Source organism: Heterocephalus glaber, unplaced genomic scaffold (genome assembly GCF_053883595.1).
Source record: "Heterocephalus glaber isolate CG9 unplaced genomic scaffold, H.glaber_assembly_v1.0 deba00001444, whole genome shotgun sequence".
In the NCBI taxonomy this organism is placed as follows: Eukaryota; Metazoa; Chordata; class Mammalia; order Rodentia; family Bathyergidae; genus Heterocephalus; species Heterocephalus glaber.
The window spans coordinates 28,365,673-28,437,761 of record NW_028258297.1 but is presented as its reverse complement, the minus strand read 5'-3'; the positions used below and the strand labels follow the sequence as shown (position 1 = coordinate 28,437,761).

General features: G+C 37.2%; 3 protein-coding genes across 10 annotated transcripts; all 3 read right to left on the bottom strand.

Moving 5' to 3' along the window:
* Positions 1-7,297: 7,297 nt before the first annotated feature.
* LOC101702313 (C-type lectin domain family 4 member A) lies at positions 7,298-22,056 on the bottom strand. Of its 4 annotated transcripts, none has more exons than XR_015452351.1 (7): positions 21,728-22,056; positions 20,617-20,733; positions 17,981-18,088; positions 14,131-14,282; positions 13,670-13,785; positions 12,623-12,853; positions 7,298-12,044 (listed from the first exon to the last, which is right to left on the bottom strand). XR_015452351.1 is itself a non-coding variant. In XM_087214159.1 (7 exons), the coding sequence occupies exons 1-6, from the start codon at positions 21,807-21,809 to the stop codon at positions 13,161-13,163; spliced, it is 597 nt and encodes a 198-aa protein (XP_087070285.1). In that variant the 5' UTR covers positions 21,810-22,056; the 3' UTR covers positions 12,735-12,853; positions 13,119-13,160. The 4 variants fall into 4 exon arrangements, 3 of the variants coding, with proteins under 3 accessions (XP_012922762.1, XP_087070285.1, XP_087070284.1); XM_087214159.1 differs by lacking the exon at positions 7,298-12,044 and adding an exon at positions 13,119-13,182 and having other exon boundaries at positions 12,735-12,853; XM_013067308.3 differs by having other exon boundaries at positions 7,298-12,853.
* Positions 22,057-30,929: 8,873 nt separating this feature from the next.
* On the bottom strand, positions 30,930-46,687 carry LOC101720660 (C-type lectin domain family 4 member A). 4 transcript variants are annotated; one of them, XR_015452352.1, is made up of 7 exons: positions 45,882-46,643; positions 44,826-44,939; positions 42,552-42,659; positions 39,507-39,658; positions 38,704-38,741; positions 37,936-38,051; positions 37,412-37,488 (listed from the first exon to the last, which is right to left on the bottom strand). XR_015452352.1 is itself a non-coding variant. In XM_004869533.3 (6 exons), exons 1-6 carry the CDS (start codon positions 45,961-45,963, stop codon positions 37,338-37,340), a joined length of 723 nt encoding a protein of 240 aa, XP_004869590.1. In that variant the 5' UTR covers positions 45,964-46,646; the 3' UTR covers positions 30,930-37,337. The 4 variants fall into 4 exon arrangements, 3 of the variants coding, with proteins under 3 accessions (XP_004869590.1, XP_087070286.1, XP_087070287.1); XM_004869533.3 differs by lacking the exon at positions 38,704-38,741 and having other exon boundaries at positions 30,930-37,488; positions 45,882-46,646; XM_087214161.1 differs by having other exon boundaries at positions 37,337-38,051.
* Positions 46,688-60,939: 14,252 nt separating this feature from the next.
* On the bottom strand, positions 60,940-69,686 carry LOC101702890 (C-type lectin domain family 12 member A-like). Of its 2 annotated transcripts, none has more exons than XM_004869501.3 (6): positions 69,390-69,686; positions 66,937-67,035; positions 66,451-66,639; positions 65,467-65,618; positions 63,488-63,594; positions 60,940-61,829 (listed from the first exon to the last, which is right to left on the bottom strand). In XM_004869501.3, the coding sequence occupies exons 1-6, from the start codon at positions 69,478-69,480 to the stop codon at positions 61,658-61,660; spliced, it is 810 nt and encodes a 269-aa protein (XP_004869558.2). In that variant the 5' UTR covers positions 69,481-69,686; the 3' UTR covers positions 60,940-61,657. The 2 variants fall into 2 exon arrangements, with proteins under 2 accessions (XP_004869558.2, XP_021103808.2); XM_021248149.2 differs by having other exon boundaries at positions 66,451-66,618; positions 69,390-69,659.
* Between the last annotated feature and the right edge of the window lie 2,403 nt (positions 69,687-72,089).

The window sequence follows — 72,089 nt, the reverse complement described above, 5'->3', positions numbered from 1 at the left end:
GGAAAAAATCTTCACCTGCTCTTCCTCAGACAAAGGTCTACTATCTCGAATCTATAAAGAACTTAAAAAGATCAGACCTCCCAAATTTAAAGACCCAATCCAAAAATGGGCATCTGAAATGAACAGACATTTCTCACACAAAGAAGTAGAAATAGCAAATAAATACATGAAAAAATGTTCAACATCACTGGTCATTCGAGAGATGCAAATGAAAACAATGCTGAGATTCCACTTCACTCCAGAAAGAATGGCTGCTATCATGAAATCCACCAATAACAAATGCTGGCGGGGCTGTGGGGAAAGAGGAACCCTGCTCCACTGCTGGTGGGAGTGTAGACTGGTGCAAGCACTGTGGAAATCAGTACGGAGATACCTCAAAGAACTAGGACTGGAAGTCCCATTTGACCCCACTATTCCACTGCTGGGGATCTTCCCCAAAGAATTAAAAGAATCATACCACAGTGATATATGTGCGCCCATGTTCATAGCAGCATAGTTTGTGATACCTAAAACTTGGAAACAGCCCAAATGCCCATCAACTGGAGACTGGATAAAGAAAATGTGTTTTTTTAATAAAATGGAGTACTACTCAGTCATAAAAAATGAGGAATTAGAGACATTTATAGCTAAGTGGATGCACATTGAGGCGATACTCTTAAGTGAAATAAATAGGACACATATGTATAAATACCAAATAGTTTCTCTGGTGTGAGAAACTGAAAGTGTAAATAAGGACTAAATGTATAATAGGTAATGTGAAATAGGAAGAAAAGGGGCAAAGGGGAAGGAAGTGGGAGGGCTAGGGGAAAGGATAGAAGGGAATGGGATTAATATGAGAAAATGGAAAAATAGGAACAAAATCTTTGTAAATAGGGAGGACTGGAGGGGTTGAAGGGAGGGCTGGGCAAGGGTGAAAAATAAGAACCAAGAGAAACTATGTAAAGGTGCAAATGTCCAATGATGAATGTCATTATATTGTATAACTAAGATGTACCAATGCTTAGAATGAATAATCAATGCAAAATAGGAAGAAAAGGTCCAAAGGGGTAGGGGTAGTGGGAGAGGCAGGGGAAAGGAAAGAAGGGAAAGGAAAAAAGATGAGAAATGGAAAAAATGGAAATAAAGTCTTTGTAAATAGGTAAGGGTGGAGGGGGTGAAGGGAGGGCTAGGAATGGGGAAAAAATAAGAACCAAGATGCATTATGTAAAGGTACAATTCCCAATGAGAAATGTATTTGTGTTGTGTACCTAAAATGTACCAATAACAGAATTTAACAACAAAAAAAAACTTTGACAAGAATATTCAGATCATTTTGTTCAGTTCCTACCAGGAAATTGCTCTGATTTGTATCTATTCTGCCATACCAAAAAAAGGAGAATATTTTGTATGCCCTAAAAGAAAGTTAGTTGGAGCCCGGTTAAAGTATTAGTTAGCAGAACTTTATTAATTGCTTTTCTATGTAAGGCATAATTACCGTGTTTAACAGTGTCCTAGGAAGTAAGTAGTAGTCACGTTGAAAGAATATGGATTAAGAGTTAATGTAGTAAATAACATCAAAAGTTATGGATATTGTTCAGGATTATGATTGCAAAATGGAACACTCTGGAATATATCTGCAAAGATGTTGTGGTGTTTGTTTGATGGCAATATAGTTCTTGTGACCCTAATTAAATTGTATTTTAATTATGACTAATGTGACTATGTTTTAATAGCATTAACACCCATCTTTGAGCTTTGTCTTCTGACACAAGGTGTAACTCACCCAAGTATCCAGCTAATAAACAAAAGCTAAATGACGTTAGCAACATTGACAATTGTAGGCCAATATGCAAATGAGAGACAGTGGGTATCAGGTACTTTTTCTTCCAAAACCGACATCTGGAAGCTAATATACTTTCTGAGACTCTAATATCAAGAGCTTTTTGAATTCTTTGTATATTGTAGATACTGGTCTTCTGTCTAAGGAATAGCTGGCAACGTTTTTCATTTTTTTGTCTCTTCACACTGTGGGTTGATTTTTTTTCTGTGCAGAAGCTTTTTAACTTGATATGATCCCAATTTTTGATTCTCAGTACTATTTCCTGTGCAGCCATAACTCTGTTCATGCCCCCCACCCCGCACTGTGGTCACCATCCACATCTAAATATAATCAGCCTTATTGTCTTTGTTGTATGTAGGCCATGGGGCAGGGTTCCAACAGGCTGTTGGACTTGATCTCCACAGGTGTGAGTTCTGGTTGTTCCCTTCTCTCCCCAGGCATTGTCCTCATCCAAGATCAGATCAGTTGGTTGGATCTTCCCCATGCCAATGAGAAGCAAAATACACAGAGGCCTTGCAGTTGGTGGGTGCCCATGCCCTTTCATCAGGGGACACCACAGGAGTGGCAGAAGCCTGAACGGTCACACTAAGGGGCAACATGTGTCTGGCGCAAGCCTGCTTGCTCCCACGGTGGGCCATGCAGCTTCTAAAAATCTTGAAACATCGTTCGTTAAAATATTGGGGTGTTTTTCCCAATTCCCAGAGGAATAAAAATAGAAGGAACAACTTTTCTTATTCCCAAGAAGGTCCTTTCAAACATTACTTAGTTTATGCTACTGAGATGACTCTTGATGGCCCCTGAGGCAGCTTCAAGCACTGGACTGCTGGCCAGTGAAGTCAATCTTGTGATTGGAGAGGTGGATCTTTCAATCTCACCCAATCAGTAAAGGAAAAGTGTTTGAGACCAAGTTTAATCCTGGTGATTTAATTAATGATTTAATTAACAGACTGATTCAGTGGAACTTCCATAAGAAAGCTAAACATGGGTTGAAATAAACAGGGATATTCAGTGATGAAATATTTACAGCTGTAGCTAATGATGAAACAGACTTTGAGAAACAGAATAAAGATCCTAAAAGTTTGTCACATTGTTGGGTTGAGATGCAATAAATCATAAGGAAAGAAAAGAGAAGTGGTTCCAGGAAATTGCCATCCCTTTTCAGTTCCCCTCAGTGATGAAGAAACACAAACTAAAGTTTGAGTCACTTGATTGTCCAAGAAGAAAAAACAATTTTCCTCAGCTAAAAATAAGCAAAACAATTTTTTTCTTTTATTCTCCTATATTTGCTTTCTGGTCTTGAGTATTAACAATCTTATACCCTCTTATTTTCTTTGATTTCTTCCACTCCTTTGACTTGTTTAAGTTTGTAGATTATAGTGTATACTATGACTTTGAATAAGGAGTGTTGAGATAGTAGAAAGAAAAAAAGAAGACTGAAGCCAAAATTAAGTATAAACAAAATAAAAAGTAATAGGGGGTCAGGGATTTAGCTCAGTGCCATTGGGCTTGTCTGGCAAGCACAAGGTCCTAAATTTGATTCCTTGTACCAAAAAAAAAAAAAAAAAAAAGGAAAAAAAGTAATAGGAATAAAAAATCATAACAAGAGTAGAATTATGGGTGGGCTCAAGTCAGATTTGCAGACACATGTAAATTATTTGAGACTGTTCAAGGAATCAACCAACAACTAGCAATTGAGAAGATAATGACCACTATGAATTGAAATAAAAGCATTCACTGCATGATTAGACAGAAAAAACAAACATCATTTTGTTTGGGCCAGACCTCTTCTTTTTTTTGTATTAAATTCTTTTATTGGTACATTGTAGGTATACAACACAATTACATTTCTCACTGGGAATTGTACCTTTACATAATGCATCTTGGTTCTTATTTTTTCCCCATTCCTAGCCCTCCCTTCACCCCCTCCACCCTTCCCTATTTACAAAGACTTTATTTCCATTTTTTCCATTTCTCATCTTTTTTTCCTTTCCCTTCTTTTCTTTCCCCTGGCCCTCCCACTACCCCTACCCCTTTGGACCTTTTCTTCCTATTTTGCATTATCGATTATTCATTCTAATCATTGGTACATCTTAGGTATACAATATAATGACATTCATCATTGGACATTTGCACCTTTACATAGTTTCTCTTGGTTCTTATTTTTCACCCTTGCCCAGCCCTCCCTTCAACCCCTCCAGTCCTCCCTATTTACAAAGATTTTGTTCCTATTTTTCCATTTTCTCATATTAATCCCATTCCCTTCTATCCTTTCCCCTAGCCCTCCCACTTCCTTCCCCTTTGCCCCTTTTCTTCCTATTTCACATTACCTATTATACATTTAGTCCTTATTTACACTTTCAGTATCTCACACCAGAGAAACTATTCGGTATTTACACATATGTGTCCTATTTATTTCACTTAAGAGTATTCGGGCCAGACCTCTTTTAATGGAGACATATTATTTTCTATTATCTATTATTTTTATATACTTATTGTCCATTTGTACTTTTTTTCAGTTCATTTGCCCTTTTATTGATTGGGTTTTCTGATTTTTAGGTATTAATTTTCTTTTTAGTTCTTAAAATATACTAGATATTAAACATCTATCAGAGGAATAACAGGAAAATATTTTTTTCCAATCTGTAGATGGTTCCTTCATTTTGTTTGTTGTTTCCCTGCTAGCGAAAAAGTTTAATTTAATGTTGTTCCATTTGTTGATTATTACAATTATTTCTTGTGCCAATGGCATCTAATTCAGGAAGTCTTTGGCTGTAACTATGGCTTCATGTTTTTCCACTATATTTTCTTCTAGAAGTTTCCAAGTTTCATTTATTATACTTAGGTATTTGACCAATTTTGAGTTGATATGTGTATAGGGCAAGTGATGGGGTTCTAATCATCTATATATGGATATACACTTTTCCCAGCAACATTTCTTTAAAAGACTGTCTTTCCTCAAACACATTTTGGCTTATATGTCAAGAATCAGATGCCTTTAATCGTGTGTATTTGTTTCTATGTAGTCTTTTCTATTCCACTGGTCTATGTGTATAGTTTTAAGCCAGTACCATGCTGTTTTTGTTAGTATGCTGTTGGTGTTATGGTTTAAATCTAAAATCCTCTCTAAAAGCTTCATGAGTTCAGAGGTGGGGTTTTCGGAAGGTGACTGATTCATGGGCACCCCATGTTGATCAGTGATGATGAATCCATAGCTGAATCTGTTTTAGGATTTGGGTCTAGTTTTAAGAATAGAGTCACTGAGGCTGTGACCTGGAAGGCTCCACCTTCCTCCCTGGCTCCTCTATTCTTTCTGTGCTTCCTAGATATCATAGCATGAACAGCTTTCCTCCTCTAGTCCTTTCCACCATGCCCTTCCTGCCTTGGAAACAACTAACTATAGACTGAATCCTATGAAAATTTTGAGACAAAATAAATCTCTCCTCCTTAATTTGTGGATGTATATTTTTGTCCCAGTTAAAAGAAAATTACTAAGAGATATTTTAGTACCAGACAAATGAAGTTTCTGTTATATCTCTATCTGACAGTGTGGCTCAGAAGACTTTGCTCCTGGCTTGTGGGTAGTTTGGAAATATTTGGAGATGCCAGTTAGGGAAGCCTTCAGATGCTGTAAGACAAGCTTGATGGGAAATTCTGGTTAGAGCTTAGAAGAATAAAATCCTGATATAAGTGTAGACAAAAAAGTTTGGCTCAGGAGGTTTCAATTGGGAACAGGGACTCCATTGTCAATTGGACTCAAGGCCAAGAGTATGATACTACGTCAAAAAAAAAAAAAAAAGGTCTATATTTAGCCCATACAACAGGACTTTGTAGGAAACAGAGTAAATAAAACAGAAAAATAACTCTCAGAGAAAATTTCAAGGAAGCCCATTGTTTAGGCTGTGACATGCAGATTTCTGCTATTTTCAGACAATTTCACTGTAAGAAGCAGAAAAAAATATTAGAGTCAAAATCAGATGTAAAATGTTTTCAATATTAATAGAAAGGATATGGCAGCAAAGTTGGAACAAAGAAAAGCATGGCTGATATAAATATTAGCATTTTAAAAAATCAAGGATTTTTGCATTAGGGCAATATAAAATAAGCCTTGGGGAGATCAAAGGAATCAGTGACATGCCATGTTTTGTGGGCTCACGTGCACAAAAAGGTAAAGTTTTCATTTAATGATTTCTGTCTGTTGGTGTTGCATTCTGCACCTTCCCTACATTTACTAGTTTTAGTAATTTTTGTAGTTTTAGTAGTTTTTGGTGCAGTGTTAATGTAGAGGATTTCTGTATACAAGGTCATGATCCCTGCAAATGAAATAATTTTCTTTTCAATTCAGATGACTTTTTCTTTTTTCCCTGATTGTTGAATAGAAGTGGTAAGTGTAGACATTCTTGTCTTGTTCTTGATATGAGAGAAAAACTTCCAATTTTTCACAATTTCAGATGATGTTAGCCCTGGACTTAGATATATGTCCCTCATCACTTTGAAGGAAGTTCCCTGTACATCTTACTTGTTGAGTATTTGTCACAAAATACTGTTCAATTTTTTCAAATGATCTTTTAGTGTATATCAGATGATATGGTTTTTCTCTTCTTTCTTGTTATTGTGGTATGTCATATTTATTGATTAGCAGATGTAAAACTATCTGTGCATCCCAAGAGTAAATTCCATTTAATCATAGTGTATGATTCTTTTTATGTGCTGTTAAATTCAGTTTGATTGCATTTCAATGTGAATTTGTGCATCTATGTTCATCAGAAATAGTCATGCAGAGAATCTCTTTTTCTTGTAATGATCTTATCTGACTTTGGGATTAAAATAATATTAGCCATAAAAGCTTGGGATTCCATTTAATTATTTGAGACAATTGGAGAAGAAATGATCACAATTCTTTAAATGTTTGGAGAATTCTTCTGTATTTTATTTCACCAGAAATCAGCACTGAGGTATATTTTCCCTATGGTGTGACCTGCTTACACATTACAAGCACCAAGTCCTACAGGAGTTTAAATCACTAAACCAGGAGAAATCAGGAAAACCATCCTTGCTCAATCATTTGCAGAGGCCACAAAACATCAGTTTTTTAATGTGGAAAGTATAACTTCTCAAATTATGCCTCATTGTAATTCTGGCTCTACCATTTATCATGTATGTTTTTGAGCATATTTATTACATAACCTCCTTTTCAAACATTATTCTTTCTTCTGGGAATTGAACCTTGGGATTCACACACACCAGGTGGGGGAAGCCCCATCCATGCTGAAAATAAAGTCCTGGAGACTCCATTACTGTTTTATTAACAATAAAAATAATAACAGTGCTAATTTTCTAGGGAATTTAATCACATGAGGTAAGGTACTATAATAGGTGCTTAACTTAGAATAATTTCTCAATAAATATTAGCTATTATAATTTTTACATAATATAAAGGGCTTAAGAATCTTAATGATCACTTTTCTCTCTTTTCTTCTTTCTCTGCCTTTTTCCTAAGGTGGAAGAAATCTAAGGTAGCCATGTAGTGATCCACTTTAATTTTATTATACATGTACTTGACAGATTTAATTACATATAAGTAAAATTTTAGCACATGATATGTGTACTTGAATAATATGTTTAGATTTATTGAGTTGCTAGTTTTTAAAGGTAATATATGTGTCTTTTAAGCATTATTTTTCTTTACATGTTACTAAGATTTATTCACATTAATGGTCACATCATTTTTATTCACTTTTATACTATTACACCTTTATACATTAAGTTCTTAAGACAATCTATAGAATAGTCTTCCTTTTATAATCCTATAAAATGTATCAAATACATAATATCAACATCTTTTTAATATTGACTGATTTAGAAATATAATTCAATTATGCATTCAGTTCATTAATTCCTCTTTATAAAATCAAAATGGGTACTAACGTATTATTTAAATTTGTTTCTCAAGGTATGGTAAAGAGTAAATTTTCTGGATCATCCCATTGTGGCAGATTAGGTTTAACATAATAAATCCACTCCAGCATTTGTATTTCCCTGAGCCTTTGAATATTCTCATCAACAATAAACCAAAGAATATCAGGCATCTCTAACTCATTCACAGTGTAGGGGTAGATTAGAAGGTCATAGAAAAACCCAAGGTGAAACACGGATAACTAACACTGTAAAATCATCATATGCTTATCTGCAGCTGACAACTGTAACGCTTTTCTATGGCTGATGATTGTAAGATCATCATATGCTTACACGGTACCACATGCTTAAAAAAAGGTACCCTACTGTATCCTTTATGCAAGTGTTACTCTTTTATAAAGTGTGTGCTGATCTCTTAGGAAAGTGTTACTCTTTCTAATGTGTGTGCTGATCTTGTCCTCTTCCAAGAAACAAAGGCTGAGACCCTAATTGGCTGGCACACACTAATCAACAAAATAGTTTGCCCCTCTAGGATGGACCTATCTCATACTCAGCAGGCTTCCCAACTAGGATGCCCTCATCTTCCAGCGCCCTTTTGCTCTCCTTGGGCTTTTTCTGCATGTGCCTCACTTTAAACAAACTTTCACTTCCACTTTACCAGTCTTAATCCCCATTTTCTGCTAAGAGCTCCGTCCACTTCTCCTTTCCTCACTAGAGTGAGGGCAAGGGCTCAAAGAGAGGTGGAAGGTCATGACAGGGAATTCCTGGTCCCCACTCCCAGACACAACAACAGAGGGTCATCTTTTGATTCATACTTCTGCCAACCAATCAAATAAACTATTAAAATCTTTTTAACTCCCTGAGCTGCAAATTAAATTCAAATTAAATTCAGAATCTCTACTTAATGGGTCCATATCAACAAACTCGGCCTGAATGTTTTTGCCACCATTATCCCATTCCTCTACTTGCTCAACAAGCCTCTGCTTTTAAGAGTTAGAACACTCAAGAAGTTCTTTAGGAGAAGAGCAGACCTCCTCCTGGGTCACGCGGTATACCTCACTTTAGGAGCCCTCTGGGATTTAAGTCTGGCTCTAGGACTAGAGACGGAAGTGGGTGCATTGTCTTGCTTCTTAACAGTATCACACAACACAGGATCGGTTTCCTCAGGTATAGGAGGGATGGACAACACTGGGGGAGGGTAGCGATGCTTCTGTCACTGTGGGTGAGAAATCTCTTCCTTTGGCAAAATAATTTCATTAGATTCTAGGAGCTTGATGTCCCTAACTTTGTCAGTATCCTCCCCAACATCTCCATTCTGATGTACAGGATCCCATCCTTTTCTGATTAGTCCTCACCTTTCCTTCAGATATCCTTCAGGCTGAGCATTAAATGTATGCTGTATTACAGCCAATCAAATCATGTTTGGGTTTCTGCAATCTCACCCCTGCTGTTAAAAGATAGAAAATTCTCCTTCAGGATGCACTTAGAAATTTTTAAATTATTTATGAATGTCTGGAATTGAGAATTTGAATCTTTGAGCTCCTTATTTTCATGTATTTATTTACCTTCACACTCAGAAGACTGTAGATTTTTTTATGCCTGATTTGAGCTCATTATTTTCACTTACTGGTTTTTTCAGAGATGCTACAAGGAACCAGCCAACACCATTATATTTCCCACTCTGCCAAAAATATTCAAAAGTATCATATAAGGAGTCACTAAATTCCTTGCATCTCACCAGTGGTGAATTGGGATAATCAAATGGATCTACATTGCACATTATTTTAAACAAATCACATCATAGACTATTGCTACTCTGCGCAGTATTAGAAGAAGAGACCATGGCAACTTTAGGCCTCATCAAAGTAGAGCATCAGCTCCAAGAACCACTGAAGCCCTTCAGAATCTCATCTTTATAATTCTTTCTCTAGAGCCACTCCCAGTACCAAACTCTGTATCAGTCAGTGTTTTTTAGAGAAACAGATTTAATACAATATACAAGTATATGTATACATTTACATGGCAGCCCACAATGTCTGCCTGAAGAGTCACGTGTGGAAGAAGCACCATCTGTACGCTGGAGATCCAAAAGCTGAAGGTCTGGAGCTCACAGCAGAGCCCTATGCAAGTCCAGATCAGGAAGCAGAAGGGTCTGGGCTGGAATGCTATAGAGTCTGTGACGAAGACCAGGAGACATAGGTCCAAAGCAGGTGCAAAGACTGCAGGTCCTCTCTAGAAACAGAAGTGAGGCTTCCTTCTGTTTTCCCAATTTATTCCTCTCAGGCTACGTGCCCTTTAGTTGGTGCCACTCATACCCCGAGTGGATCTTCCATCTTCAGGAAATCCATTCAATACCACCCACAGCTATGCTAAGCCATTCAGTTGGGTGTTTCTTACTAAAGTTGACAAAACAACTAATTGTCAAAACAATTATCACTGTGAATAATTATATATGAATAAATAAATAACCATGAAGATATGAATAAATCCTTAGAAGAACCCTACCTAATAACACTGAAACATGGAGAAATAAAATCTAAACAAACCAACAATGAGTTAGGAGTTTGAAACTGTAAACATAAAACTGGAAGAAAAGCAATCCCTAAAAAGAGGTGGATTCACTGGTGAAATAAAACAAATATTTCAGAAAAATTGAGATCATTCCATCCCAAACTCTTCAAAAAAATTAAAAGATGAAACCGTTGTCATTAAAAGTTGAAACTCCTTTTTAAATGCCAACATTACACAAATAACAAAGTCAAATATGAGTGCTAGAAAACAAGAAAACTACAAGGCAATATCCCTGAAATGTAAATGCAAAAGTCTTCAACAAAATACTAGCAAACTTATTTCAACAGCATGTTGAAAAGATCACACAACAGGGTGAGATGTGCAGTGGGACACAAGAATGATTCAGATAAGCAAATCAATCAATAGCATACACTATACTAACACAATGAAAGATAAAGATCATATGGTAAAAGTTCAGTAGATTAAAAGGCATTTAACAAAATTTAACATAGTGATGAATACTCTCAGAAAAATAAGTGCTGAAGGAATAGGTCTCAGCAGAGAAAGGGCTACAATATAACAAGCTCATATCATTTTTAACTGTGAAAAATTGCAATATCACCAAGAGGATCAGGAACAACAGTAACAAGTTTATTCCACATACATTTTGATGGTCTAAACAGTTAAGAAAAACACAGTAAAAGGCCTCCAAGTAAGAAGAAAGGAGGAAGTAGAATTGTCTGTCTGAAAATGACATCATCTTGTACAAAGAAAGCTGGAAAGACACATATATGCACGCAAAGTTAGATCAATTAATAAGTTTAGAAGAGTTGGAAGATACAAAATAAATATTAACAATTCAATTGTGTCTCCATACACTAAGAGCAAACTCTCTGGAAAAAACCCACCCCAGTCTGATTTACAAGAGAATCAAATACAAGAAAATGCTTGTTAGTAAATTCAATCAAAGACAACAGATTTGCACACTGAAAGCTATTCAACACTGATAGAGAAATTAATTAAAGAAGACTCCACTCAGGATCCCAGAAAGACCACCTTAATACCTCCAAGGGTAGCACTGTCAATGCTGTGCATGACTTAACAAGCTCCCACAAGGTCCCACTACACCAAGAACCAAGCTTCCATTATATGAACGCTTGGAGGCCATGCTAGATCTAAACCATAACAAACAGAAAACTATCACTTCACATCTGCTGGGATGATTGGTATCGCAATCACATGAGTGGTCAAGGATTCACAAGACAGGAATAAAAAGAAAGCTTTGTGCACTGTTGGTTGCAGAATAAACCAGTAAAGCCATTGTGTAAGACTTTAGGGGATTCTCAAAAAAAGAAAATAGAAGTACTATATTCTCCAAAAATCCCATTTCTGTGAATGTGTCCAAAAATAATAAAAGCACTATTTATAGCCATCTGTGCTCCCATGTTCACTACAGTATTTTTTATAGTGGTGAAGACATAGAGACAGTCTGTTTGTTCATAGGTGAATTGATAAAATATGAAAATGTGCTTTATACTCAAACACACATATACCACATATACATACTTAAATATTGTTCCACCATAAAATGGCTACTGTCATTTGCAACAGCACGAACAGGGCAGACATTAGACTGAGTGAAATAAGTCAACAGAGAGCTATAAATACTGCATTATCCCACTGGTGTGAAGATCCTTGAAAAGTCAACAAAATAAAATCAGAAGGTACAGGGCCGGGGATTTAGCTCAGTGGTTCCGGCTCCTGCCTCACAAGTGCAAGGTCCCAAGTTCAATCCCCAGTACTGAAAAAAAAAAAAAAAAGTACAATGATTGATAAGCACTGAGGGGTATATGGAAAAAGAAGATATTTAATCAATATAAATGTTCAGTTAAAGATCATTAAGTTCTAAGAAATTAATGTGCAGCATAATGACTATAGCCGCAATATTACATAATTTTAATTTGCCTGTGGAGGTCTTACATCTTAGCACACAAAAATGCTAACTATGTTAGGTAATGGATGTTTTAATGGTAACCACGTCACAGAATATACATGTATCAAAGCATTACATTGTAATGTGACTTAAATATGTATTATTTTATTTGTCAATTACACATCAATAACAACCAAATGAGAAAAAGAGAAAAAAACCCCAGCCAAGTGGAGGGAGCACTTCATAAAATTTTATCAGTAAATAAACCCTTATCAATCAGGTAGACATTAAAAATAAAGCCTTCTATGTGTGCACAAAAGAGGTCTCCAGTGTAGTCTATGGAACATGGAAAATACTCACTACTCATTTTGTGATGAGAAAATGAATGAATAAACAGATAACTGTGTGGACCAATTTTCTCCTAAGTGGAGTAGTTGACTACCTACCCCAAAATTCTATGACACTCTCACTATAACGATGGATGTCAATCCAACCCGGTTCCCAGAGAGTGCTTGATTCATAAGTAGATCTTCATCATCTCACAAACTGAAAGTTGTGATATATCACAAAATATATCATTCCAGCCCCATTGATGACGATTATGTTTATAATTATGATGAGAGGCCAGCACAACACAACGCTCAGTATTATCACTGGGCTCACCTTGAAGCCAGAATCTGAAAGTGAGAAAAAAATATGAATGTATTTTTTTCTGACAATGCTTTGAACAGGGTTAGAGATAATAAGGGGCCTTGGGTTGCATTCTAGAGGTCAAGGTCAAATATTCCCAACTCAGCTCTTCCTCACTCCTCATGCAATTTCTCCTCCACCTGCATCTCTGGCATTTCCCTCACAAACTGCCAAACTCACACCGTGTTCTCACATTATTGCATTAACTGCCCTCCCAGAAGATATCCCAGAGGATCTCCTCTATGTGTTCACCTTAGGTCTGGTTCCAGGGGACCATCAATGCATAGGTTTTCCTTACATGCCAAACAGATTCCACCTGAAACCATATAAAAATATGGTTTCTTTTTTTAATGGAATGATTTGGAGATAAGAAGAATGAGTTAAAGAATGTATTACTGTAATTTCAGTCAAAAATTTTAATTTTATTCACTTCTAATTTTCACATAAAAAGTTGGGGATGAAGTATTGTCACTGTGTATTCACATAGTAAATATGAGGGTCAAAGTTGGTGATAACTGAAGCATTTAAGTGTTTTAAAAAATTATATGAATATAAAATATTAGAAGACTAGCAGAATTAACTATGTCTCCTAACTCAATTTTCTCTCATCTATAGTGGGAAAAAATAACAATGTGTCATTGGGTTCACATGATGATTTAAAAAAATGATAAAAAATTTTAATCCAGTACCCTACAGTTCATACAAGAGTGAGCTCTTTCAGTACCATAGTGTTGGTAGCTAGACTATCCTAAATATCCTCATGACCCAGGAGCCAGGTTTCCTTTATCTAACTCTGTACTCACGTGGCACTTTCATTGTATGGTGTATGGTCAATCCATTGCCAATGTCTCTGACCCTCTGGATCTGAGAGTCCTACATAATATAAAGGTCTTATTTTCAGATGCTGGATGATGAAATCCTAATAAAAGGGGAGAAAGACATATCCTTTGTAGTATTCAGTAGTACTGTTCTTTTTTTCAATTTTTCATGGTTTTAAAAATTTCAAATGAATATTTTAATTATACAAAATTATGAGGTACAGTGTGATAATTGGTGACATGTATACAATGACCAAGTCAGTTTGGTTAACAATTCCTTCTCTTTGAACTTTAAGAGAATGTTGATTAACACATAATTGTACATATTTATGGGTAAACTGTAATATTTCAATTGAGTTCTCTATGGTCAATCAGAAATAGGAAGATAAGGAGAGGAAAAATACACAAAACAGCCAGTGCTCAGACTCCGTTATCTCTGACAGTACCTGCTCCTCCTTGGTGTTGATCACCAGCAGGTTAGCTTTCATGCTACGGCAACTCTCTGCACTTTTATTCCAGGATTTTGAATCAGTAGAAAAAAAGTAGCAATGGAAACTAAATGATTTCCAATCCTTTGGGCAACAGCTCCAGGCCTTCCCTTTGTTGAAAGAAGGACATATAAGTAAAAACTGCTTTCAAAGCTGTGTATATTATTGAAAGGAAGGACCAAGGGAGACCACATGGAATTTGGAGCTCACATCTTCATGTGGACATAACAAGAAGCCCCACCTCTCAGACGTTAAGGAACTCAAGTCTACCTGCATCAGGCAATATTGGGTCAGGGCCCATTTCTCCTGCTATAGTAGAATCAGAAAAAAACACAGTACTTAAAAAGGTCCAAGGTTTAACAGAAGTAACTTATCATACCAAGAACCAGGAAATTCTGAAATTTAATTTTAAAAGATCATCAATAGATGTCAACAAAGAAGATTACAAATGTGAGAATTATGAGGAAAAGACCTTAATGCAACCTTGATAAAAATGCTTCGTGAGAAAGTGAAATTATTCTTGAAACAAATAAAAAAATAAAAGGCCTTAGCAAAGAAATAGGAGATGACAAGGAGGTTCAAATGGAAATTTTATTATTGAAAATACAATAATCTTTTAAAAGCTCAGTGGTTGGCCTCAATATCAGAATGAAGAAGGAAGAGAAATCAAGAAATCATCAGGCAAAACAATAGAAACTGCAAACTGAACCACAGAAACAGAATAGATGCAAGAAAAATAAAGCCTTATATTGTGACCCTAAATGTGCATATAACAAACAGAAGTGGTGCAACGTATGGGCAGTAAAAAATAATACATGAGAAAGGAGAAATGGAAAATATGTTATTATAGGTGGTGACAACTGCAGAAAATCAGGAACTATACAGGACTCAAAAAATCATCAACCAGCAGAATCTAATGAACAATTTTATAACACTCCACTCAACAGAACAATCATTCTTATATAAAAGTGCCCAGGGAGCATATGCCAAGATAGACAACACACTTAGACATAAAACAAACCTCAACAAATATAAGGTAATTTAAGTCACGTAGTGAGTATTCCCCAATCTCAGTGGAAGCAAATTAGCAATGAATAAGGGAAAGGAAACAAGAAAATCATCACACACTGGGAATGAAATAAGACACTTCTAAATAATCCATGCCCAAAGAATTATAAAAGGAAATGTTAAAAAAAACTATTATCCTAAATAATGATGAAAATATAACACACAAACATTTGAAGGATACATTTCTTCCATAAAAGAAATGAAGGCTCTTCAGAGAAATAGTTGATTTCAGAATAGAGACAAGAAATACGCAACAAGTCTGGAGTATTTTGTATGTAGTTCCAGAAAGTAAAGAAGTGATAAATCAAATAATAATGTGATGTGTGTATGTACCTATGTTTAAAGGAATACAATTCATCGAAGCTAAATCTTGGAATTGGCCTATATGCCCATCAATGGATGAATAGATAAAGAAAATGTAGCACATATACACAATGAAGTACTACTGCTGTTAAGAAAGATAAACTTGAGGCATTTGTGGGAAAATGGATGTACCCTGAGACCATAATGTTAACTGGAGTAAATCAGACACACAAGCTTGAACACGGTATGGTTTCCCTTATATGAAAACTTTAATAGGCTAGAAGAGAGAAGAAAAGAAAAAGTTGTTATATTTGAAATATTTCTGCTGTTGGCCTCATTCCAGTATGGTATGAGAGCTCACTTTGCAGAATTTACATTTCTTTGGATATGTTAAGGTCTTTACTGTTTAATGAGAATTATCTATTATGAGAAAAGAAGAAAAAGAAGAAAGAAGAAGGGTAAGGAGGAGAAGGAGAAGGAGAATAAATAAATTCCTAGAATAAAATAATCTATGAAAACGGAGAGTAGCTCAGTGGAGTGGGTGCCTAGATTTAGAAGGGAGCGATTAGGAGATGGTATCTAATAGGTATGGTGTTTTGATTTGGGATAACAAAAATGACCTAAGTTTGATTGTGGTTAAAGTTATAAAACTCTGGCAATGTGCTAAAATCTATTGAATTCCACATTTTAAATTTATAAAATGTGTGGTATATAAATTTTAGTTCAATAAAGTTGTTTTAAAAAAGAAACAACAAGAAATAAAACAAAAAAACTCCCATTGATGGTAATATCTCAACGGGAAGAACAGCCAAGTGAAAGAGCTCCCAAAGGCCAAATCTAGAATAAAAACATGAAGCACAATTGGATTAAAATCCATACATCCATGAGTACATGCAGATAAAAATGATGGAATAAATTTAAAAATGGAATAGAAGAGACAAATATCACGGTCACCACAAGTTGAAATAAACTATGTAGGCATATCTGGTGGCTAATATTAGAAGTGTTATTTTGGTCAAACATTATGGATATTTTTTCAGGGATGTTTTTGTGTGAGTTTAACACTTACATTTTGGACTTGAAGAAAGAAGATTGTCCTTCATAATGGGAGTAAAGACCATTCATTTAGTTAACAATCTCAATAAGACAATATAATGCACCCACCTCCCCCAAGCAGGGGGAGTTCTCCACCTGGCTACCTCTGGGCTTCATCTGCCACAATGGCTCTTGCTGGTTCTTCAGCAGAGTGCCTTTGTCAGAGACTCCTGCCTGCTGGTCTGAGACCTTAGCCAACCCTTAAAATAAATTATATTCCTTTTTTTCCCACTGGTTCTGTTTCTTTGGGGAATCCTGAAAAACACAATACTGCACCTACAGCTCAGGGAGCATAAGTCCACAACCCTGAATTGTGATCTGTGAGGACAGGGTGGAAAGGAAAAGAAAAGAAGAGCTTTATGGTAGAGAAGCTTGGCAAATTCTACTTAGTTATGTGATCAAAGTCAACATTAATAGTCAACTTCATTTTGATAACATATACCCTTGAAATGAAGTGAGAAGAAAAAAGCATTTTATAACTGTGACCTGTCCCAAAAACTAGTAACCCCAGTCTAATCATTCTAAGCATCATATTGCAGTAGAGAGATACCCAGAATATATAAGAGCAGTATTCCTCAAAACTGTCCAGATCATCAAAAACAAGGAAAACCTAAGCCATCACAGCCAAAAGGAGATTAAAGAGACATGAAAACTAAACAGAATGTAGTACCCTGGCTGGAATTATGATAAGAGGAAAAAATCATGAAAAGCAAGTTAGAATAAATTGTCAATGTTGGGCTGAGAATGTGCCTCACTGGTAGAGTGCTTGCCTAGCATGCTTAAAACCATTAGTTCAATTTCTAGATGAAAAAAGTCATGAACTCTAATTAATGATAATATATCAATATTTGTTCATTAGGAGTAACAATCACCTGTGATGTTAATAACAGGAAGTACTCTGTGTGCAGGGTGTGATTAAAATTGGATCTTTTCATGTCATATGCTCATCTGTCCTGTAACTACAAAAATACCCTTTAAAATATAGTATTTATTTAAAAATTGAAGTAATTACCCACAATAGAAGAGTCATCATCTTCATTTTAATCAAATGATTATAACAGGGATAGGAAGGGAAGAGTAGTGTGGAGAGAAAGTTTAGAAATGAACAAAGGCTGAAGAAGGCTAGAAGCATTATCACCTGTGTCATAATCCAGTCTTACACAGACAAGTTAGGTATAAATAGAAGAAGTTTGGGTTCTGTATAATGATACATTTGTAGCTTATAATAGTCATGAGAGTCCTCGTCTTAGTATGAGCTGCCTGGGAACCTTAATGGAGATACTAACTTGGGATTCTTACATGCTATTTCCAGCAATTGCATTCTATGCACAGTGAATTTTACCTTCTGTGGTTGAACTGGCTTTTATACATTCCAATTCTGGGTGTTTCTGTGAGATTTCTAAGAGAGTCTTCTTTTCTTGAAGAACCTGAGAATATTTTTGAAAGAAAACTGAAAAAGAGAATAAGAACTATTTGTTTTCCTCCTTAGCATTATGACTGTGTTCTCTACTTACAATCTTCTCTTTCTTGCATTTTTCATACAAACATTTACAAATGCCCAATTACTGAAGTACAAGGAGTCTGACTGGAAAAGCTTTCCCATCACCCCACAATCAGTAAAGTCCTAATCCTACCACCATTGAAACCTTAAAAGTTTCCAGAAAGTGCTGAAAGATCAGTGGTTGAAAGAGGGCATGGCACTTCCATGATGAGTCTAAAGACGCTCATCCACATTCTTCCTCAATACTCAATGTTAAACATATACAAAGGGTAAATATTAGGAGATGTGGAGTGAAAGGCGGATAAATACTTTCAGTTAAGGGTTACACAGCCTGGGGCTTTGTAGGAAAGTAGATTTAGCTAATTATGAATAGTTTTAGGTTAACTCAGAGAATGGAAAATTTTAAAATAACTCAAAATTGATCAAGAGCACATTATTCTTTTCTCCTGCTTTCTTTTACTTCTCTCCATCCCAACTGGCTTTCACTCCCAGTTCACACTCTCCTGTCTCTGTCAATTTAAAATGAACTCAACTCTTACCTTAGAAACTGAATTTCTCTTTTTCCTTTACCTCCTCTTTGCTCCTTGACCCACCACATTCTGGCTTTTACATCCACAATTTCACAAAAACCGGAACATCCTAAAACCAATTATTGCTCATCTTCCTACTGGATGTCATGCAATACTTGACCACAGTTCTCTTCCTTCTCTTCTCTTGGGTCACTGCTGTTTTCTATTCCTTTTTTTTTTTTTTTTTGGAACTGGGATCGAACTCAGGACCTTGTGCTTGCCAGGCAGGTGCTGGTGCCACTGAGCTAAACCTCTGGCCATGCTGTTTCCTATTTTTGCTGCTGCTTCTTATACTCTTTTATAAGTTCCACTTCTCTGTTCACCTCTTTTGAAATGGAACATTCCCTATAGTTCCATCCTTGTCCCCAGTTCATATTTAATCTTGTCCCTGAGTGATATCAGATATCCTCAAATTGTTACTTTTTTGGAAGTCATGTGAATGATTTTACTCATTCTTGATACACACAGCTTCTGAAGTTCTGTTTCCCACTAGACATATACCTGTGAGGTTTAACTCAACATACCTAAAACTAAAATCATTGTTTCCCAACCCAGGGTAGCTACTCATCTATAGTTGCTCCCTTCTTGAATAACTTCGTTTGCTGAGTTCACCAAGTCAAGATATTAGAGTCACACTTTGGCTCTTTAGAACTTTTAATCCACAGATCTAAATGTTCATCAATGCCTGCTCCGTAATTCTATCTCCTTTTCATTCAAAACTTAATGCATTTCACTAACATCATTGTCTTTAGGTCAAGCTCTATTTTAACATCAGATTATAGATTAGCAATTTAACTTCTTTCTTTACCTCTAATTTTCTCCTCATAAATATATTTTCACACTTATGTAAAAATATACTATGAGTCAATTTTTTTTAAATTAACTATGAATCAAATTTTATTGTATCATTTCCTTCTTTAAATTCTTCAATATCTTTCCAAGACTGTGAAACACTGAAAAAAATGGCCACAATTTTCAACCCTACCTGTATCCACACCACTTTCTATGTGACTTTGAGTCTCCTCCATTCATGAAATGGGATCGATTTCTTGACTACTGACTGTAAGACTTCCTTCCCTTGGCCAACAGAATGTGCAGAAGCAGCACTGCACTAATGCAAATTGAATCTTCATTCGTCCTTAATAGACACAGCTCCAGATGTCACCTTCTGTAGGAAGGTCTACAGTCTCCCCTGCCTACTTGTAACCTCTCAACTCTCCCCATACAATGCTGTAAGCACTGATGCGTTTGACTCTTCAATTTTTTTTTAAATCAAAGGATGTGTCTGTTTCTGGATTTTCTACCTGACATATTATGGTATGTTGTCCATTATACCAAATAGCTATTACTACTTAGGGAATGACTACATGAATGAATAAAATGTGTATTTGAAAATTTAGTAATTTTAAGCTTGGTATAAAAATTTGAACTTTTCTGAAAGGCTAGATAAGCAGATATCCACATACTTGCTAAATAAGCTTTTACATCTCACACATTTTTGGGCAGGATAGAAATAACTAGAAGCATATCATTGGAGAAGTTGTCCTGAAATATTTTTAATAATTTTTCTGTCCAGCTGATCATCTCAATGTATCAGTGTCTGTGCACTCAAATTCATCTGGCTTTCTACAGAGATGATTCCCCATAGATTTGACTTGACAACACCAACACATCCATACACATTCACACTTCAGTTGCTCCAATGAGAAATGATTTCATGTTTTTAGAGGAAAGTAACTAAATCCAAATAAAGAGGAAAATACTTAATGGTGTCCTATAAATTGTATATCCCTGGAGAAAAATTTCTTGTTCAGATGATGAAATAAACCCATTGTCAAATGTCAGTTTTCAATGGACATCTCTTTGTGTAAAGCAGTCCGCTCTTGTTGACTCTGCTGGTGTACTTACTGATGAAAGCAACAAGAAGTGAAATTGCCAAGAGTAGCAAAAGCATCAATGATGATGTGAAAAGCAGCTTGGGAAAACCAGGATTACGTTTGCGAGAAGTGGTCTTCTCTTTGTGAGCTAAAGGAGAAACCAAATTAGTTTCATCAGTAAGAATTTGCATTCTAATTTTCTCTTCCTCGTCTTCTTCATTTGCATGGCATATAATTTCTAATATCACAGAATTTGAAGTAATATTAAAATAACAAAGAATAATGTTGATTGTAAAAACTTTAAAAATTTGTACAAAAGTATAAATTCTTTCCACTGAGAAAAACTGTTGTTAATGCTTTTGTATCTATCCTTTTAGCAATTTTAAGTGAATGTACATATATGTGTATTGTATCACATTGTGGATACTCTCTCTATATATTAATTTCTGAACTACTTCTTTTATACTCATAGCATGAACATTTTTCATATCAGCATATTTTGTTCTTTAATACACTTTAATTGCACAGTATTTCATTTAATATTTAAATAATTTCTTATATTGTTTACAACCTTAAAGATTTATGTGCTATTATCAGATAAATCTTTATCATCTCATTTCATCTTTTAGTTCAGTATCTTTAGTTGTCACATCATGGTTCAGTTTTGAGCACCTACCTAGCATGTGTACAATACTACCCTGGATTTAGACCCCTGCAGCGGGGGGGAAGGGTTTCTTCAAATAATATTTAATACCAAATAATATTTAAAAACATTGTCCTGAAGTTATGAAATATTGTCAAGTGGGTAAAAGTAAACCTCAGGATTATAGAACATAATTTCCCTTTTGAAAATATATATACACACAATTATGTATATTTTTGTATTTAAGGATACATAATAATGTGTAAAATATGCTTTACTCTAAATATTAAGAGAAAAGAAAGTATCGTGAATTTTCATTTCCACTATGCATCTCTATAGCTCCTGAGCACTGAACCACAGGTCACTCAGCCTGCTGACACTCGTGTGCTTCAGGGACTCTCAGACAACCAGCAACTAGCATCACCCCTTCCGGGTTCACAAACCCTCTGTCCAGCCAGCATCTAATCATTAATTCCAATCCCTAGAAATAGCTTCTTACCATTGGGAGACAATGAGTTGGTGCCTGAGGACTTGGATTCAGTTTTGAACCTCACTTCAGCATAAGTGATTTCCAAAGCCATGTCGAGAAGAGACTTCCAGCTTTTTCAGAAAATGTTTCATCTTTCCCCTAAACATCTTATACATGAGGCTTAAACATGGTGATAGTTTCCCCAATCATTCACCAAGATGAGAGCAGTGGAGTAAAGGTCAGTAGCCTGGGAGGAACCTCATTAGAACTGGAAACAGCAATGTGGAATCACTCAATTCCAACCAGAGGTCCCATCACCAGGCCAAGCACAGTGACGATTGTTGGTGTTAAACATATGCAATGCATTTCCCAAATACTTAAAAAAAAAAAAAAAAAAAAAGATGACTCAAATGACAAGAAAAAGAAACAGGAAGAAAAGAAAAGAGGAACCAAGCATACAGAGAACTGTGACCCGTGAACTCATGGCAAAAATAAAGCACACATACTTCTGTGTGTAAGAATTGTGTAGAAACCAACCTGAGCTAATGCTTGTGCACATTACATTCACTTCATCACTTGTGGCTTGTAGGGGACAGGGGAAGGGGACATTACCAGAACCTCTGCAGTTAGTCCTGGTCTCCTGCGAGCCACGGCAGCACACAGAGAATTACAGGAAAGGTAGAAAAATGAGACTGAGAAGAAGCTGAGCTTTGGGTCTGATCAGTGCTGCTCTGGGTGGCAAAGACAAAAGCCCCCAGCTTACCACACCTTTTATTCAGTACCTCATAACAAATGACTTGCAGAGAATTCAGTACATCGGGAGAAACAAATGTAACAAATGACTTGCAGAGAGTTCAATAGTTCACATTGGGATAAACAAGGTGTAACAGAAGGCTTGCAGAGAGTTCAGTACATTTCCGGCAAACAAGATGTTAACTGTCCAAGAACAACGAGGAACTGAGCAGATGTTTGTTCTCCCAGGATGTTTTTTGTCCTGGAGAATCACAGCATCACTGGATCACTGAAGTCTCAGTTGTGACCGGAGGCCAAACTGGAGTTATTCTGTAGCTGGGCTGTAGGAAGAGAACTAGGCTAACCAAATGATTTTTCCCTAGAATTATGTAGCATTGCTCCCAACAGTGGCTGATGAGGCACAATCTAGATTCCACATTCCAAGCACAGCACTGAGGCAAACTCGATGTCACGCTCCCTCCTTCCAAGAATCAGCTCCCTCTACTGTGGCTGGGAAGGCGTGGTGTGAGTCTTTCTCTTTCTGAAGTTGCTCCACTGTGCTCCCATTCCTCCTTTAGTTTGTAACTAATTGCATAAGGCACCTCTGTTCATTTGCTACTGGTCACCGACAGAACTCAAAGCAGCTCTCTTTATTTGATTTTGGAAGAGCAGAGAATCTTCCATCCTACACTTCTCTGTCCCTCCCATTCCTCACCATCTGAACACACGCTCTGTGGGTACATAGGACTTACCTTCCAACAGTGAAAGTAATTAAATGGAATCACCTGTAGACAAGGATACACTTGAACTGAGTGCTAAATATGATTTTTCCCCTCACAAGCAAAGGGGAAACTCCTCTAAAAACTAAATTTTTCTTGTGGTACTTTTCCACAAACATGCTCACACTCTACATTTAGGTTCTTTGCCATTTGCCCACCTCTCCTCAAATGATTCCTCCTCTTTACTCCCCCTCACCTAGTTCTTTCTCTGCCTCCCCCCACCACACACACACACACACGCACACCCTTTACTTCCTCATATATCTATATTTTTTCTATGTTAATTTCTATATGTAAATATAGTGAAAACCATGCGTTCACACAGATATTTTAAATGTCATTTCAAAGCCACAAAATTTATCCTAGTTTCTGTCAATTTCAACATTTCTAACTCACTTTAGTTACAGTAATAACCTTGAGTTCATTCTCTTCAACTGACTCAGTTGATTGCTTCCCTGGGAATTATCAATCTCTCATCATCAAGGCCACTCTTCCCCAGCTAAGGCACAATTCTCTCTCTGTTTGGACTCTTAATTCTGAGTCTGAGTCCTTGTCCCCTGCCCCAGTGCCCTCCCTGATCTGCTCAGGATCCTGGGGTTCTGACACCTGATGCTTCATAGGGAAGCCTCTGCCCTCTGTGCTCTCATTCCTGATGCAGATCCCACAGCCACCACTTAGCTTTCCCGAGCTCTGACCCCCACATAAGAGGACCACACAGGTAGAGGCCTCCTCTACCTGTAAGGCTCTGACTCCCCACCCTGCCTGTGCCCCCTTATCTCATTCAGCCTCTGAAAGCTACCTTCCTCATAGACAGCTTCCTCATGCTGCCTGGGCTCTGACTCCCAATTTCCAGTCATCCCAGCAAGGATGTCTTCCTTACCCTGCTGAGGCTCTGAATCCTCACACTGGGCTTCGACCACATAGACAACCTCCTTGCCAACACCAGGTCACCTCACCTTGCTTAGGCTTTAAGTCCCACCTCACATTCGAGCCCACACTATGCCCAGGACCCTTCTCACCTCTCCCAGATGCTGAGATCTGGTACAAAATCCACAAAGGCTCTTTATACATTTGGGCCTCTGAGTCCCCACAAAAAATGACTTCAGGCATGGATGTCTTCCTCAGCCTGCTTGACCCCAAACACTGCATCTGACACCCTAAAACACGGATACCCTATTCCCCTCTCAGATTAGTGAACACTCAATCCTCCTATCCCCTGGCACTCTGCACCTGGTCCACCAACAACACTGTGGTTGTCCACACCAGAACACTTTCCACCACAGGGTGAGATTTACCTCACTGTGCTTGGCTCTGTCCAACCTCTTCAGGGTCTCCCTTCTTCCTGCTGAGCTCTGGTATCCTGAGCCAGAGCAGGGCTGCCCCACCTACCACAGAAACCTGCCTTATCCTGATGCATCTAATGCTTTTGGTACTAAATTATTTGGTGAGGAAAAGAGGAAACATACAAAAGAGGTTAATGGAAAGATAAGGAAGTTACAAGTTCTCTGCAATTAAACAACAGACCTAACATATAGTCCTTGCATGTGGAGAAGCAATCACTGATTCTCCAAACAAAGTGCAGTACAGAGGACTGAACCCATGGGCCCAGACATGCTGGGCAAGTGCTCCATCACTGAGCCACTTCTCCAGCATTTTTTATCTTTTAATTTTCATACAAGGTCTCACTAAGTTTCCCACGCTAGGTTTAAAATTGTCTCACTCTCTTGTTTATCTGGGAAGTACAAAGTATTTCTAAAGATACCTCTTTCTCCCTAGAATGTCATATAAATATATCTCAAACAACACTTCCTGTATGAGGCTTACAACCACAAACTTATTCCTCACAAACATTTCCTGTAGGCTTAGTGTCTGCTTAGGACTGAGTGGAACACTTCTGACATCCTCTTCATGTGTTTCCTCATTCTGGAACCAGGATCATGGATTTGCCCCTTGTGCACTGAATGATGTATTAGCGTGCTCCTCTTGGATAAGTTGTACACTGTATTTGCTCTGATTCTATTTTCCAGTAGACCAATAGAATGTCACCTGGACAAATCAGTGAATGAACAGAAACTACACAGACAGGAAGACATATCAAGGGCATCAGAGATTAATTTTTTCCCTGAGCAGGATAAAGGACTTAAGCACAATTGTATAATTCACCCTCAATCCCTGCATTATTTAGTCATGAGATCTCTTGGGAAGTGACATTAAAATGGAACATGACTATACTAGGTGGCAAAAAGAAGAACCATTAGACACAAAGATAAAGTACTGCCCCTGTTTCTAGTTACATATATATACATACACACACACACCCTGTATATATATTACCTATATATATACCCTGTATGTATATTACATATATATACCTATATATACACCTATATGTATATATCCTGTATATAGTTACCTTTTACTACTGTCATCTGGATTTAGTATTAGCTGCATATTATGTGTGGTTGGGAACTCTCATGAGAAAACAGCAGTAGGTTCTGAGAAGTTAATCTCACACTTCACTAATCCATGTACTCTCTTCCTGTCACATCATGGGCAGTTTACTTTGTAAGAAGTAATTTGTTTGCTCTTTATCCCAGTTCCTGGAATGTTGCCCCAAACTCTTTGGAATTTCCAAAGTAATAAGACTTGCCATGTTATTGGGATGGACAATGAAACTTTATGCTACTGGGGTCTCCTTGGACAGTTTATACCAACAAAATTATTCATGTGCAAGTCTTACCATCCTGGAAAGACTAAATTAGGTGTGTTTAGAGTTTTGGAGCTTTGAACCATAAAGCATCAGCTCAGGCAGAGAACGGGTGCTGGAGATTGAGTTCAACTTAAAACCCAATGATTAAACCGGTAACACCTATGTTATGGATTCCAGTGAAATCTTGGAACATCACAGCTCTGATGAGTGCAGAGTAAATTCCCTCACATTGAAGTGCTGAGAAGATTACATGTATATGGAGTCAATGGCATCACATTTGTAGACCTCCCAGACTTTACCCCGTCTCTCTCTTTAGTTCTAATTTGTGTTTTATGGTATAGAATTTTAGTAATAAATAAGGCATAATCCTGAGTTCAGTGAACCTTATTCACAAATTATAACACTGGCTTGGGAAACTCTAAATTTTTGATGAGTTGAAGAGAACTGAAGGCATCTCGGGGACCCCTGAACTTGGGCTTTTAGAGGGAGTAAAGGCAAACTTGAGGATGGCACATCTGGAAGGTGGACATACAGCCTAATTCAAGTTAGGAAGAGACAAAAGTCATTGTCATCCCTCAATATTGTTAATTTCATAAAACAAGATCTTTGTTATACTTGGTAACAAGATTGTAAGAAAAATCCTTTTGTTTATTCTTGTTAAATTACTTAAAAGAAGTGAAACTTGTTAGATTTTTGGTTGCTTAAGAAGAAAAGGTGCCCCAATTTTTCTCATTTAAAAAAAATTATTGGTTTGCTGATTAGCAGATGTAAACATACACAGACAGGAATGCACATGTGCACACACCAGCAGGAGCTGTGCTTTCATGGTAAAGGTGATGTTTTAACAATAAATGGGAAGACATTATTATAAAAGAAACATGTACTATGGAGAGAGCATTTGGAAAACTTCTATTATAAAAATGTTTTTATAATGTTGCGACTTTTTTGCTAAATGATGTAAGCCTGTGGGTTGTGCCCCTTAAGTTTTCAAATTTTAAAATTGGAGGGTTTCACTTGAGCTCTATCCCTTATTACTTATAAAAATCAACTCAAACTGGATCAAACAAAATGTAAGATTTGAAACAATGAAACTACTAAAAGAAAATGTAAGGCAAAAATTTTAGGACATCATTAGAGTTGTTAATTTTTGGATAAGACCCTTAAAACACAGAAAACAAAAAGCAAAAGTAGAAAAATGGGTTTATATGACTTAAGAGGCTTCTACCCATCAGAGAAAACAATCAACAAAGAGACAACCTGTGAAATGGGAAGAAATATTTATCAACACTTCATCTGATGAAGTATTCATATCTAGAATATATAAAAAAGCAAAAACTCAATCATGAAAAAGCACTTCATCTAATTAAAATTGAAAAAATGATCTGAAGATGTATTTCATTAAAAATATATATAATCCTTCAATATATGTATGAAAGAAGGGTCACATGTGGTCACATAGTTAGCAAGTGGATAATTTTGTATTCAAATGATATTATTTAAAAATTGATCTTAATCTGAAAATAATCCTAAAGACCTAGAACTGGCAAATGCAAAACATTTCCAAAGTGATATTCCACACACAGTATTCCATGACTCTTCTGTCCTACTGGAGGTGCAGCTGCACAACACCTGTATTGTAGAGAATAAAAAAAAAAAGCTCAGTAATATGTTTTAATGAACTATTTTTAAAATTGAGGTGACACTATCATTTGATTAATTGGCTAAAACACAAAATCACAGTGAACAATTATTTTTACTGGTTCAGATTCAGACAATATAACTATATTAGACCTTCTTAAAATTATACACTATGCCCATATCTTATATATTTCCAAAGTGGCTGAAAAATGAAAGTTTTGGAAAAAAATTTACACAAGTATCAAACCATGAAACTGATGTCAAAACCATCTCAAGTAAATACCTCATCAGGCTTAAGAATCCAGAAGTAAATAAAATTATACCATAATTATTGACTGATCACTAATTCACATCTCACCACCCTGTACCTCTACTCTGGGTCTGGAGGGAGCTATTGGACTTAATTTTGCTTTTCTGGCTATCAGTATTTCTTGCTTTAGTCTGATCTTTTCTATCCACCTATTTCTCCCTTTTGGAATGAGAAAGTTTACACAATGTTGTTCTGTCTCGGGATTATGTCATTTGCTTTTTTTTATTTTCACAGAGGTTCACAGATAAGAGTTTGCCTTGAGTCTCAGAAAATACGTTTACTTGGATTTTTAAAAAGTTCTGGAACTGTTGCATTTTTGGTTGTATATCAGATAGCTGTATCATGTTATACTGAATTATTAATTTATTATTAGGTTTATTTTGAGATTAAGAATGGCTTCAGGAGATGTGTTTGAGTGTCAAGTTGACAGGCAGTGGGGTGTGGGTATGACAGTTAAGCTTAACTGTCAATTTAATTGGTTGGCTACTGCCTAGGAAGTTGATAAAACTCACTTCTGGGTACACCTGAGTGGATCATGAAGGCATAATCTTGGATAATATCTATGGTTCCTGGCCCCTCCCTCTCTGGCACTGTTCTCAGCTCTGCTTCCTTGACCCATGAGCTAAGCATCTTTGCTTCTCCATGCTTTTCTGCAATGATGTTTGTGCCTTGGAACCAGCCAGTAATGGACTACATACCCTGAAACCATGAGCCAAATTAAATCTCTTTTCCTTTAAATTGTGGATGTTGGGTATTATTTCTCAAAGATGAGAAAGCTAGCTAATATACTCCTTATATCAAAAGGCTTACGGACTTGTATGGAAGAGAATTTCAACGGTAAATCAAACAAAATGAAGGAGGCCACCTTTGAGACTAAGAGAATAGAGAAATATTTTATGAAGTAATATCTAAACTACTCTTGAAGAACGGGAAGGATTTCAACAGGCAGGTAAAAAGGGGAGGGGATCCTGGCAGAAGGAATTTTAGTGATCAGTGAATGATCACTAAATGACTTTGATTTTGTTTTTTTGTTGTTTTGTTTTTTCTGTTTGTTTATTTGGTGTAGTGGAATTAATCACAAGACCTTCACACTGTGCTACATCCTCAGTCTTTTTTATTTTTTTATTTTAAGATACGGTCCTGTTAAGTCACTAAATTGCATGGGCTGGGCTCAAACTTGTGATCCTCCCACCTTCTTCCAATACTGATGGCATTTGTAGGGTGAGTAGCATTCTAGTTTTCTGGAGCATATTGTGAGAGAACTGAGACTTGAACATGGAACCACACTTTGGGTTTATTGTGCAAGCAAAGAAGAACAATTAAAGGCAATGAGTAAAGGAGTAAAAAACATTAAAAGAGCTTTATTCAAGTTATTCTGATGCCAACATATGAACTGAATGGGGAGAAAGAAAGATGCAAGCAAGCTACCTCAAAATTATTGGAATAAGTGAGGTATCATAGAAGCTCATAATCCAACAGTGAAGGAAGACATCAATCATAATTGAGGAAATTTAGACACTGGAATTAACTAGTATCTAACCCCGTCTCATTTCAGAGCATACTGAGGCAAAGGTAAAAGTGCCTGTTGCTGCTTCCCTGAGAAACATTCCTTATGATTCTATTTGCTGTCTCAGGAGTCCCTCCAAACACAGGAATGAGGACTATCTGGATAGAATTTATGTTTGCTCATCAAAAGAGTCACTTCAAAAGTTATTTACCAAAGAACCCCAAAAGTTATTTACCAAAGAACTATCCTCTGCTTTCCTATGCAACATATTCTTGCAAAACACACAAAAGGAGAAAATTACATCTCTTAGAAATACACAGAAATTTCTGCCCCCTCTTCACTTCTCACAGATTTCTCCATAAAAACCAAGAACATGGTGAACTAATCAGTCCTTGAACCAGCAAGAGTCTGACATCTGTCTCAATGACACCTTTATACTGAAAAGGTCACGATGACAATTAGAGCCAAACACTTTGCCTCTCTTTGGCTTTTTTCATCAGACAAGGTGTGAAACAAAAAGATATCTACATAGGAAGTTACCAAGTGTGTATTTGGGGATGGAGGCAGTAAACCTAAACTTAGTTGGAACCTGAACCAACTCTACCAGTAAAAAGCTGGTACTTGGAATGTAGGATAAATTAAATGGGAATCTTAAATATCAAACAAAAGATTTTATATACTTAATAAAGGGTGAGGATCATGTGAGAATTATGAGCAACTGTGAGGACAGCAGCAGCACATCTGAGGCCCCATGTCCGTGCTCAGTGGTGCACAGGGCCTTGTCCTTGGAGGAGGAGGCTTCGCTCTGAGCACAGGAGACCTTCAGAGCACTCTCCTCCTCGTGCCCCAGCCCATCTTGGAACAAGACCCACAGTCACAGAGGTTGCAACACCACGTGCAAGTGTGTGGGGGTGCTCACATGCTGAGTGAAGTGCTTCAGCGAGGCCATGGATCTGCAGGTGACCCCTTGCACTATTCGGCTTACCGTCACCCCCAGACTCCACAAGAAAGGGAGCTCAGGGAGCTGCTTTCTCCAGGGGCTTCACCTTGCTTCCAGCTGCCCAGGTAGAGAGCCTCAAGCAGCAGCTCCTGTGTGAGCACTGTGCAGGACCCTGGAGCACAGAGGTGACAGGCTCTGGCCGGGTCCCCAGCTGCCCTGGGCCCAGGGCCTTGGTCTTATGCTACAGCTTCACCGAATGGGGCTCCCTCCTGAAACCACCTGTGAAGCTGCAGACCCAGCCTTGGAAGGAGCAGCCCTGGTGGTGACACTGGGATCTCTGGGCCTGGACAGCAGAGGAGACTGCGCTCAACTCAGGCTGCACAGCTGATGCTGAGCTGCATTTACCTGCTGGGCTGCTTTTTCCTCCACCAGCGAAAACTGTAGCCATGAGAGAGATAGAAAGCTGTTTCAGTTCCTGCTCCTGAGCCTGGTGACTGAGTCCAGGTTCTGAGAGTCCCAGTTGTCACAGGACAGCAAAAGTGTTCTTGATGACACTGCCCTGGTGGATACAGTCCACGCCTAGGTTCAGAGCCAAGAAACACAGATGTCTAAAAAAGGCATGTAAAAGAATGCAGCAGCTTTATTCATAATTATAAGCAGTTACAGTGTGGAGATAACAAAGCTTGCCAACAGGAAAATGAATAAACAAATTGATTTACAGTAGAATACAATGAAATTGAATGTTATTACTGAAAAAATACAAAAGATTGGTTGAATCTCCTAAACATACTGAGAAAAGGAAGGTAGAAAAAAAGAACATACTTCATTCATTCGTCTTTATGGAATTTTAGAGATGACAAAACATTATGCTTATAAAAGTCACACCCTTCTCTCATAGGCTAGAGGAACATGGAGTAACATACTTAGATGGAAATATTTATTACAGATTGGTATGATAGTTACAGGTGTATATATACATCTGTCAAAATCATTGACCTGCACTCTGAAAGCATGTCCTTTTTAGTATTTATAAACTGTACTCCAATAAAATCTAGTTACTAATGGTAATATTTTGGATCAGACAGCATTCTATCAGAAAATTATTAGAAAATTATTACCTTTCACAGAGAAAATTCAGAGTAGGCTTTAGGGGGAGCTGATTCAGTGACTCAGCAATGCACTTAGTAATGTAGGTCCTTTCTAATAGCTCTCCTCTGCCACCCATGTGGCTTCTGTTAGTCTAAGGCCACTTTCTTCATGTACGTAGTAACAATCACTAGCAACCTGGACTCCATAGTTCTCTGTTCATGTTCATTTAGGCAGGGAGATTCACTGTGATTCCTCTGAGAACAGGAAGTGATGTATGGCAGGACTCACAGTTCATGCTGTTCCTAAACTATCCATGAGCGTGTCTGTGTTGGTTGCCTTGGATTAATCACAAAGATGAATGTGAGATCAGCATCTCTAGTCACTTGGGCTTCATGAAGGAAATCGACTTTACACAATGTTGAAGCTTTCTTTGTGAGGAAGAAGAGATAAGTAGGAATGTGCACCACAGTCCTCCATACTGATTCCTCATTGCAAAATTTCACCTGCAACAATTTTAACTGTTGCTGAGCAGTTCACTGTGTGTTCATAGCATTTCATCACACACTCATATTGCATAATTGGTTTAATATACTTAAATTGCGTCTCATCATTCTTCTGTCCCTGAGATGTTGAGTTCCTCTCCAATACAGTGCGTACACTTGATGATTTTCATGTACGCAAAGAACAAACTATTAATCCATGTGTCAGAAACTAGGTCATCTAAAAAACATTAACATCAAATGTGCCCCGAAAGGTAGTTAGATGTCAGTGTATTTCCACATTCAGAAAAATCATAGAGATTGATCACTGTAATTTCAGTTAGCAAAAGTATTTTCCCTAATACTGGACATTCCACAAAGTTTCTTCCTGCTCTTCCATTTATTTACTCAGTAGCAGATTGTCCAGAAAGATTTAGAAGTGGTTTTAGGTTTATTTGCTTATAGTTTTATGAGTATTGATAAGGATGAAAGTGAAAGCTACAATTCTAAGATACAGATTCAACACACATATGGCAAATAAACCAACACAGAAACGTACTTTCTTTATGTATCTCTATATGTAGTGAAACTGTTTCTTTATTTCATCTTCTAACTACTAGAGCTGAATAGTAATATAAAAACAATATTTGCACATATTTAAGAATACACAATCATTGTATATACATTTACATTGAACATTTGTTCACACAAGAAATACACACATATGACCTAATGTAATATATCCACTATATGAAACTTGATATTAAGTGACACACAAAAAACAGTGCAATTTTCATTTTGTTCACTAATGGCAAAATTAATATACTCTCAATTTAAAATTGATGTTAATACTTTAGAGATGTAGTCGATTATGGTTTATTATTTTGCAGAATCTTGGCCCCAAAAGTACAATATAAGTTTAAAAATGCATCAGTACTATATTGCTGATAAGAAATCACTCAATACCTAAGTGGCTTGAAACAATAACTAATTTATTTTTACTCATGACTCTGTTTATTGATTGAAGTTCAGCTAAGATGGTTTTCAATTTAATATCACTCTTTAAACACAAATCACACAACCATTGATTTAGTGACACACCAGGGTAAAAGGAGACACTGAAACACATTGATAAAGTGTAAGGTTTCCACCTCTGACTCATAACTCAGTGTTGTTTCATTTCACTCCAGTTCAAACACTCTCTATTGTGACCGTCAAAGGGACTTAGTAAAATGTGTTTTTTTCCACTTCCTCCATTTCCATATGTTACAGAAACAATAATAGAGAAAGCACATCATCAATAAATTTCCCTCAGAATGTCTAAGTTATTTTCTGAGAAGTAAACATAAATTCTACATACAACACATAAAACCAAAACTGTATAAAAATAACTTGAATTTAAATATGATCAAGTTATGATTTGGCCTTAACACAATCATGAGTTGAGCCTGAGTGATGGGAAATGTTAATCTATATAAATAGTAGACATAAGACAACAGGGTATGCCACTCTTAATTAGAAATAAACAAATTTTAAGTCAAAAACTAAAAAAAAAGCAACATCATTATATTATGATAAAAGTGTTGTTTAACAAGAAAATAAAACAATTGAATTTAGTTGTGAACTGAACATCAGAACCTTTAAATACATAAAGAAAATACTAACTAAAAAACAAACAAACAATGAAAACACCAATAGTAGGAGAATTTAATATCCTTCTCTGAACAGTGGATATATCATATATACAGAAATTCAATAAGGCAACAGCAGACTAGAAGTCCACTCCGTGCTAAACAGATCTTACTTATATGTGCAAAACATTTCTGATGATCAGAATAGAAGAAAAGTAATTCTTATGCATCCATAGAACATTCTCCATGTAGAACGTGTAACAGAAAGCACACCCAAGAAGAGAAATATCATATCAAGTACCTTTTTGGATCACAGTGGTACAAAAGTAGAACTCGGTAACAGACAAATACTGAAAAATTCAGGAATAAGGGGAAATTAATCAAAACCATACAGAAAAACTAATGATTCAAAGAAGAAATCAAAAGAGAACTTAAAAACTATCTTGAGACAAAGCAAAATAGAAACATAACAAAATAAAACCTATTCGATACAGCAAATGCTTAATTGGATACAGCAAAATGAACATTATAGCTAGAAATGTGTATGTGAAGGAAAAAGCCCCCAAATCAACACCTTAACTGGATAAAGAAAAGCAAGTCCAAAATGACTGTAAGGAAAAAGTAAAGATTACAGTAGAAATACATGAGAGTCTATAAGGAATTAGAAGAGCAAAATAATCCCAATGTGCAAATAAAAAAATAAAGATAGGATAGAAATAAATAAAAGACTAGAAAATAGAAAATATAAATAAAACTAAGTTTTGGATTTCTCAATAAATAAAATTAATGAAACTGCAATTGACTAATAAAGGAAAAAGAGAGACAGAGCTCTATTAAATAAAATTCTAAATGAAAAGGATACCATAACAGATACCATAAAATTTTAAAACAACCATAATTAACTATGATGAACAATTATTCACCAGCAAATTGAATAACCCAAAGGAACTCCAGTGGGGCCTAGAAATATAATCTACTAAGACAGAACAATGAAGAAATAAAAAATTGGAACAAACTAATAATATACAAGAAGATCAAATCAGTAAAAAAGCAATACCAAAAAAATAAAAGTTAAAACACAGATAGCTTGGTTGACAAATCAAAACGCATCTTTGAAAAAGAATGAATACCACACTATGGGTGAGGCCAAGTTCAGGCCCCACCCTGGGGGCCCCCTGTCCTGCAACTTCTCCTGGCACACCTTGCTTCGGGACCTAGGCCCACTACTTAGTCCTTCCCTGACCCAGAGGCAAAGGAGGATGAACTACAGAGTCAGCTCAACATGCAGGCAGCCAGGGGCCTCATACCTCTAGCAGACAGAGGAGTCCCGAGCCTTTGGCTTATCTCATTTTTATTCACTCAAACACAGGCACAAGCAATCAACATAACACAAGATTTCTCTGGTTTCCAATGTGCATCAGTATGTTCTCTGGTGAACAACTTAATCTCAGCTCTCTTAACTTTTCCCTAATATGCAGTCACCCTGGAGCTCAGCTTTTCTCCTTTGTGTAGTTAGGCCTTAATTCTTCTCTGTTCCTCAACACCATGCAGTATAACAACAAGTGAAAATCACATGCCAGTATCCCTGATGAAAGTAGATGCAAAAATTCCCATACCAGCAAACTGGTTCAACAGCAAACTCAAAGGATCACACACCATGATCAGGTGACATTCATTCCTGGGATGGAAGAGTGAATAACATAGAAATCAATGAGTGGAACATACTAACAGAAGGAGAGATAAAAATTACATAAGTTTAAGTGTTTGAATGAGATGAAGCATTTGACGATTATTTATATAGAGCATCTTAACTACCCAGAAAAATGAGTTTCATCGTGACAACTGCATGCACACACACAGCTTACTTTCTTCATGTTCTATCATTTCCAACATCCCTAATCCTTCCCCCCATCTCCTAGAACTCCATCTTCCTAATAGTTTCATTATCAGTTTATGTCACTTGTAAAATTGAACATGCATTTATAATAAAAACACTCAACACAATAAGTGTAAATGAAATTTGCCTCCAAATAAAAGGGCTATGGATAACAAGCTCACAGTTAACATCATAACTCAATTTCTAATATGTCCTGTAAGATCAAGAACAAAATAAGAGTGCCCACTCTACCACTTTTATTTAACATACTACTCACGGGCCTAGCCAGAGAAATTAGACAAGAAAAAGAATTTAAAGGGCTCCAAATTTGGAAAGGAAAAAGAGAACTGTATGTTTGAAGGTGATATGATCTTATATAGAGAAAGTCTTACATAGTATATACAAACACTCACATACAAGTGCTATTAGATCTAATAAATGAGTTCAGTACAATTGTGTGATATAAAGTAAATATTAAAGAGTCAGTCACATTTTTGTATACTAATTGCGAATGGTCTTAAAATAAAATAGATGAAACAATCCTATTTCCAGTCATCAAACAGAATGAAATGCTTAGGAATAAGTTAAACCAAGGAGGTGAACATCTGTACATTAAAACCTATAAAATACTGATTTAAAAAAGGCCAGCATTATTCTGGACCGAGAAAAACTACATATTCCCTTCCAAGGGTAAAGAGCTCCATGACCCAACAACTTCTCACTTAAAAGGCTCCACTTCTTAATGGTCCCAACACCAAATTGAGGGTCAGCCTTCAAAACATGAAACTTTGGAGGAACAAATCACATTCAGCCATACAAAACAAGATGAAATACTAACTCACATGTCTTAGGATGATATTATCAAAAGACAGGAGCAGACAAGTGTTTGCAAGGAGGTGAACAAAAAGGCATCCTTGTGCCCTGTGGATGAGAGAGTAAACTAGTACAGCCACTATGCAAAACAGTTCAGAGTTTCCTCAAAAAAACTACCATTACATCTAGCAATCCAACTTCTAGAAATATATAAAAATATATACAATCACTCTCTAGAGACATCTAGACTTCCATAGTCATTGCAGTATTATCAGCAGTAGGGAAGAAATGAACGCAAAGTGTCTGTTGATGGATGAATAGATAAAGGAAATATGAAAATGTACTTTCTGCACACACACACAAGCACACACGTACTGGGATATTATTTCACCCTAAAATGGATGTCTTCTCATTTGCAACAACATAGAGAATGTGTAGGACATCATTCCTAGAGAAATAAGTCAGACAAAGAATGATAAATACTGTATAATCACACTTATTTGTAGAATTCAGAAAGTCAGTCTCCTAGAAACAGAGTAGAATGGTGGCTAAAATGGAGTAGAAGTGGGGAAATGGTGACATATGTGACAGTTAAACAATAACTTTTGGGCATCCATGCTATCATGGTGACAGTGGTTAACAGTATTACATTTTATAAGTGAAACGCTTATGGAGATCCTAAATATTCTTAGTAAAACAAAATAGGTAACTATGGTAAGTAATAAAGATGTGAACTAACTTGATTGTGGTAATATATATTGTGGCAATATACACAGTATTTATGTATATCAAATAAGCATTTTGTAACTTAAAACATATAGTTTAAGTTGACAATTATACATCAATAAAAGTAAAGGACAAAAAGAAGAAATAATAAGTGGAGGAACCATATAGAATTATATCAGTTAATACACCTTGTCAATTAGACAGAAAAGCTTCGTGCACAAATATCAGACTCCGGTATAGTCTGTGGCACATGCAAAATGCTCAATAAATGCTTATTTTTTTTAACAAGTACATAAGTAAATAAACACATAAGCATGCTAACAAGTTTTCATAAGTGGAATAGTTGAGCACTTCACTAAAATTCTATGGACATTCCTTACACATCAGGAAAACTTTATTAGCTCTCTGTATCATGATGCATCCATTAAATAGATATTCATCATTTCACAAACTGACCCTTGAGGTCTATCGCAAAGGACATCATTCCAGCCCCATTTTCCACGATGGTTTAGTATAACGCAATGTTCATTCCTGTTATTGGGCTCATTAAGATGCCAGAATCTGAAAGGGAAAAAAACCCAACAGTGCTTTGAAAGGGGTCAGAGACAGTAAAGGAACTAGGGCTGGACTCAGTGGAGGTCTGGGTAATACACACCCAAGCCAGCCCTCCCCACTGCACATGCAGCTCCTCTTTCACCTGCATCTCAGACATTTTCCTTGGAAAGTGTGCCCACATCTGTGCCTACCCAGGTGCACCAAAAGTCCCCCAGCAGATATCCCAAAGGGTCTCCTCCACCTGCTTATCCTCACATCTAGTTCCCCAGGGACCATCAGTGCATGGAGCTCCTTCCTTTACATGAAGAAAAGATTGCACCCTGGTCCTTTATATCACAATAGGTTTTTTCTTTCTTTAATGCAACGATTGTGGAATCTGAACTACTGTTAGATCTCAGAATTGTCTACTAATTCCTATTTTCCTGGACTAGTAAGATCTAATTCTATACTCACGTGGCACTCTCATTGTATGGAGTCTGATCCACCCATTGCCAATGTCTCTGGCCGTGTGGGTCTGACAGCCCCACATAATAAGCAGTGTTAGTTTTCATATACTGGGTTATGAAGTGCTAAGAAAAGAAAACAAAAAGAAGCATAGCCTTACAGTACTCACCCAGAATTGAGTTACTTTGCTTTTTAAAAAAATAATTATACTTATTTTCAAACCTTAATTATTTGTATACTTGTAAAAATTGGTAGGATACAGTGTGACAATATATGTATACTCTGTGTAGTGATCAAATCAGTTAGCATTGCCTTATACCTAAACATTTTCTTAAATTTTGATGAACATTTAACTATATATTTTGGGTGTAGTGTGATATTTGAAATTAATTTTAATGGTGGTAGCAAATGAGAAGAAAAGGAAAGGTTCGAGGGACAGCTACATAGAGTCACCAAGAAGTCTCTGGAAGAGCAGGTTAGCATCACATACATCATTTGTGAGCCTGATTTTCATTCCACATGGAAGTAAAGTCCATCTATGATCACAGCGAACTTATTTCAGAGTCACTTCTCCTGTTTTATCACTAAAAGATGTTATTCTTCAAAGTTATATGTGAGAAAATATTTGCAGATTTAATCATTTTTTCTTCAACTATAACTTAAGAAATACTTTGTGTTTCTGGTTGATGTTGACTCATATGATTTAATTTTATTTCCCTATTCAGTTTAATACTCTTTTCTGTTAAGCAGTTCACAATGTTTAAAATATTTACTTACTGAATTAACACACTGAATTTCAGGAAGATATACAGAGTCTGCAAAAAAATGTATATACACTTCAGGAAAAGAAAAATAGCATGATGTTTTTTCAACCAATGGTGTTTCCCTGATGTGGGGACCCCTAGAGGATGTCATATATAGAAGAAAACCCACTATACTGCCAGCCTTTAGAGAAAAAATTGAAAATGCACATGACCAAGGTTACCCAAGCCATAGTTTGCCATACTAATAAATGTCTGGAGTTAATGACCACCACTTTGAACATCTCTTGTAATTGTAAAGGCCAAAAGTAACTTGTATTAATCTCATGATGCCTCAATGAGTTTAGTATTAAAATATTTACACACATTTTTTTTTTCCTGTCATGTGTATACATTTTTTTGGTGGACTCTATTTTCATCTTTCTAGTCAACTCCCATGAGAAATCTTTCACAATTCCCTATTTCCTTTGGGTTCATTAGTTTTACAGAAACAGAAAAAAGGCACAGAATGTCAATGCTGAGGGGCCTTTCCCATGTCTTTTATTGAAATCCTTCGGCCACAACACCATATCTTAACCAATTATTTAAATAGAGGTGATGAAAAATTGCTTTTTTCATTAATTTTTATAAAATAATATAACAGGAAATATAAAAACAACAATTTTATCAAATTTATTCAATATCAGAATCAACACATTGAAATGACACCTAGTTAGTAAACTGTTGAGTGCTTAAAACAGTAAGAGCCACCTCTTTTGTAGCAAAAGTAGACCTTCAACAGACAGATGGACTACACCTCTCTTGTCTCTTGCACAGTACCTGCTCCTCTTCGCTGGTGATCACCACCAGATGAGCCTCCATGCTAGAGCAGCGTTCGTTGCTCTCTTGCCATGATTTTGATTTGGTTGAGTAGAAATAGCAGTGGGAACTAAATGACTCCCAGTTCTTTGGGCAACAGCTCCAGACTTTGTCTTCATTGGGAATAAGGACATAAAAGTGCAATAAAAGAAAACCACTTGAAAAAGGGTATGTTATTAAAAGTATGAAGAATCAACAACTGGGATCTCATCTTATTAAAAAGCTTCTGCACTTCAAAAGAAACCACCAACAGAGCTAACAGACAACCTGCAATATGGGAAAAAATTTTTAGCAGCTGTACCTAGACTATCTAGGATATATAAAGAATTGAAAAAAATCAGATCCCGCAAATTCAAAGACCCAATTCAAAAATGGGCATCTGAAATGAACAGACATTTCTCAGACAAAGAAGTAAAAGCAGCAAACAAATACATGAAAAAATGTTCAACATCACTGGTCATTCGAGAGATGCAAATGAAAATAACACTGAGATTCCACCTCACCCCAGAAAGAATGGCTGCTATCAAGAAATCAACCAATAACAAATGCTGGCAGGGTTGTGGGGAGAAAGGAACCCTTCTCCATTGCTAGTGGGAGTACAGACTGGTGCAACCACTGTGGAAGTCAGTATGGAGATACCTCAAAGAACTAGGACTAGAGGTCTCATTTGACCCAGCTATTCCCCTGCTGGGTATCTTCCCAAAAGAATTAAAAGAATTATACCACAGTGATATATGTGCACCCATGTTCATAGCGGCACGGTTTGTGATAGCTAAAGTTTGGAAGCAGCCCAAGTGCCCATCAACTGGAAACTGGATAAAGAAGATGTGGTTTTTTTATAAAATGGAATACTACTCAGCCATAAAGACCAAAAAACTAGAGTCATTTATAGCTAAATGGATGTATATTGAGGCCATACTCTTAGGTGAAATAAATAGGACATACATGTTGTAAATACCAAATAGTTTCTCCAGTTTGAGAAACAGATAGTGTAAACAAGGGTTAAAATGATTAAAATGAATAATTGATAATTTGAAATAGGAAAAAATGTCCAAAGACGAAGGAGTGAAGGGAGGGGAAGGGGAAAGGAAAGGATGGAAAGGGAAAACTATGAGAAAAGAAAAAAAATAGAAATGAAATCTATGTAAATAGGGAAGGGTGGAGGGGGTGAAGGGCACACAGGTAATGGGGAAAAAAGTAAGAACCAAGATATATCATGTACAGGTACAAACACCCAATGATAAATGTAAACGAATTGTATACCTAAAATGTACCAATAAAAGAACTAAAAAAAAAAAAGTATTAAGAACTCTAAAAATACCAAAGTAGAAGCTGGAATGGCCATCATTCCAGACATAATAAGCAGAGCTTGTCCCTGGTATGTGGAAGCCAAGTCTACTTTCTTAGGTGGTAATGGGGCAGGGTTCCTTTTCCCTGCAGAAGTAGTATGAGAGAAAGCCAGAGCAAACCTACTGCTTCAATAAACCCAGACTCAGAACATAATACAAAAATTTCCAGGGTGGAATGGAAAACAGTCTACAAGAGCCAGGAAGTTCTCAAAATAAATAATTGTCAGTAACCAAGATAATGAAAATATTAGAATTATGTGATAAAGATTTTAAATTAACCATGATAAAAATTCATCAAAAAGAAGTTAAGCATTTTTAAGAGAAATGATACTATAGACTCAGAAAAGAAATAGAACATAAAGAGAAAAATCAAGTAGAAATTTTCTCACTGAAAAATGGAGTAACTTTTTGAACATTCAGTGAATAGACCCAACAGCAGGTGGCTGCTGGTGGTACAGACACATGTAAATTGTTCAACGGAGCAATAGAAATCACCCATTGAACAACAGAGACAAGATAGCCAAAAAACAGAGTCCCATATCATAATGTTAAATGAGTATGTGCCAAACAGTAGGGGTGTGGACTACATTAAGTAAAAACTGATACAAGTGAAAGGAGAGTGGAAGAACACATTATTATAAGTGGGGAAAACCATACAGAAAATCAGCAAGAACAGTTAAGAATTCAATAAAATCATCAACCAATAGAATCTATTTAAGAGTTTTAGAACACTCCATGAAGTTACAGAATACCCATTTTTACCACTGCCAAGAGAACACATTCTAAGATAGGATACAAATTGACAATAACAAAAACAAACAAACCTTAACACATTTTAAGTCCTTGAAATTACATAGAAAGTAAGTCAAAGGGACACAGGAGAGAAGTTAAAGAGCTTGCTCTCTCCAGAGCTAGGAAAACAAGATAAATGAAGTAATAATAGATTATAATCCAAAATATAAAGTGAATATCCAAAGGTATAAATGATTGAAGGCATTAGTAATTGATATAGGAGAAAAACCAAGCATCCACAATTACGTCATATAAGTTACATGAATCTTGATGTCTACTTTCACATGTTATTTTGGTCAAAAAATCTGGATACTTCTTTCTAGGGTGTTTTGGAACACAAACACACACAAACATGAACTTTACTTAGGGATAATACATCAATATTTGCTCAACAGAAGTAACAAATACCCTTATTCATGCATGATGCTAAGAATACAAAATATTCTGTGTATGGGGTGGGGTTAAAATTGGAACTTTTATGTCATACACTCAATTTTTATAAATATAAAATGTTATTTAATATATAGATTTTTAAATGGAAATAATTAATACTTTTAAGAAGTGAGGCATCATTATTTTCATCATATGTTTATAACTAAGATGTGAGAAAGAGCAATGTCCATAAAACATTCAAAATGAAACAAAGACTAAAGAAATCCAAAACCACAATAACAATCAAGCCTTGCACAAGTGAATGTACACATGTAAGAACTTTAGGTCCCATGTAATTGTACATTTGCAGCTTTTAATGACCATGAGACTACATTCTTAATATGATCTACCTGGGAATCTTATTGGAAATACTGACATGGGATCCTTTTATACTATTTTTAGCAACTGAATTCTAGGCAAAGAAAAATTTTACCTTTTTTGGTTGAATTGCTTCTTTTACATTCCAGTTCTGTGTGCTTCTGTGTGCCTTCTTTGACAATTGTCTCTTCTTCAAGAAGCTGAGTATATTTTTGAAAGAAAACTAGAAAATACAATAAAAACATTCATTTTCCTGCAAGCATTATGACTGTGCTCTCTACTATTCCTTTCTTTCATTCCTTACAGAAACATAATGTAGAAAAGCCCAATGACTTAAGTAGACAGAGTCTGACTGGGGAAGTTTTACCCTCCTCCAAGAGTTAGTGGAGTCCTAATTCTGCTGATGAGGAATCCATAGATATTTCTAGAAAAAGCTGAATGATCAGTAGTTGAAAGAGGACATGGGAGTTCCATCATAACGAGTCTAGAAGGACTTGCCATATTTTCTTTCAATACTTAATGTAAGATGCACCCAAAGGGTCAATCTTAGGGTGGGAAGATTATAGGCAGACAAATACTTGCATTGAAGGATTCATAGACTGAGACTTTGGGGGAGCAAAAAATTAGCTAAATATGAGCCATTTTGGGTTGAATAGAAAATTTTTTTAAAAAATTGACTGAGGAACATTGCTCTTTTCCTCTTCTATCCTTTAACTCTCTCCACATGACCTGACCCTTACTCCTCCGTAACCCACACTAACCTGCCTTCCTCAATTTATAAGTAACTCACCTTTCCCCCTATAAAGTGAATTTTATCCCTTTTCCCCTTAAACCTAACCTTGATATTTGTTCCTTGAATGCCATCATTCTGGCCTTTGTTCCCACCATTTCACTAAAACCTTTCTTGAATTAAGTTTTCAGTACTGTCTCGGGTCTGCTGACTCATCTTCAGCCTATGGGATGTCTCACAATACCAGACCGCAGTTCTCCTCCTGCCTAACTCCTGGCATGCTGCACTTTGATGTTTCTGTCCCACCTTTCTCAAGCTGCTTCATCTACTCTTTTATAAGCTCTATTTCTTCTACTTGTGTCTCTTAAAATGGAATATTCCTTAGAGTCCATCCCTATCTTTCATTCTCAAACTAAATCTTCTTGAGTGATACCATATATATTCCTGTTGTATTACCAGCTGCCTGTGGGTGAATGATTTCCAATTCTAGACCTCTCTACTGAAATCTCTTGGTAGGATGCACATTTAAAATGCAACTCAACAAGTCCAAAGGTTAAATTATCTTCCAACCCAAACCTGCTACTTGTCTTAAGTGGTCTACGTTTTTCTAACAAGTTCATGACTGCTGAGTTTACTCAGTCAGAATATCAGAGTCATACATAACATCCCAGGGTTCTTTAATACTGAGATTTAAATATTCACCAAGACCCTACATCCTTAGCTCTATCTCCTTTATCATTCAAAGCCACCATCTCTTCTCTTTCTTCAATAACACTGTCTTAGATGATGCTCTATTTCTCAATTGGATTATGAATGTGCCTTCTAAATTCTCTCTTTACCTCCATACTCAAACATCTGTAAAAGCATACTTCTACAACTCAAATGTGATAGAATCCCTACTTAAAATTCCTTAGTGGCTCTCCGTGACTGTGATACCCTGTGAAAATGGCCACAGTTTTCAACCCTCCCTGTCTCCACACTACTTTTCAGTGTGACTTTGCACCTTCCGCAATCAGGAAATGGAAACTATTTCTCCACCACTTGAACCTAGGCTGCTTTTAGTTCTCCCTGTGATCAACAGAATGTACAGAAGCAGCACAATGCAAGATCTGAGTTGAGATCTCAAGATGCCCTGGTGTGGCCAGCTCAGCCTTGGAAGTCTGCATGGTGCCACATGAACACACCCAGGCTGGCCTGGCCAGGGAAGGCAGAAATGTGGCCCCAGCTGTCCGTGTCATTCCAGCTGACACGCACTGTAAGCCAATATCTGCAGAAACCCATACCTTTGTTAAATTGGGTTTTAGACCACATACATTCTTGAGCCTGACAGAAATAATTGGAAGGATATTCATGTCACAAATCTTTCTAGAATACTTCTTTCCATCTTTGTCTTGTCTACCTGCTCATCCCAGATGACAAGTGCCTGTGTACTCAAATAGGGCTGGCTTTATAAATCCTACAAAAGAAGTACATGTCTTCACACAGAGTCTAATGGAAGAAACAGCAAAATCCCCAGCGAATTCCCCTGAATTTTATCTCCCTAAACTAAACTTTCTTTTCATATATCTGGATAAGCCCCTTGTTAAATGTGAGTTTCTAGTGGACACGTTCTCTTCTTTTAGGGGGAAGGTGGCCTCTTGATTCAGCTGGCATACTTACTGATAAAAGCAACAGTGAATACGATGGACAAAAGGATGAATAGCAGCAATGGGACAAGAAGTATCTTGGGAAAATAAAGATTACTTCTCTGAGGGCTGGTCTTCTCTTTGGGAACTGAGGAGAAGCCAAATTAGTTTCATGAGTAATAAATTCTATCCTTATTTCCTCTTCTTCTCCCTCTTTCTCCCTTGCCTGACACATAATTACTAATAATGTGGAATTAAAAATATTAACAAATAGGAATGTGAAAGAAATAATGATGTACTTTATTGAAACTACACAAAACACATAATATCCCATTGAGAAAAAAATCAATACTTTTGTATACATCTTTTCAGTATTTTAAAAGTGTATATACACATAGGTACATTTTCCTTCATAAATGACAAAATATATATATTGATTTCTGACCTACTAATTCTTTTTCACGGTTATTGTGAACATTTTTGATATTACTGTGTATTCTTACCACATTTTATTAAGTTTGCATAGTATTTCATTGTACTTTTAAATATATGAAAGATTGTGTCCACTTGACAGCTTTAATTGCTATAGCAAGCATCTTTATAATCATACTTCACACCTTTGTTAAGGCCAGTTTTTCAGTCTCCACCTTAGGGTGCTGCCCTGGGACAGCACTGACCTAGCTTATAAGGGTCCTTGAGTTCAGTGAGGGAGAAAAGTGCCAAGTGAACAGAAACCATTTTCTTAAACCTATGAAAGGATGTGGAGAGGAAAAAATTTCAGTATTATATGATATGATTTCATTTTTAGAAAAAAAATATATACCTATCCATGTACATCTCTATGCAGAGGGTAATAGCAAGAAGCAAAGTACAGTTTTCTCCAAATGGTCAGAGTAAAGAAAATACCCCAAATCTTTTCTTTCCTGCTTTGTAACTCCTTGCCCTCCCAACCCTTCTCTGCACAATCCAGAGATGTTTCCTGGACTCATCAGGCGAAAGAAGCAGCAATCAACCTCACCCACCGCATTCAAAGATTCTGTGCTCACCATCACCTCATCATTAATGCTGGCAGATACAACTTTTTCTTTACCTGCAGGCGAGTCCGGGTCGGGGCCTGAGGGCTTGGATTCAGCTTTGAACCTCAGTTCAGCGTAAGTGATTTCTGCAGCCATGCTGAGAAGAGACCTACTTTCTTGGGAAAATGTGTTTTATCCCTCTTTAAAATATGTCATGAACGAAAACCAAAGATGTAGTAAATTCTCCAGGTGTTCGACAAGACGAGAGCAGCCACAGTAAATAGCGCAGTGCCTGGGAGAAGTTTCTCAAGAGAATCGGAAGCCACGAGGTGGGAGCACGGGGTCAGTAGACAGAGATCCATTCCCCGGGATCAGTCCATGAAAACTGTGGCCTCAAAACACATGCAATGCAGCTGGCCAGTGTTACAGAAATGTCCATACACACGCCAAAAGGAAGAAACAGGAAGGGAGAAAAAGAGGAAGCAAGCAACTGGAGAAGTCTTTCCTGAGAACTGTAAACTCTGAACACAATGCCAAAGGGGAGCCAAGGGGATGAAAGAAGAATTAAGATGCATCGCGTACAGGTACCCGCTCCCTGTGAGGAATACAAGCGTCACATTCTGCAAACATGTACTAATAAAAACAAAAATTGAAATAGAATAAATCAAAAAAATTAAGGAAATGGAAAAAGGAACATGTGCTTCTGTGTACAAATACTGTTACTTACAAATCATCCCACTGGACAAAACATTTGTGCATGTAGTTTTCACTTCATTTGTCGCTGCTCTCAGGCACAGTCTAGGAACCACATTCTGCGAGGTTTGTTGCCACAAACGAAGACGTCAGCTTCCCTTCTTTTCAAGAGTCAGCTCCCCCTAGTGGGGTAGGGAAGGCACGGTGCAAATTCAATGCCTGCTGAACTGCACTGTGCTCCCTGCCTTCCGCTGTTGCCGGTGATTAATTCCTCCACGCACCGCCATTATTCTGCTGCTGAACACCTCCAAGACCCCTGAAAGCAGCTCTCTTTATTGAACGTTAAAGAGAGAGTGGGTTTTCATCTCATACTTCTCTGTCCCTTCCATCCCACACCATTTCAATACATAGCTCTACAGGTACACATCACCTATTTTTAAGGAGATAATTAAATTTTTTTTTTTTTTTTGTACCGAGGATTGAACTCGGGTCCTTGAGCTTGCACAGCAGACGGTGAAGCCACTGAGCTGAATCCCCGGCCCCGAGATAATTAAGATTGAATCAGTTGTACACAAGGGCAAACATACATGGAACTCTAAATAGGGTGTTTTTGCCCTGGGCCAAGAGGGAAACACTCCAAAAATTTAATCTTTCCCATGGAACATTTCCACAGGCCTGCTCCAAACATGCCCGGTTTCTCCTTACTCTACTCCCCTCTTAAATCTCTCCTTCCTGCACATCACACACACACACACACACACACACACACACACACACACCTCTACATATGTCTCTATTTTATTTCTATATTGATTTCTCTATGTCTATGTATGGAAATCTATGAGTTCATGCTAATACCTCTTAAGCTCAAAGCAGTACAACAGGTTTCATCTTAGTTTGCTCAATGTCCACATTTTTAACTTGTTTCTGTGACAATGAGAAATCCGTTTTAATTATCTTTATCTCATTTGCTCATTTAATTCTGCAAGATCCCTCTCCTGACTCATTTTGGACTCTGACTCCCCGTGAAAACTGACCTCATGCATTCATGCCCTTTTCACCCTGCTTCATCTCAGGCTCTCTGTACTCATTCAACCCTCCACACAGATGTTCTCTTTCGCTTTCAGAATCTGACTTTCCACACCAGGCCCCTGCCCTTTGTGGACACACTTCTCAATCTTCTTATCCGCCAGTACTCTGTCCCACGCCAGTGCTGTGTGTAGGCACTGACACCATCACAGTGTTCTTGATGCCAGATGCTTTCCCTCCACCATGGTCACACTGTCCTCACTTGGCTTGGGCTCTAAATCCACTGTCCTACGACACCTGCATGCCCACCCTGCTCCCTGCTGAGCTATTCCACCTTGTGCCAAACCACTGCTGCCCCTCACCCTGCCATAGGCATTTACCTTACCCTGTCAAACCCAATGCTTTATGTAGAAGTCATATCTTTAAGTTTTCTCTTTATTGTACATGTTTTCAGTACATAATGATTGCATTCACTGTGGGGAGTTGGTGGATGTCTACAGCGTCTCAATTCTTTTTACCTCCCCGCCTACTTCCCCATCTCTTGGCTGCCTTTCAATTTACAAAAGATCTCCATTTCCTATTAGCTACCTTTTATTTTGTCCCCTAATTCATGTATATTTCTGATTTGTCATATAAGAGAAACCATGTAATATTTAGGTTTGTGTGTCTGATTTATTTCACTTTACATTATAGTTTCAATGTACATCCATTTTCCTACAAAAGGTCAGATATATTTTTCTTTTTAGCAGAGTAGTTATTCTGTAAGGAAAGGAAAGAGAACATGACAATGAATAAGGAAAGGATAAGGGAATTACAAGTTCTTTGCAATTAATTCGTGGACCCTACAAATACTTGCCTGTGGACAGGTTTCCATGAATTTACCTTCCAATATCATCTAAGCTCCTTAAATTTAAAAACAAAATTGCACTAGTAAGGCATGAACCTAAAGGTTCATATGTACTGGGAAAGCATTGTACCACAAAGCTACATCTACACCCACTTTCACTTCCTTTAATATTAATACAGGGTCTTACTAGGCAAAAAGTCAACAAAGAATTGTAAGAGTTGAGGGCCAGGGATTTAGCTCAGTGGTTCCCATGCCTGCCTCGCAAGCACAAAGTTCTGAGTTCAATGCCTGGTATCAAAAAAAAAGAATTGTAAGAGTTGAACAAGACTTTTGAACAAACAGACTTAATAAATATAGTGTTACACCCAACAACATCAGAATACACATTCTTTTCAGCAGCACATGGAACTTTCTCCAAAATGCACCACATGCTAGCCAATAAATCAGCCTAAAGTAAATGTAAAAGAATTGAAATTATACCATGTATAGTACCAGATCGTAGCTCAATGAAGTTAGAAATCAACAGTAAAAGAAAACATAGAAATTATGCTAATGCATGGAAACTAAACAATATACTCTTAAGTAAACAATAGGTTACAGATGAAATCAAGGAAAAAATAAGACAGTTTGTAGAACTAAACATAAAAGAACTTATGGGGCACAATGAAAGCAGTGACAAGAAGGAAGTGTATAGCCTTGAATGCCCACATCACAGAGATAGAGTGAGCCCCAATAACCTAACTGATGTGCAACTACGACATAGCATACAAAAAATACTTGAGCAGAAAGACCTGAGGGTGCAAAGGACTAGGGTATGAACTAGAGCAGTATATAGTTAAGCAGGCATGGAATGTTGAGATGAATAAAGACATTTCCATTTTTTAAAATAAAAGTACAGACATAAGCCACAGCAATTTAATTAATCACCATGTTTGATACTAGGATAGTGCCACTTTACTTATAAATGGATAAAGTCATATCTATCAGCCCAACAGCTGTGTTTCCTCATCAGTATGACAGAGATAACCATATCACCTACATGGGAGTGTCGTTAGTGCATGTTAATGGCCAAAGCTCAAAAGATGAGAGTTTGTTTTGGGTTCCTTAATTACACATAAAGCTATATAATATGAAGTCTATAAAAGGTCCGGAGCAGGATAACCAAGACAGCGTATGAAGTTCAGTCCTACTGCAGATTAAGTTGGTCGTGCAAGCTGATTTCTGCAATGTGTGTTCCCATCCTTCCCAGCTCTGCATTTTCTCCTACAAATGATTCCCCTACTCTGTGGCCCTGTCTTGGGCACTTCCCTCAGTTCCGTGACAATATCACTTCACCGTAACTCTTGCCTTTACCAATCCTGGCAGCCAGTTGGAGCACCGCTACCCAAGCATAGGAGCAGTGTGCAGGTATTTACTTGAAACCTGCCATGGACTGGGTCCTCTTCTATGAAGTAGGTACTATTATTCTCATTTCCATGTGAAGAAAACAAAGGGAAAAAAGTTAAAGTATTTATCCAAAGTCTAAAACCAGAAATTGACAGAGGCAGTATCTTCTCTGAAACCCATATTACTGGCCATCACTAAACTGCCCATCGATCACCTATTGTGGGTGAAGACAAGGCACCAGGGTGTCATTAAGTATGTTTCACTCAAATAGTCATTTAAGTATTTGGGTTTAAAGAACATATCATTCTGTACTTCACTTTCTGCCCAAACAACTGTTTTTCTATATTCTCAACAAAGTTTGGATCAGGTACAAGCTGAGACTCCATAGATAAAATATCCCCAGTCTTTCTTTTAAAAAAAAAATAGTACATGTTTGCTTTCGTTTGCGGTAACCACCGTCACTGTGTAGGGAGTTGTTTCCTGAACATGTGTCACTTCTTTTTCTGTGATTTCCAAGTGTATCTCAGCTGGTAGAGTACTTGTCTAGCATGTGCAAGGTCCTGGGTTTGATCCCCAGAATAGCAAAAGAGAAAAAGAAAAGAAACTGCTAAGCTCTTTTCCATTTTCCATAGTACCTGCTGTGCCATTTCTTTCTTTTTAAGTGATGCCTTCATCGGGAAATCTGAGCAGGATTTCCAGCCCTTGTGCGGGGTTTGCTGGAGGGAGCCTGCCTTCTAGTGGCCTCATGGTACTGTGCATCCAGATGCAACCTCCAAGTGCAATGCTTTCTCTAACTCCTTTATCCCAGAGGTGCAGTGACAAAACACACAGAAGAACAAAGAAAATATTGAAGAGGAAATAAAGAAATTGATAGTTGGCTCTAACTCACTATTTTTATGGAGAGTCTCATATACCTTTCAAAGAAGTCTGAAAATTAAAATCCTGGAAAACTCTGAAATAAATATCAGGCCATCAATTTGCCATATGAAAACCACCAGAAGGTTATGTCCCTATACATTCCCAGGCCAAATGGCGCGCAAATAATTAAAATTCTGCCCTTTTCCTTTCTTTGCAAGAATAGTATGAAATGGATGTAGAGCTGATGAATGTGAGGCCTGTTGTCACCACACTCCACCCTCTCAGGCCCAGAGCCATTTTGTAAACCAGTGTCATTATAATACAGTGTCCTAAAAAAATTACCGCTGACTGGGTCAGCGTCGGATGCAAACTGAAACAAGACTAGAAGAAGGTGAAGGCCCATTCCTGCTCCCCCAGAAAAAGTCACAAAAGTCCTACCCCCCTTAACAAACACCTTTTTCTTTGTTCTGTTAAAATTGAGGGGCTTAAAAGGGACCTTTATCCTTTTGTCACATGGGAATCTGACCTGGGAGAGTCATTTCTCCCCGTTTCTACTTATTCTCCAGCCGGAGAATAGACTTTCCTTCATTGGATAACTGGCTGTCGTTTTGCTTGAGTTCTGCAATTGTAATAGGGAGAAATAATCCAATTTGGGTCAAAAATTTGTAACAAATTTCATGCATAATACAAGGCTCCTTTTGGTCTGATTAGCCATGCACACCCTACACACCCTACACACACACACACACACACACACACACACACACACACACTGGAGGATGAAATCTTGTGGATAAGAAAGATACCAATCTAAAATGAGGAAAAGTTTGGGACATGGTGACATGCGTGCCCCATTATCGTGTTTGTCTATAGATCTTGTCCTACCCAGGGTACCTCTTACACTATTCAGTACTCCGCACCGCTGAGTGGAAACTTTCTCACAGCTTATTCCCATTCCCCACCCCAGTCGCAACAGTTTCTTTCTCTTCATCTTTTCATCTTGAAGGATTCTACTCTCTCCTCCTGCCACTGGGCTCCTCATTCTCTTCCTTAAGGACTTCCCTTCCTGAGAGGAAAGATCTGGGAGAAATCTATTCACTTGTAGTTTTTGACTGTAATGCTAAGTAATTATTTTTCTATCCCATGCCCCTCCCATTTAAGCTTTCATTTTCCAAACAGTTCCAGCTCCACTATTTCTGGTAGAACAGAGCTCCACCAGATTCTGAGACTCTCCACTTCTAAGAAGGAATTTCTGGACCACACACACTGATGCTTTCACTCTGAGTACTACAGCTTCGGCTTCTCATATACTTCCAAGTTGTGGAAATTGAGATCTGAGGAAATGACTCTTGACATTTCCCATTGTCTCACTAGAGAATTGCTTTTGCAGTTCCTGTTGTGTCTTAGTTCGTGCTGCCAGATCTACTGTATTATTTAGGGACAAGCAGCATAGCATCTCTGTGTCTCCACCTTTATGGAGAATATTTTGTGGAGAGAGCAAGAGAAAGTTAGTGTGGGAGTTGCGCCTACTAACCAAGGAATTTGGAAACATATCTCTAATTTGAAACGAAATGTATGGTCAGACATGTCTCAGTCCCAGAGAAATTGCCATTGGGGTGCACACTAGATATTGGAAGCCCTGGTCAGAGAAGCTGAGCCAGTCCCAGCACCCGGAAGGAAGCTCCCCCGCCGCCATCCCAAGCTCCTAGGGCAGAGAAGCTGAGCTGGTTCCAGCACCCAGAAGGAAGCTCCCCCACCACCATTCTACCTCCTAGGCCAGAGAAGGTGAGCCATGCAGGTGCCAGAAGCAGCCCCCCCCCCGTGGAAATGAGAAGACACGTAAACAAGCCTCAAAAACAGACTTCTGGATCACCTACAGCAACCCCAAAGGGAAATGAGATGAAACAATCCGATACTGAACCACCTGGACTCCCTGAACTGGCAACAAAAGAGGATACGGGAAAAATGAAATCAGAAATAATTACTCAGATAACAGCAAAGATTTTGCTCATGGTGCAAGATATGATTAATAAGTCTAGAGAGGACACAGATAAAAAAATAGAGGATCTGAGGAACGTGATGGAATCCCAACATAGGAAACAAATGGAATCCATAAAACAGATACAAACAGATTTCCAGGAGATTAAAAGCACCATCAAAAGTCTACACAGCAGAATGAACCAATGTGAGGATAGAATTTCACATATAGAAGATAAGATTGCAATTAGTGGCCAGGAAAAGAACAATTGCTTCAAAATTGTAAGGGAACATGAGAAATCAATCCAGCAGCTGCTAGATGATGCAAAGAAGAATAACATAAGACTGATTGGAGTCAATGAAGAAAGAGGAGAGAGTGCAGATGACATAAAAAAACTGTTCACACAAGTGATGGCAGAAAACTTCCCAAGCAGGGGAAAAGAACTTGACATACAGATAAGTGAGGCATATAGGACTCCAGCTAGCCTTGATCAAAAAAAATCTACACATAGGCATATAATAGTTAGGATTCCAGAAATCCAACAGAAGAGCAAAGTTCTACAAGCAGTGAGAGAAAAGAAACAAATCACATACAAAGGAAAGCCCATCAGAATCACAGCAGACTTCTCAATGCAAACCTTCAAGGCAAGAAGAGCTTGGAGTGATGTATTTCAAGCCCTAAAGGAAAACAGCCTCCAACCCAGATTGATGTACCCTGCAAAATTATCTTTCAAAATTGATGGAGAAATAAGATACTTTCATGATAAAGAGCACCTCAGGAACTTCATGACTACCAAACCAGCACTCCAAAAAATTTTAGACAATACCCTAGGAACAGACATTGAGGATCACAACCCCAGGAAGCCCAGCAGAATGAATCCATTGGGTGTGACAAATTAAATGCAAAGTGGGAGAATCCAACAAAAAGAAAAAGTCATGACAAGGCTTTTAAAACTTTTAACTTCATCTCCCTAATGAGTGTATAATTCAATCTTGTTATTGTACTGATTAGTATTTTTCTGATTCTAGAGTTGCACACCTTTCCTTGTGCTGTACTGGCTATTTAGCATCTTCTTATGTCTACTTTTTAATTGGGTTGTCTATTAATGAGCCATAAGAGTTCTTTATATATTCTGGTCATAGGTTATATGCATTGTAAATATGATCTGTTTAAAGACTACTTTTCATTTTAATGATGTCATTTAAAGTTCTAAATTTTGATGGAATCTCATTTATCAATTTTTTTCTTTTATACATCATGTCTTTTGTATCCGAGGTAGTTCTTGCCTATCTTAAATTCATAAACATTTTCCCTTATAATTTCTTCTTAAAATTTTACACTTTTAGGCTTTCATATTTAGGTTCATAGATCTCTTCAAGTTATTTTTATGTATGGAAATAAAGGGTTGAGGTTAATTTTTTATATACTGATACCAGGTGTTCTAGTGCCATTTGCTGAAAACACTATCTTTTCCTCAGCTCTTGAATTGAGTTTATATTCTGTAAAATGCTAATGTTAAATAATCTTTCAAAATTCAGTGGACCACATATGTGTGGTTCTATTTCTAGATTCTCTGTTTTATTCAAATGATCTATATGTCCTTCCTTACACCAACACTGCCTTGATTACTATAGCTTTAGAAGAAGTCTTAAAATTAGGTACTAAACGTCTTCCAACACTGTTGTTTTTTTTTAACTTCTCTAGGTCCTTTGTAGTCCAACATAACTTTTAAATTTCAATATCCAATTCTTCATTTATAGCAAGTATACACAGACCTGAATTTTTACATATACCTTGTGTTTTCTAATCCTGCTAAATTCAAATACAAGTTCTAGGGGCTCCTTAGAGATTTCTTAGTATTTTCTCTGTAGATGATCATTTCATCTACATATAAAGATTTTGCTTCTACCTTGCCAATCCTATCCTAATTGTGTCATTTTATTGCCAGACTATTTTGGTTTGGCCTGGGCTTCAAAGTTTAATGGACAGATAAAGAGTAGGTATATCTGCCCTTGTTCCCCACCTTAAGGAGAAAGCATTGTATCTTCTCAATTCATAGAAGGTGTTCTCCCTGGAAGTATGGAGTACATGTTTTTAATCTGTTGAGAAGGTTCTGTTCTACTTCCAGTCTCCTGATAGCTTTTACCATGAACAGCTGTAGAATTTAGTCCAATACTTTTTCTCCAACTAGTGACAGGATCATATGGCTTTTTCCTTTCCTCTGTTAAAATGATGACTTTTGGGGGTGGATCTTCCAAAGCTGAACCAACACTGCTATCCCTATAACAAAACCACTTTCTACATATTGCCAGATCTGACTTCTAATAGTTTGTTTTGTTAAACAAATTTCTATCTATGTTTATACTTTTTTCTTCTATTATCTTTATCCAGTTTTAGGATTAGCACAATGTTGATTTCCTAAAATGAGGGGAGAAATGTTCCTTTTTTTTCTGCTTTAAATGTTTGATATAATTTATCAGTTAAAATGTATACGAGGTTGCTATTGTCATATAGGTATGTTTTCAAGCTAGCAATATGCTTTCTTTAATAGGTGCAATTCAAATTTTATGTTTCCTCCAGAGTTGATTTCATTAATTTGTCTTCCAAGGTACTTCTTAGAAGCTGTCAAATTTATTTCAAAACAGATTTTTGTAATATGCTTTCTATATCCTTTTAAATTCCGTAAAATCTGTGGTGATGTATCCTAGGTATTGATATTTTAATTTTTAAAATGTGTAATTGATATTGTGTAACAGGAAGTAAAGGTTTAGGGGGGCAAGGGCTGTGGGAGGGGGAGGGGAAAGAGGGGAAAAATATGAGAAAGGGAAAAAAATGGAAACAAGGTCTTTGCAAACAGGGAAGGGTGGAGGGGATGAGGGGAGGGCAGGGGAAGGAGGAAATAAATAAGAACCAAGATACTCATGTACAGGTACAAGTTCCCAATGATGTATGTAAGTGTATTTTATACCTAAAATGTACCAATAAACTTAATGGTGGGGGGAAAAAAAAAGAAATTGGAAGCCCTTTGGATATCACCCCCTGGTACAGAAACAACGCATTGTCTAATGTAGCATGTATTGGCCATATATGAATTGGGTAATGGGGAAACTAGGCCAATAAGTTTTTGGATTAAAGCAAGGTCCTACTATTGAATTTATATTTCCAAAGTTAAGGAAATAGGACAAGATCTCTTGTGTTCATTGTTTTGTGGGCTTTTATCAAAGAAAGAACTCCGAAGGAAGTATGGATTGGAGATATCTAAGAAATTAAAAGCACAAACCTTGTTCCATGCAAGAGGATTGGAGAATGTACTTACTCCCTTGTTCTCTCTTCAGGATCCTCCAGTTTGTTCTTCCTCAATGCCAACCTTTACCTTCTCTCTATCCTATATGCCTATTCCTTCCCCTCTATCCCTTGCCTAAATATGCATTGTTGGCTCTTGATAAAATTAAGAGACCTCCTGATGAATGTCCACCTATCCTTTGTTTCAATTTCCACTCAGAAAAAGTCTGAGAAATCAGAGAGAGATTTTAGCACTGCCAGCATAGAAACTGAACAAGATACCAACCTAGAGGATTCTCCCCATGGGAGAAACCAGGGGGAGAAAAGTCGGTCTCTGTACATTACTCTTCTCCCCCTCCGACTTGCATAATTTAAAAGAACACACTAGAAGCTTAAGAAAAGACCCAGGAGAATATCTCCATCTATTCAGGGAAATATTTCAGTCATCTTGGGCTGATGTATTGATCCCTGTTTCAATGATCCATTGATGAGGGAGGAGAAAGCCCTCATATAATTGAAGGGAAGAGAAACAGCCAAGATGAACTGAGACACAAATTAAATTTATCTTCTCTGATAGGCATTCTGAAGTCTGGACCAAAGTCCTCCTTGGAATTTCAATAAGAAAGAGGACTGGAAGCATCTTCCACACTTTGACACCGTCATTCTTAAGGGAATGAAATTAGTTTGTAAAAGGTGCATACCCTGGGGTAAATTCCAGGAGGTAATTGAAGGCCCAAGATAAAACCCCTCGTCATTTATGGACAGATTTGGTGAACATGTAAGTGTCTGTACCAACACAGGTGTGGTAGAGTGGAGGGAGAGGCTGTCTTGAGATCAACTGTAGTTCCCATGGTGCCCTAGACATACGCAGAAAATCATTAAATTTATAATTAAAACCAAACACTTCTCAACCAGGCTGACGGAATTGGCCTTTTGTTGTCTAAGAACTGAGATATGGAAGAGAAGGTAAAGAGGATAAGAGGGATTAGCAGATGGGCTGTGTTTGGGCTGTTTCCTTGCACAGTCAGATGGGCCCCCGAGACTGCCAGAACAGGTGAGATAGAACCTACAGCTCTGGTGAGCTGCCTGTCCTCTCCCTCAAAGAGGCTGTGGAGACCTGAGGTTGGGCCCCAGTCAGTGTCCAGACTGCACTAAGGGATGCTGGAAACAGGGATGTACAGAGAGGGAACCGAGAAAAACTCAGTCTGCAAGGGACCAGTTGCCTGGCTGATGACATAATTTGATGAGGAAGGTTGATGGGACCACTGGGCTCCTGCTCAGCAAGCCTTCACAATTACTGCTAATGAGCTCTAGTGGACTTTGACATAGATGGGAAAATAGACATTTTTGGTTGACATTGATGCCTTCTATTGGGTCTTAAACATCTGGCAGAGTGATATAATCTAAGATAATAAAGCTATAATGGTCGTGGAAGGAAAATAAAAATCTAGGTCAATTTTGGAAATTTCAGAATGTGACTTGGATACACAAGTTTTGTCTGACTCCTTTCTATGCGTGCCTCAGGGCTCCATATCCTTGCTAGGGCAAGATATGTTACCTAAGCTAAGAACAACCACACACCTAATGAATGAGTCTTTCAAGATCAAGATTGCCAAGGATGGGGGCCATCTCCTGGTACTGACCTTAACTTCTCCAGTAAAAGGGGATGCTCAACTTTGGAGCAGATCTTCTGGGAATTTAGCTGTGACTCTGGATTGATGGTAAGGTGGAGAAGAACGAAATAGTCCCTTCTATCTGGGTAAGACTAAAGTCTAGTTTTGCTGCCCTAAATAAGTATCTACTCAAACTAGATGGTCTCCTTGGGATTAGCCTAGTCTTAGAGATGCTTTTCATTCAGGAAATACTTCCTGGTAATCTCTCTCCCACATCCCCTTCTTCCAGAAAAGAAAACGATGGGTGAAGATTAGTATAAGACCTCAAGGCAACAAATGAGGCCATTGAAGAGCTCCACCCAGTACTACCTAGCCATGCACCCTATTGTCCTCCTTTCAGATCAATTTAGTCCTTCGGTCTTTGCCTTTTTCTCTGTGCCCCTGGCTTTTGAATACCAATGCCTTGTACCTTTGAATAGTGGGATGCCCCGAATACTCAAAAGCAGTGATTACACTCCTCCAAGGGTTGCGAAATTCTTTCAGGATATTTGGGGAGGTCCTGGTAAACGACCTCAAAGGTTTACTTTTGAAAAAAAAGAACCCTGTTTCAATATGTGGATGACATTGTCATAGCCAGCACTACCCAGGAAGAGCTGGACTGAAAATCCAGCAACAATAGTACTCTAGCCAAGAGGCACTGCAATGTGTCCAAAGAAAACATCTAATTTTCCCACTCTGAAAATGTCAGAGCAGCAACAAATCAGCCTCTCCAAGATTTGGAATCCAGACACTGGAAAACAACTTGGGGAAGAGGATAAGGAGGGAGGTGGATTCCTGAAGGGAAAACTGGAGCCTAATGAGAGACAGAGGAGACAGAACACAACACAGAAAAATGGAGGTGCAGTCTGAACATTTGTCTCAGCTCTTGACTCATGGCTTGGGAGAAAGGAAAATGGAATTTATAGAGACAAAGTGAAAATGGGTGACTCCAGTGGCCTTCATGGAGAAATGCAAAGATTTTCTGAGCAAAAACTCACTTGCACAAGAAATAATACAATGAACCAATGAAATCACATCCAATGCAAAAGCTTCTGTACAGCAAAAACCATCAACAGAGTGAAGAGACGACCTACAGAATGGGAAAAAATTTTGCCAGTTACTCCTCAGAGGACTAGTATCTAGCATAAAACATAGAGTTTTGGTGAACAAAGTTCTTTGTTTATCGAACAAAGAACTCAAAAAAATCAGATGCCTCAAATGTGAAGACCCAATTTAAAAATGGACATCTGAAATGAATAGCCACTTCTCAGATGAAGAAATACAGACAATGAATGCATGAAAAAATATTCAACATCTCTGACTATTTGAGAAATGCAAATTAAAACAACACTGAGATTTCATCTCACTCCAGAAAGAATGGCTGTCATCAAGAAATAAATCAATAATGAATGCTGGTGCAGCTGTGGGCAGAAAGGAATACTTCTCCATTGTTGGTGGCACTGTAAATTGATTCAACCACTATGGATATCAATGGAGATTCCTCCAAAAACTAAAACTAAAAATTCCATCTGACCCAGCTAGTCTCCTTGTAGGTATCTTCCCCAAAGAGTTTTAAGGACATTATACCACAGCAACGTATGCATACCCATGTTTATACCAGTGTAATTCATAATAGCTATAGAAAATAACCTATATGTCCACCAGCAGATGAATAGATAAAGAAAATGTGATATTTATATACAATGAAGTACTGCTCTGCCATAATGAAGAATAAAAGAGTCCTTTGTAGGAAAATAGATGCACTTTGAGACCATAATCTTAAAATGGTAAGTGAAGTAACAAAGCACATTGTTTCTTTTATATAAAAAAAAATGATAATAGGAAAAGAGAGAGGAAAAAACATTGTAATCCAGCATAGACAATGTATCCACAAGTGTACCTTGAATTGGTATAATTTTCTTAGATATTTTATATGTTCCTTGGCCTATTAGTCTGGTTTTTAATCTGTATATAACATAATTAACTTTTTTTTTCTTTTTGGTACCGGGGATCGAACTCCGGTCCTCGCGCTTGTGCAGCAGGCAGCGAAACCACTGAGCTAAATCCCCGGTCCCATAATTAACTTTTTAAGGTCTTATAAAATAAATGAATATGATGCTGGAAAAATAAAAAGAGGGCAGAGTGAAGGGGAAAAAACAATTGAAATTGTGCTATGTATATGTACCAATTCCCACAGTGAATGTAATCATTATATACCACAAATGTGTACTAATAAAAGTCAAAAAACAGAAGGATGATAATTTGACCTCTTCCTTTCCTGAATGTATCCTTTTATTTCTTTCTCTTGCCTGATTGCTCTGACTGACGTTTTGGGTACTATGTTGAACAGGAGTGGTGAGAGTGGATATCCTCTTCTTGTTCTTGATTTTAGAGGGAAAGCTTTCAGCTTTTCTCATTCGATATGATGTTACTCGTAGGTTTACTGTAAATCACTTTTATCAAGCTAGTGTCCTTCTCTACGTATTTCTTCAGGGTGGATGTTGGATTCTGTCAAAGGCTTTTTCTACATCTGTTGACAGGATCGTGTGATTTTTGTCCCTGTTTCAATTTGTGTGGGGTATTGCATTTATTGATTTGTCTATGTTGAACAGTGCTTGCATCCCTTGGTCATGATATATGATCTTTTTGGTGATTTTTTTGCATACTATCTGACATTATTTTGTAGCATAGATTCTTGTATGCTGTTCTGGCATTATTGGTTGATTCTAGAAATTGTTTAATTTACTCCTTGATTTCTTCCATGACACACTGACTGTGTAAGCATGTGTTACTTAATATCCAGGTGTTTATAAATTTTCTGTGTGTCTTTGTTTCTAGCATCAGTGTGCTATGATGTGAGAGTATATATGATATAATATTGATTCTTTTGTATTTATTTAAGGCAGCTTTGTGGTCTATTTTGGAAAAAGTTTTGTGCAGTGCTATGAAAAAAGCATATTATGTTGCAGTAAGGCAAAACACTGTAGATACCTACTAAGTGCATTCATTTAAAAGTATGGTTCAGCTCTGATGTTTCTTTGTTTTTATTTAGCTGATCTACTTGTGAAAGTGGGGCACTGAGGTCTCCCATTATGGTTCTATTATTGTTTATTTGATCTTATATGCCTAGTAGTCTTTGTTGTATTAAGTTCAATATATACTTGCAATTATTATCTTTCATGTTTAATTGTTTCTTAACTAATGCATGGTGACTTTCTTTGTGTCTTGTGATCAGTTTTAGGTGAAGTCCATTCTGCTTAGAATAAGACCACTATCCCTGCTTGCTTTCAGGGTCCCGGAGTCTGGCCCCTGCAGCACTGTTTTTGTACCTTAGGCTGTTAGAACCACTCCCAAGATCTGTGTAAATCACTTTTCTATTGCTACAAAAAATACCCAATGTCCACAGCTTAGGAGAAGAGTTTTATTTTGGTTCACAGCTTTCAGAAGGCAGAAATGGTGTGGGGGGAGAAAGCTGCTCACACGGCAGTCAGGAAGCAGAGAGAGAAGGGAAGAGCAGAGGACAAGAACACCTCCTTCCAGACTGTACCCCAGTGACCCACATTTCTTGGCCAGGCCCCACCTTCTACCAGCACATTGAGACATGAATCTTCCACTAATGAGTATAGGCCCTCATCCTCCAATCACCTTCCCATTTCTGAATACATGGGATTTGGGGAGACATTTCAGATTTAAACCAGAGCAAATACCTTCAAATGCTTTTTACTTTATCTGTTGAAATGACTTTTTTACTCATTTTTCAAAATGTTAGTCAATCTACATTATTAGAATAAATCAAGGTTAGTCATATTATTCTTTCTTTGTACATTTTATTTAATTTTCTCTTATTTTTATGATTGAAATTTACCTGGTTTATTACTACAAAAGTGATGGGGCCTTCAGATTCCTGTATTCACCAGGAAATACTGGCTTTATGCTGAGCAGTATCTCCACTGTATGGAAATGATAAAGTTTGACTTAGGCATCTTGCATTCAGCAACTGAGAGAAAGTTTGAAGACATAAATATTAGAAAAGAGGCAGAAATATAATCACAAAATTTTTATCCCTTTTATGTGATGTTGCCTGTTTCTTCCATTACAAGATATAACCCAAAGCAAAACAATTGGCTATATTCTTCCATCAGGGTCTTCACTCATTAGTATATTTTCAGTCTTCACTGTGTTGGCCTTCTTCTCACAAGCAATTTTTTGTTTGTCAGTGCAGGGAATGTAAAAAATCTTTGTTTCATATATATACCCACAATACATCTTATTTATGTCATTCGTGCTTCTTTTAAGCCTGAAAGAGAAAATATTACACTTGGAAATTTGGACATTTGAAACATATTTACAGAAAAAACAATTTTTGCAACATGACATAATTGCCTCTAGAGCTTGCATTGTCTAAGATAAAATTGAATCTTTGTTCAGAGTACTAAAATTGTCCAAGTGAACTTTAAAATGTGTCATTTTAATTGACACAGATGTCACATGAAACACAGCTTTACCCCTCCCCCTTCTGTCCTACTTTCCCACATCTGGAATATTTGCTGTCATCTAATTCCTAATATAGAACCCATCTCCATATAAAACATGATTTAAAATAATGTAATTTCAAAATTTCTCTGCTCTAACCCAGCAGCAAATTTATTTCCTCAAGTGTTTTCCATAATAACCAAAACCAGAGTTTAACCTATGAATCTTAAGTTCAATATCAATCCATTCCACAATAAATTGCCTTTCCGTTTGCAATAATTACAAACCCATGTAAATTCTGCCTTTTCAAAACAAGATTTCATTCTCTGACTATACATTATCTTTCCCTCTACTCCTTCACCTAAGTGAAACCTTTAAGGTCTATAACCTTCTCTTCTTTTGTACACATCTTATTTCCCATCCTGTCTTCTCATAGCCATTTACCAAATACAGAGCCATCTTGTCTTTATGACCCACACTCTTACAACTATTTTTGCTGTCTGAAGGATAGAAAACAAACAAAGACTTGTATTTGTTGTGTGGCCTGGAGTGATGAGTATGCAGAAATCTCAGTGTTTGGATTCAGCGTGGTTCCATTCCAACAGCATTGCCCTGACCTCCCTGCCTGCTAGAGGCACCCTCAGCCAATCAAAGTGATCAATAGTGAACTTCTCAGAGTCTCCAGCAGGTGGAGCTTCGTAAATCTTTCTTTGATAATGTCTGCTTTCCAAATTTTAGGCATTATAAAATAAAAAGGGAATTTTGACACTTTTTGCATATAAGCCTTGACTTTCCCATTACAGGCAGAACACATAGAATGTATGAATTCATTTATAACAGTATATTTATACTCACATTCTTAAATAGATCACACAACACGTTGTTTAGTATATTTATGTATACCAAACAAACAATATACTATGGTGGAGCATATATTACTCTTTATACTGAAATACCCTTCTCATTCATCTATAAACATTTCAGTCAAAAATTTTTATATTTCAAGTATCAACAAAACTTTCCAAGCAAAACTCAGTTTTGGTTATTCTGTGTATTCTGGCTTAAGCGTTTATCACACTAGCTTCCTTTTATCCCTAGAATAACTTGATCAATCTGCACATACCATTGATGCTGAAGTAAATTTAAGAATGATTTTTTCATTTATCTTCAAATCCTAGGACTTAGCCCGATATTATATTCTTGTTATTGTCCAGTGACTTTTGTTGGCTTCTGTAATTTTCTTAATACAAGCATTATTTATAAAAAGACCTCTTAATTTCAGTGAGTACTAAAGGCTCATTAGTGATAATCAAACTAATGATATTTGTGACAACTTTCTGTGTCAGAAAGACTAGTGTCAGAGGAGGAGAGTGAACAGTGTAATCTCAGGGAAGCTTACTGTAATTTCCATCTACACTGCTCCTAAGGAGAACATCTCTACTTGCACCCAACTATAACTATTCAACAAGAATTCAGACTCACCCGGCAGAGGAGGTAATGTGCTCATCCACTTCCTCTGAGTTTCTGTAATCTTGTCTTGGAGATAACCCCAGCCAGTAGTAATATAATTTCTGGGATTTTACAAATTCCTAAAGTAAATACAAATGGTTTGCTTAAGAAACTATCTCCTACTTTGTGCATTACCTTACTTTTGATTTCTTATAAATTACTGAAGATAACATTTTTTATATTAGACTACTACTTTTCAATGCTATGTAAAAGAAATTGAAAGCATTTCTTACTGTAAGACATCACCAGTTTTACAGTGTCACTTCCCGTTTCACTAGTACAAAGGAATGAAAAGTTCACAAGCCCCTGGATCTAAATATCTGACCAATAAATATTAAGTCCAGAGACAAAGGAGGTAGTTAATGATGGTAAACAAGAGTTAAGAGAGAAGGAAGATGATTCGGTTATAGAATAGAATTCGGGACTGGTCCAGAATTTTATAGCCAAAATAACAGATATTTTGCTCTAATATCAGGCTTCAAAAAATTTCATTTTTGAATGAGTAACTATGATTGAATAATTTGAAAATGACCTTGGACAAAAAGGTCATAGATTGATTTCTCTCTCTTCTATAAAGGATGAAAAATGTCTTACAGTAGGGAAGCTGAGACTTTTGGAAAATGTAATTTTGCTTAAAAATGGGATTCCTACTGGAAAGACCACAAATGCTAAGTAATAATTGAAATATGAACAAGTCATTTCTACCTGAAAAGAAAGAAGAAAAAAGGAAACTGAAAAATTAATACTACCAGAGATTTCATTTTTCATGGGACTCAGTGTGACATGTCTGTGTGGAATTTGCCAAATGAAAAGATCCCCCTTTGTAATTTTGATGTAATTGGTAATCTTCAGAATCATTTCCAGATTTCATGTTTGTAGAAAATATTCAGAAATCATATTCTGAGACTTGATTCCAGAATTCCAACTTGGAGATGTACATAGACTTGAAGATTCTGGGCATCTTTTATTTACCAGTGAGCTTCCTAAAGACTCCTATGCGAAGGTCCTGAGCTGAGGTTTTCTGTGGTTTCCCTTGGCTGTGATTCCCTGAGATAAATGTGCAAAGTCTCATCTCTTTTCTTACTAAAATAAGACAGAATCAGGAGTGAGTGTCCTGGTCAACAAGCTCGCCTCCAATCTACTGAAGATCATGTACCGTCTGATAATTCTTGAAGAAAAAGAGATAAATCTGTCTTTTCCCAGGTCTCCTTCATTGAAAACAAAAATCTACCTACATGCACTGCCACCTTAGCACCAGAGTTGGATTCATGAAAAGCAGAACAAAAGGTTGTGAGAATCTAAGACAAAACCTTTCTTTCTTTTATAAAATTTTGTATTTTCCATCCAACAGCAGTGTGTAGAGAGAATATTATGCAGATGCTGTTACCTTTCTTCCCTATGTGTCCATCGTGAGGCAGAAGAGTCTACCTGCAGCTACAAGGTGGGCTACGTGAGGAAACAATCTAGGTTATTAGGGTGAAAAGTATGTTTATGTAAATTTTGAATGGAGACTATGTCAACAGCATGGTTTTTACACTTATTTGGGCTTGATTTTAAAACATGTTTTAAACCCAGTTATTTCACTTGATTCGCTAGCTTGAGAGAAGAGGCCCGAATCTGTGCCCAGTGCTGAAGGCTCAGTGTGAGCCTAGCTTGTGCTGCCCTGTGTGCCACATTCTTGTTGGAGATGAACCACAGCAGCAGAGCCCATGTTTCCTTGTCAGTCTTGACCCAAAGACACCACGTCTGCTTATTGCCACCACACAGTTGGTGTTGATTGGAAACCTTCTCTGAAATGGGGCGGAACTTCTTTGTTGTCTTCTTTCCATGTAACTTAAGCACAGTAATATAAATAAAATAACAGTTGGAGACAAACAAAAGGTCTCCACCAGCCTACTGCGTATTGAGAAAAAATGATTTCTTTCCTCACCAGAAGAGACATAAAGCCTTACCAATGTACTCTTCTCCTTAATCTGCAGCAAACTGGCATTCTGAGAGGAACACGACGTTTCACTGTCTTGCCATGTTTGAAGTGTTGTAGTTAAGAAATAACAGTTATTCTTGTACCATATCCAACTGTTGGGGCAAGGGCTACATTTGTGCCCTGCAAGAAGAACACAGCTTTGTTTGGTTCTCTGAATAGACTTCATTACTGTTATTGTTTCCTCTAATCTCTGTATGACACTGTACAAATTTACTGTTTTTTATTTTTAAGGCAAAGGCAAAGAAAATGAATGCTCTATTCAAGATCCTTAGATGTCACCACAAATAATATGACACATAACTTGAGCCAAAAAATTTCAAATGAAACACTTGGATTGAAGTGTTTATTCTTGTATCAGGATTCCTGGTAAATCTCCCTTTCTCATTTTTAAATTTATGTGTTTCAAGAAAAACTAACAGCAGGTAGCATTCTGTCTGGTGAGAATCAACCCCACATGTCAGCATCCATCCTGCCTTCTCAAATTTGAAAACCAGAGTAGCTTCCCGGGAGCTTCAGAAGCATTTGAGCCACAAAACCTGCTGAAATCTGTAGAGATATCTCAAGGCCAATTCCCCCAATTCCAAGTGTAAAACTGAGAGTTTATTTCTTTCCTATGGCCTTTTAGTCATCAATCACTGACTGAATTTTAAAATGAGATAATCTCTAAGAGACGTCCCTCCCTATGATCAATTTACCCCAGTGCCTAGAACAGTAGTAAATTGCGGATTAGAGAAACTATCTGCTTTATTCTCCTCCCTGGATAATCTGGTGACTTGCAGCTATTACTACTTTTCTATCTTTCCTCTAACTACACGGACATATCCACCATCCACATTTAATTCCTTCCTTCAAATACTGCGATGATTCCATATTGAAAGGATGCTAGCAAATGATAGTTATTCTTCAATTACTCATTGTCCAGTAAATAACTCTGAAAACAATACAGGGTTACCTGGTTCTTTTCTATTCAGCTCACGACATAATTTGGTAGCCAAATTTTGCAAAGTGATGGAGAGATTTCTTATATTTTCAGACCTATTTAAGTTAGTCATCAGCTGGAAGGAAATGTTTCTCTGAAGTTCTTCTTTGACATTTTGCAGTTTATTCAATCTTCCTGTATCTATCTTCAAAGTGGTATAAACTCCAGAAAGAAAGGAGAGAGAGAGAGAGAGAGAGAGAGAGAGAGAGAGAGAGAGAGAGAGAGAGAAATTGTGAACCCTCAAGTGAATGAGAACCATTAAAATATTTGCATAAGTAGTGTTTAAAAGACTAAAGGGTAAGGAAAAGTCACTCTGCAGGAGTAGGGAAGGAGTCTAAGTTTACACACTGCTTCATAAGATCTCTATTATTATTACAAAGCTCCAATCAAAGAATAAACTTTGGCTATAAACCCCACAAAATTCTAGACATTTTTCATTGAAAGATGGGTGATACGTACATATGCTTCCCAGGATTCCTAGTCCAATGAGCAGCAAAAGACATAAAAGAGTCAGGGTCAAGGCTGTTTGACGCCATATTCGGGAAGCAGCAGGAGGTGCTGTCGAGAGCAAAGTTGGCAATGAGCTTGAGAAATGGAACACAACTTAATTTCATTCATCCACTCTGTCTTTATTGATTTCCTAATACTACCTTTTGAATGAACCTGATTTGCTAGAGATTCAAAGAGATATTTGAAAATTTAGTAGACTAAGTCAAGAACAAGTGAGAAAGTTAGTTTTGTGTGTGAAATGGGTCTGGTAAGCAAGAATGGTAACTGGTAGAGTGATTCCAGAAATGAAAAGGCAGAGAGAAAGTGTACAAAAGACAGCGAAGAAACCCCAGTCAATGCCATGCATCTTACTGCTCACAGTTGAGGAAAGTGAATAGAAAACAGAGACTTTCATCTGAGCAGCCTTTCCTTGAGAGGAGCTGGGCTTGGGAAAGAAAGCAGCTCCAGGTTTATGTCCTCCCTGTGCCATCCCGGGAGCTTGTCTGTCTCTTCTTGACTTGCTGATTCCTCATCAGCACCTCCATGCCAGGTCCTCATTAAAAGTTTGCATTTGTATGGTTTTAGCAAGAGTTTTTATTGAATGCTTCCTCTTTTTATACTGAACAGTAAAGCCCAGAATGCATCTTTTTTCTATAAAAATTATGAAATGTATATTGTGAATTATTATCAAGTCATCACATGACTTAAATTATCATCATGTGCATATGTGAAAACATCCTATTTGAAGAAAATACAATTCGAAGATATTATGCTAATCTTACTATGCTTCTGAAATATGTCATCTCTCTCAGTTGGTGGAACAATATTGTAAAAACCAGAAAGAATTGAAATGAGAAATTTTCTTTTGATTTTAGAAAGCCTTTATTAGAGAAAAAAACAAGATCTTTTCTAAGGTTAAAGTTACAAATTCAAGGGCTATCCTTTATAAGTATTATTTTTTTCATTTGTGTACATTTTTTTCACAGATCCTTGCCCTTGCGAGGCAGGCAGCAGAATCACTGACCCAAATCCCCAGACCCTCATTTATGTACATATTCAATCATTTAAAGTTATAGAGTGAGTACCTCTTATATATCAGACCTATTGTGGATGCTAATAATGCAGAAGGAGCAAGAGTGTTCTCATAGAGGCACATTTTATCATGAGAGGAAACAAATGAAGAGATAGGTTCATTTCAACTTGGACTACGGGGTGCAGAAAGTTGAAACTGAGTTATAGAAAATAGGTAGTTCAGCTTTTAGGGACAATGGAAAGCAGCATGCAAGCTAAGTGGGGAAGAAAAGAAAAGATAAGTGGGGAAAACATTATAGGCACCAAGATTTGGTATGAAGACTGTACTCTGATGGAAAAGCTTTTTATTCCAGAAACAGAATAAATTCAGAGAGGCTAAAGAGCTGTGGCCATTGTGAGAAATGACTTTGGAGGGTGTCAAGGCCTGAAATGAGAACTCCACATGGAAATGTGAAAAAGGCTTTGCATTTCATAAGGAAATAGGTCATACGGAAGCATTTGGCTGTTGTTGTATTTGGAGTTAAATGACTCAACAGGACAACTTAGAGGGATATATTGAGTGACACAAGAAAAGGGAAACCAGAGCACAGCCCTGGAGCGTTCATTCAAATAGAGTTCCACAGAGAAGGAAGAGGAAAAACAAAAACAAAAACAACCCCAAAGCAAACCAAAAACAGCCGCCCCACCCTGAGCAGCCATGGAGATAGCAGAAATTATGGCGATGTGTCCAGGAGAATATGCAAAGAAAGTGTTTTAAAAGATGACTGTTGAGCTTTTTGAATGCTGCAGAAAAATGAAGGAAAGAAAGGGTAGAGATGTGACAACTGGGATGAAACAAGGAGGACAGCAGTGACCTTCATGAGAAGAGCCGAACAGTGAGAGGAGACGCCTAATAAAGTCAGTTGAGAAGGGAATAAGGGGTGAAGAATTGGGAGCCAGGGACCAAAGTTCATGCTTTCAAAACTCCTCTCTCTCTCTCTCTCTCTCTCTCTCAAACATACACCATACACATCAGCATTTTATTATGAAAAAGATAAATAAAATAACAATAACTTTCCTAGATAACCTGTGTTTCTTGTTCTATAGATTCTTTTTGTCCAGGAAAAAGGACTTTCCAATCTAGTCTTTTGAAAATGCTATCCTGCCTCATGCATGTATCTGGAGCACGAAATTAAAATTAGAAAATTTTTTAAAGATTGAGAATGTTTAATGAACTGTTTGGTGTTTAAAAAACACCAACTTAATTATTTGTACCCCTTTTAATTATTTGTACTAATGCTTTGCATACTTTTGCTAAAAATCAGAGGCTTAATTAAAATTCAAATTGAATGATATCAATATAATTATTAAGTTACCAGTATCTACAGCACATCTATAGCTCAAAAGCTTACCTTGTGTCCCAAATCTGTCAACCTCCTGGATATTTTCTGTCTTCCTGGATTCTGGGAATTTTAGATGTGCATAAGTAACTTCTTCAGACATTGGCGAATATGCAAAGAAAGCTCAACAAGTGTTTACTGTTTTGTTGGTTTGTCTTTTTTTAAGTTTAAAAGAGAGCTAACTGCTGCACGTTAAACAGGATCTGTAATTTTGAATTTCTTTTTACAACCTACTGTACCCTCTCCTGTGTGTCTGCCCACAAGCTACTGCCCATATGTGGTACCAGAGCAGAGAGCTGCTGCAAGAGGAAACATCTTTCTTCCTCATATTTCTTCCTTTTCCTCATTTTTAAATATCTACCAACTACATGAAATAGTTTTTGAAATGAGGTTTCAAAAATATTCTTACTACTAAGCAAGGGTACACAAATCATTAGCACCATTTGGTGGAACTATAGCACTGGATTTATTTTCAGGCAAAAATGCCCAGGGTGGGAGGATGTGGTTCTCAAGACACTAATCCACAGCAGTGGCCTGTGTTCTGTGTGTGTCGTGGCCAAGGCCCTGATAGAGGGGTTGTGTTAGCAGGAGGGAGGCATGGACACATGACTCCAGAGAGAGACAATAAAGGCCCTCCTGTCACCCGTGTGAGCCTAAGATGGACCTAGGAGCACCTAGTTTCTCTCAGTAACAAACATCTATTCAGGGATCTGTGGCTCCAGAAACACACCAAGAGTTCACGTGCTTGTGGCAAAGGTCTGTGAATGAAGATTCTGTGAACAGTGTTCCAAGGCAGGAAAACAAAGGTTAGCTTTTCTGTCCCTCTGTGGACTGGCTCAAGCCACATGAGCCACTTAGCTAAGCTTCCAAAAAGGGGAAGGACACGAGGTACCAAGATCAAACCGATTTGTGTCTTATTGGCTTGACTCGACATTCCTAGTATTCGTGACCTCATTTCTCAGTCACTGTGGAAGTGGAAGAATGAGAGGGACAATGACTACTTTCAATTGTCCTATCTCAATTTTCTTTAGTAATCTTCCTGTGAAATTCCTAGTGATATTACTGCATGTAAATAATACAAAATGGATACATATTTTTACTATTGTTCCAAAAGAGAATATATTAAAAATTTTAAAGAATTCAGTTAAAAGGTGGTTTTTGTTAGCATAAAAATACCCTCCACAATGGCTACTAAACATAAGTAGAAAAAATCACTCGTTCAAATTAAGTAGACATTGGCACAACCGAAATGAAAAAAAATTTACAACTACTAAAATATAATAAAAATTAAATAGTCAAATAGTTTGGGATTGAGAATTGGTGAAGCCTATCCGACCTCCAATGTTGTTTGACAAAGTTTCAGCTGGGGGAAAAGAAGGGTGGAACACATCGTACCCTCATATTTTATTTTTTTCATGCCATAATGTTTAAAATTGTTACTCTGGTCACAGGAGTCATTGTGTTTGTGACTAACAACAAACTCTCCATGAGGCAAATTGGCAATGATGTATTGAAATCTGATCTGGCTCAAAAGTCCCAAATTTCAGTTTCTCTTAGTTCTATTACCTCATCTACTTCTAAAGAAACCTCTCCTAAAACTCGCTCTGTTTTCCCACTAACTATAACTCCCTCTCTTATTGCTGACATTCCTTTTACTAAAGGGGTCTTATAAAGAAATTAGAAGGATAGACTTTAGATGTAAGTAATAGTGGGAAATGAAAAACAGAGAGAAAGTTAAGATAGGCAAATACATTAAGGGGGCAAGTTATTCAATATTTCTCACAGTGCTGAAAATATTTCCTGCTCATGAACTATGAACCCAAATGACACTTAGGTAAGATAAATAGAGGTATAGAAAAGTAGAGAGCTAATAGCAAACTATATTAACCATTGTGCAGTTTCTCAAGGGCCAGCTGGTGACCACAAGTTTGACATTTAATTAATTAAATCTTGTTTGTACCCCTGCTGATATAGAGATTTTGATTCAGTTACATTTTGTTCTGCTTAGGTATGGGAAAATAAGGGGACAATTGTAATTTTTAAGATATGTATTCATGATGTTCAATGAAGTGAATCAGCTTAAAAAAAATATACTGTTTAGTAAGAAATAACTTTTACCTCATTAGATATTGTTAAGGCAACCTAAAATGTAAACATGTTCCGCCCAATGCCTCTTAGCTGTTGCTTAAAGATATAAAAATAAATCAGACCCTGAGACTTGTCAGAGGAAACCTGAGCATTGCTTGTGAAGGTTCTTTTCTCATCGCCAGCCCAGGACCTCTCCCCTTCCTACCCTACATCGACTGCAGCTGGTCTGCGGCAGAGAATTACTAAATTCATCAAAATATTTAATGTTAATTTAATTAAGACACTAACAGGTTCTCCCTGATATTTACAAGACTACTGTATAGTAAAATTAAACAGAATGAGAAGAGAGGATTCTGAATATTTTCACTACAAGGAAATGAAAAACACTTGAGAGGAAGCAGAAGGCAAATATCCTGAGTTGATCATTCCACAGGGTATAAATGCTCTAAAGTATCACACTGTAGCCCATAAACATGTACACTTATTATATTATTATTATTATTTCCCAATTACTAAAAAGCAAAATAGGCCATCAAAATTCACCTGAAAATATTGCCAGCAAAATTTACAAGAAAGAATATTCAGTGCACAGGATTATTATTTCATCTTAAAAATACTTACTCT

Bases quoted from the DNA above. Each gene is read 5' to 3' on its own strand.
- LOC101720660 (XM_004869533.3), bottom strand. From the start codon at position 45,963: ATGGCTGCAGAAATCACTTACGCTGAACTGAGGTTCAAAGCTGAATCC. The intron at 38,052-39,506 runs GTACTGTGCAAG...TTCTTTTCTTAG, and splicing joins TCACCAGCGAAGAGGAGCAG to CACTTCATAACCCAGTATAT. The intron at 37,489-37,935 runs GTGAGTATAGAA...TTTCCCTTTCAG, and splicing joins CCATACAATGAGAGTGCCAC to ATTCTGGCATCTTAATGAGC.
- LOC101702890 (XM_004869501.3), bottom strand. From the start codon at position 69,480: ATGTCTGAAGAAGTTACTTATGCACATCTAAAATTCCCAGAATCCAGG. The intron at 67,036-69,389 runs GTAAGCTTTTGA...TGCTCTCGACAG, and splicing joins TGACAGATTTGGGACACAAG to CACCTCCTGCTGCTTCCCGA. The intron at 61,830-63,487 runs GTGAGTCTGAAT...TTTCTCTTTCAG, and splicing joins CACATTACCTCCTCTGCCGG to GCTTAAAAGAAGCACGAATG.
- LOC101702313 (XM_013067308.3), bottom strand. From the start codon at position 21,809: ATGGCTTTGGAAATCACTTATGCTGAAGTGAGGTTCAAAACTGAATCC. The intron at 20,734-21,727 runs GTAAGAAGCTAT...TTTCTCCTTTAG, and splicing joins CAACTCATTGTCTCCCAATG to CTCACAAAGAGAAGACCACT. The intron at 12,854-13,669 runs GTGAGTACAGAG...TCTCACTTTCAG, and splicing joins CCATACAATGAAAGTGCCAC to ATTCTGGCTTCAAGGTGAGC.